Source organism: Lygodium microphyllum, chromosome 26 (assembly GCF_053477565.2).
Source record: "Lygodium microphyllum isolate KBCC chromosome 26, Lygodium_microphyllum_v1.1.10, whole genome shotgun sequence".
Lineage (NCBI taxonomy): Eukaryota > Viridiplantae > Streptophyta > Polypodiopsida > Schizaeales > Lygodiaceae > Lygodium > Lygodium microphyllum.
In genome coordinates this window covers 46,144,325-46,216,413 of record NC_141160.1, presented here as the reverse complement: position 1 = coordinate 46,216,413, position 72,089 = coordinate 46,144,325, and the positions used below count along the sequence as shown (strand labels likewise).

Sequence of the window (72,089 nt, the reverse complement as noted above, 5' to 3'; positions counted from 1 at the left end):
ACAATAAACTAAAGCGACATGGTCGCTGGAATCTACCACAACAAGACCTAAAGTATTGGTAGGGTATGACCCTAACCCAAGAATGATAGGAATCTTGCCAAGTTGCAATTGATTCCGGATCGAATGTGGGTTGCATTCGGAGAAAAGGAGTCACTCCTTAACAGTTGCAGCTAAACGACCATTGAAATTGATTGTGTTTGTAACAGTTTAGAAAGGACTGTTTGCATTGTTTGCTCAATGAACTAAAAGATGAGAATATATCTAAATACTTCAGGTTGAAGGCCTGACCTGAAGGGAGTGGCAGCTTCAGTTACCCCCGACTGCCTGCCTGACCCTAACCAAGGGGGTTGTGAACCGCGCCGGGAACGTGGACCGAACCCGCCGTGAGAGGTCTCTCCGTTGAGTTCTGCTTGGAGCAGGAGGACGCTTGGGTGCCAGGGGGGGCTCTGGCTGTAAATCCCTCGCCTTCCGGGTCCTGCACAAGAGACTAACGTGACTCGGGATTGGATCTCGAGGCCCGCATACTAGTCTACGGGCGGAAACTTGGGATAGTAATCACTGAAGGATTACTGGATAGCCTTCGGGCGGATTATGAATACGCCTACGGGCGGGAACTCCTTGTATTCCAAAGATAAAAGGATAAAATGATAATAAAGGAGTTGTTTGACATTGTTTTCTTTATGTCCTGTGATAAGATTACGTGAAGGAATCGGTGCATAACAGGGTTAATCAAAGAAGCTGTTTGTATATGTCAAACTAATGTGGTAGGTAATTACATAACTAAAACAAACCGAGGAAAGTGCGGAGGATGGACCATGGGTCTGTCCTACGGATGGGTGGTCCCGGTTAGCCGGGAACTTTTCTCAAAGTCTTCGACGAACAGAGGAGGATCGTCATCACCGAAACAAGTAACGAGAACGATGACTTAGAATTAACTATTACCCGACTCACGCTGTTTTAGGGGAATGGAATGGGACTATGCCTTGTGGCAGAGAGGTCGAGCCTTGCATTCCTCTCGTTTTCCATTCTCCTTGAACCAAGTGCAGTGTGAATTCGCTTCGGACCGGGCGCTTCTGCGTAAAGTAGTTCGCTCGGGTCTGACGCTAGTGTTGCTAGCTAATGACCAACAGGAAAACCCAAATTCAGGTCGATCCTAAGTGGGAACGGCCAGGATACTTCCGCTACGTGGCAGACGCGGGAAGACCTAGATCGCAAGTCCCGTAACATTCCATGGGAGTGCCGGGCGGAGCTTTCTAGACATCCTTCCCGATGGACTGCTAAGACGTGTCCGGAATGATTCTAGCGGACACGTTACAGTTGGTATCAGAGCGAACCAACAAAGGATTTGTTTTTAGGAAATTTTAATAAGAAGAAGTAAAGCAAATGTTGTGTCCCAAACATTTCCTTACTTTGAATACTGTCTTGCGGAATTATGAAGCATGGAACAGGTTCTTAATGTTCCGAGTCATGTTTATGACCGCGATGCATTCCACAAATTATCGACAAAGGGTTGAGATGATGAACATCCTAGACCCATTTACAATCCATCACCTGTGTACGTGGAATGGAGATGGATGGGTGTTACAGGGATCTATTACATAACTGCCTATCAACCTGCGTACCTTCAAATTAACTTGAAGAGAATCAGGTGGATGGAGGATTTGAAGATCGTAAAGCTGTTCGTTTTTATTGAGGCTCATGCAAACGCGACCCTACAGGTTGGAGGTCGAAGGGTTAACCAGAATAAGTATGTGTACGGGGAAGTGATTCAAAGAATCCCTGCCGACCGAATCAAGGTTTTGGGGCGTCGTGAGAAGAATGGGTATCGAAGGAAGAGATACCCTAATCTTCCAATGAACTATCGATTCCTGAAAATCAATGACCCCAATCCGTACTACTACTCAGTTCCTGTAGCTGAATGCAATAATATCTTATTCTCCTCGAATTAATGTATTAACTTGTTCCATCGGCCCAAGAAATAATTGTAAGGGCTATGCTGAGATGAATGGAATAAAACTTTTTCCCGATTGTCTTGACTATGAATATTGATAAAAGTAGTAAAGTGAATTGGTCACTTGGCTGAAGGAATACGTGGACGTAGTCCTGAAGAGTTAACAGAACTCCCGCTTTAAAGAGAAGTAGATCATGAGATCAAACCAGTAACAGGAGCTGTGCCAATTGTAAAGAGACCCTATAGAATGTCTATATCGGAAGCTATTGAGTTGAAGGAACAACTCAAACAATTATTAAACCAAGGCTACATCCGGCCTAGCAATTCACCATGGGAAGCTCCAGCCCTATTCCAGAAAAAGAAAGGTGGAACACTTCGACTATGTATTAATTACCGTGGGTTGAACCAATCAATAGTCAAGAACAAATATCATATTCCTAGAATAGATGAGCTTTTTGATCGCCTTCAAGATGCAAAGATCTTTTCCAAAATTGATCTCAGGTCAGGTTACTATCAAATCAGGATCAAGGATGAGGATATTCCAAAAACGGCCTTCAATACAAGATATGGGCACTTTGAATTCTTGGCTATGTCATTCGGCCTTACAAATACACCTGCCACCTTCAATAGATTAATGCAGGATAATTTTAGACCATATTTTGATGATTTCGTGCTTGTCTTCTTCGACGACATTTTAGTCTATTCTAAACAGGAAAAAGATCATGAACCCCAACTACGAATTGTGTTGGAGACAATGAGGTCTCATAAGCTATATGCAAAAATGAAGAAGTGTGCATTCTTCAAACGTCAGATTGAATATCTAGGATTCATAGTATCATCAGAAGGAATATCAGTAGATCCAGCCAAAGTCAGAGATGTGCTTGAATGGCCAATACCAGTATCTGTCAAAGAGATACGTAGTTTTCTTGGCTTGACAGGATGGTATAGGATCTTTATCAAAAACTATGCTTTGATTGCAGCACCTTTGACAGAATTATTGAAGAAGCAAAGTTTGGTATCAGCACCGATCCTAAAATTTCTAGACCACAGTAAGGAGTAGAGGTAGTAACTGATACTAGCATGCTTGCCTTAAGATATGTGCTCATGTAGGAAAATCATCAGCATATTCTTCAAGGAAATTGAAGAGTCACGAAAAGAATTATGCCACGCATGATCTGGAGTTATTAGCTGTCATACATGCTCGAAAGCTTTGGAGACACTATCTGTTAGAAAACAAGTTCACTCTAGTAACCGATCATAAGAGCCTCAAATGGATTTTTACCCAGAACGAGCTCAACATGAGGCAACGTCGATGGATTGAAGTATTGGAGGAATATGATTTTAAGATCAAGTACCGACCTGGAAGGAAGAATGTAGTTGTTGATGCACTCAATCGCAAGGCATTCCTTAATTCATTAATCTTGCAAAAATTTATCAATAGCTAGATCTCTAGCTACAGGGGTGTCCATGCCAAACGACCTAATATTTGAGCTAGCTAGAGAGGAAGGATGCCATGATCTAGCCTATCAAAGGATGCTAAGGGAAGTCTCTATCAAGGACCAAGAACAAAAGCTAGAGGCTAAGTAGCGTGAATTCTCTGTCAATAATGGACATGTCTACTATAGAATGAGAGCATGTATACGAGCAAGCCAGTTATTTAAATAGAAGATATTGTGCGAAGCTTATGATTTCACTCTATCGGGACATCAAAGCTGCGAAGGATAGACAGAAGGCATACACGGATTTGAAGTGTCAAGATAGAATATTTGAGGAAGGAGACATGGTCTTCATTCACGTATGCCCAAAGAAGAGTTCTCTATCCTTAGGAGATTGCAGGAAGCTAAGTCCAAGGTATTGTGGACCATACAAGATCCTCAAGCGTTTAAGACCTAATGTTTATAGACTGCAACTCCCTGAAAACCTAAAGGTTCATAAATATATTCCATAACAGTCTATTGAAGAATGAAGTATGTACCCAACCCAAATCATGTACTTGATGACCAACAAATTGTAATGCCTAGCCAAGGAATCCTTGAACTAAGACCGGAAAAGATTTTAGATGTCAGGGAGAGACAGTTGAGATCTAGAACCTTGAGAGAATGCCTCGTCCAGTGGAAAGATTATCCCGAAGAGGATGCTACCTGGATGGATGAAAGCTCTCTCAATCTTCAATATTCCCAGTTTATCTCGAGATGAGGACATCTCGATTCTTCTAAGGGGGAGAGAATGTAATATTTCCGCGTATCCGTACCGTAAATATTAACCTTCCGCACACCGTGTAAACCCTGTGCAAAGGGTATCTCTTGCATTGAAATTATTGACAGTGTAATGAGTGACCAGCGCGCGTGAAATGGGATCCTCCGCTTTGGTAAATCAAGACCGGGAGATCAAAACCGCAAGAACCGCAAAAACACCCTCTTGGGAGGGACAATTTAATTAAATTAAGGCAAATTTTTTTATTATTACCCCTTCCCCCAGCCGATGCATGGCTGGAGGAGAGGGAGTGTGGAGGGGGGATGGCCAAGTGAGGGATTGCATGAGGAAGTTCTCCACGTAGGTGGAGACCCTCTTCCCCACCCCCCATTCCTATATAAACACCCCCCATCAAGGGGGTGTGAAAAAGAGAGGGGAGGCCTGTGAGAGAGGGAGACTGAGAGGAGGAATTTAGGGAGAGAGAGAGGACCGTGCTGCAGAGGGAGGGCCGTGCTGGCCGCCGTGGAGAGGATCATCGACGCCGCGCTGCCGCCAGCTGCCACATCTGCCGCCCAGCCCTGTCCGCCAGCCGCCTTCGCTGCCGCCACAGCCGCCAGACAGCCAGCACCCGCCCGCCACGCTGTTCACGACCCCTCCACGTAGCTGCTGAAGTCAGAAGCTTCTTAGAAGCTTCTTTGGAAGCTTCTAAGAGGGGCCTCCTTAAAGGGCCTTCCCACCATTTTCCCGAAGGCCCTTCCCAAAGGCCCTTTCCCACGACATCTCCCCAAAGATCCATTAATACCCCCTTCCCGGAACTTTGAAGGGGAAAGGTGAAGCTGTAAGAACCCCACTAGACCGTCGGGAAAGGCTTCCCGCAATAAGTCTTTAAAGCCCTTCACCGCAAGCGACATTCCGTAAAAGAATCTTCCGCCTACGAGGGAAGGCAAAGGCTGGAAGGTTGCATGTCAAGGCAAAACAATCCGTAGACGACGAAAGCGAATCCAGAAACCGAACCTACGTGTACGATGGCCCCGAAAAGATCGCAAGGTGCGACCGCGGAAGGCTCATCTCCGAATGTGCAAGTGGACATCTCTCCGACTCCACAAGTCCAGGTTCTTTCAAGTTATTTCCACATAAGGAAAAGATTAGGCGCGCTTAGTCCATAAAAAGGAATTGCATTTTTACGCTTAATATGCATACGGAAATTGGAAAGAAATACATCTCTTGAACATTAGGTAAGATTAAAATTGTCATGAATTTGAACGAGTAAAAGACTAATTGCATGTAGATTTGGTACCTTATCAAGGTAATGAGTCTAAACTTAGGCAAAGAAATGGAATTTATAAGTGCATTACCTTCCGTCTTAGATTTGGTAGAAATAAGCGTACACTGCACATTAGGCAACATACTTCTCGTAATGATTTCATAGGAAAAGGTTAGCACCATAAGGTATCATCCGGAAAGAAATAATAGAGTACCAAAGTGAACGGATGGACTTGCAAATAGCTTGTAAGATGGAATAAATTAACACTAGTTTGTATAAACTTCATTATCTACTTCGTAGCTAGGAGAACGTTGTGTATTGCGTAGTCGTCATGCCATCATTAAGAGTTGCATTTAGGGTCAAAGCATAGTATTCGAAAGTATGGACTACAAGTAGTAGGCATGATTAATTGGTAAATCCTAGTAGGACCTAGGAAAGTTAGCGTACAGATTGGCAAGCATTTTACCTTACTAAGGAAAGATAATGTTATCATGACCCATGTGATACGTAGAGGCAATCAATCGCATGTTTACGCGTTTTGGTGGTATTGTATCTAGTGCTCTCCGTTAGATTTAGTTATTACCTTTAGAAGGATCATCCTCGTCGCAAGATAGTGACTAAGTAACCTAATCATGGGTATGGCTCCGTCGGAATGAAAGGTATTCCAAGTGCTAACTAGAACTTAGTGCAATAATAATTCGACCTAGCTTTAGACAAAAACCGTGATTCTAAAGATCCTACACACGTTCACAAAATGTCGAAGCAATGGGATGTTCATGCATGGAATGATCTAAGGTTTTATCCTAAGGATCATGACGAAACTCCGACGGAGTTGCATATTTCTAGAACCATGGACCAACCTAATTAGGAATGATTTAGAGGATACCCTAAAACCCTGTTACTCGGCTGGGGTAAATTCCGTGAACGGAAAACACTAAGCAATGGAATGATCCCGTGGAATTAGATGCAATACATGTGCAAAAAGCTGCAACTTTGTATAGACTTAAGATTTGCCCACCAGAGAGTTTTATCATCTCTCGAAATGAGGTTGGCAAGTTATTGAAAGAATTTAACTTACAAGAGGATGGGTAATCACCCTGTTACTCACTTTTCTTGGGGGATAACTGCCAAGGAAAAGGAAAGGTTAGGTGTTTGTCTTGAAGCAAATGACCAGACAATAAACTAAAGCGACATGGTCGCTGGAATCTACCACAACAAGACCTAAAGTATTGGTAGGGTATGACCCTAACCCAAGAATGATAGGAATCTTGCCAAGTTGCAATTGATTCCGGATCGAATGTGGGTTGCATTCGGAGAAAAGGAGTCACTCCTTAACAGTTGCAGCTAAACGACCATTGAAATTGATTGTGTTTGTAACAGTTTAGAAAGGACTGTTTGCATTGTTTGCTCAATGAACTAAAAGATGAGAATATATCTAAATACTTCAGGTTGAAGGCCTGACCTGAAGGGAGTGGCAGCTTCAGTTACCCCCGACTGCCTGCCTGACCCTAACCAAGGGGGTTGTGAACCACGCCGGGAACGTGGACCGAACCCGCCGTGAGAGGTCTCTCCGTTGAGTTCTGCTTGGAGCAGGAGGACGCTTGGGTGCCAGGGGGGGCTCTGGCTGTAAATCCCTCGCCTTCCGGGTCCTGCACAAGAGACTAACGTGACTCGGGATTGGATCTCGAGGCCCGCATACTAGTCTACGGGCGGAAACTTGGGATAGTAATCACTGAAGGATTACTGGATAGCCTTCGGGCGGATTATGAATACGCCTACGGGCGGGAACTCCTTGTATTCCAAAGATAAAAGGATAAAATGATAATAAAGGAGTTGTTTGACATTGTTTTCTTTATGTCCTGTGATAAGATTACGTGAAGGAATCGGTGCATAACAGGGTTAATCAAAGAAGCTGTTTGTATATGTCAAACTAATGTGGTAGGTAATTACATAACTAAAACAAACCGAGGAAAGTGCGGAGGATGGACCATGGGTCTGTCCTACGGATGGGTGGTCCCGGTTAGCCGGGAACTTTTCTCAAAGTCTTCGACGAACAGAGGAGGATCGTCATCACCGAAACAAGTAACGAGAACGATGACTTAGAATTAACTATTACCCGACTCACGCTGTTTTAGGGGAATGGAATGGGACTATGCCTTGTGGCAGAGAGGTCGAGCCTTGCATTCCTCTCGTTTCCCATTCTCCTTGAACCAAGTGCAGTGTGAATTCGCTTCGGACCGGGCGCTTCTGCGTAAAGTAGTTCGCTCGGGTCTGACGCTAGTGTTGCTAGCTAATGACCAACAGGAAAACCCAAATTCAGGTCGATCCTAAGTGGGAACGGCCAGGATACTTCCGCTACGTGGCAGACGCGGGAAGACCTAGATCGCAAGTCCCGTAACATTCCATGGGAGTGCCGGGCGGAGCTTTCTAGACATCCTTCCCGATGGACTGCTAAGACGTGTCCGGAATGATTCTAGCGGACACGTTACAGTTGGTATCAGAGCGAACCAACAAAGGATTTGTTTTTAGGAAATTTTAATAAGAAGAAGTAAAGCAAATGTTGTGTCCCAAACATTTCCTTACTTTGAATACTGTCTTGCGGAATTATGAAGCATGGAACAGGTTCTTAATGTTCCGAGTCATGTTTATGACCGCGATGCATTCCACAAATTATCGACAAAGGGTTGAGATGATGAACATCCTTGACCCATTTACAATCCATCACCTGTGTACGTGGAATGGAGATGGATGGGTGTTACAGGGATCTATTACATAACTGCCTATCAACCTGCGTACCTTCAAATTAACTTGAAGAGAATCAAGTGGATGGAGGATTTGAAGATCGTAAAGCTGTTCGTTTTTATTGAGGCTCATGCAAACGCGACCCTACAGGTTGGAGGTCGAAGGGTTAACCAGAATAAGTATGTGTACGGGGAAGTGATTCAAAGAATCCCTGCCGACCGAATCAAGGTTTTGGGGCGTCGTGAGAAGAATGGGTATCGAAGGAAGAGATACCCTAATCTTCCAATGAACTATCGATTCCTGAAAATCAATGACCCCAATCCGTACTACTACTCAGTTCCTGTAGCTGAATGCAATAATATCTTATTCTCCTCGAATTAATGTATTAACTTGTTCCATCGGCCCAAGAAATAATTGTAAGGGCTATGCTGAGATGAATGGAATAAAACTTTTTCCCGATTGTCTTGACTATGAATATTGATAAAAGTAGTAAAGTGAATTGGTCACTTGGCTGAAGGAATACGTGGACGTAGTCCTGAAGAGTTAACAGAACTCCCGCTTTAAAGAGAAGTAGATCATGAGATCAAACCAGTAACAGGAGCTGTGCCAATTGTAAAGAGACCCTATAGAATGTCTATATCGGAAGCTATTGAGTTGAAGGAACAACTCAAACAATTATTAAACCAAGGCTACATCCGGCCTAGCAATTCACCATGGGAAGCTCCAGCCCTATTCCAGAAAAAGAAAGGTGGAACACTTCGACTATGTATTAATTACCGTGGGTTGAACCAATCAATAGTCAAGAACAAATATCATATTCCTAGAATAGATGAGCTTTTTGATCGCCTTCAAGATGCAAAGATCTTTTCCAAAATTGATCTCAGGTCAGGTTACTATCAAATCAGGATCAAGGATGAGGATATTCCAAAAACGGCCTTCAATACAAGATATGGGCACTTTGAATTCTTGGCTATGTCATTCGGCCTTACAAATACACCTGCCACCTTCAATAGATTAATGCAGGATAATTTTAGACCATATTTTGATGATTTCGTGCTTGTCTTCTTCGACGACATTTTAGTCTATTCTAAACAGGAAAAAGATCATGAACCCCAACTACGAATTGTGTTGGAGACAATGAGGTCTCATAAGCTATATGCAAAAATGAAGAAGTGTGCATTCTTCAAACGTCAGATTGAATATCTAGGATTCATAGTATCATCAGAAGGAATATCAGTAGATCCAGCCAAAGTCAGAGATGTGCTTGAATGGCCAATACCAGTATCTGTCAAAGAGATACGTAGTTTTCTTGGCTTGACAGGATGGTATAGGATCTTTATCAAAAACTATGCTTTGATTGCAGCACCTTTGACAGAATTATTGAAGAAGCAAAGTTTGGTATCAGCACCGATCCTAAAATTTCTAGACCACAGTAAGGAGTAGAGGTAGTAACTGATACTAGCATGCTTGCCTTAAGATATGTGCTCATGTAGGAAAATCATCAGCATATTCTTCAAGGAAATTGAAGAGTCACGAAAAGAATTATGCCACGCATGATCTGGAGTTATTAGCTGTCATACATGCTCGAAAGCTTTGGAGACACTATCTGTTAGAAAACAAGTTCACTCTAGTAACCGATCATAAGAGCCTCAAATGGATTTTTACCCAGAACGAGCTCAACATGAGGCAACGTCGATGGATTGAAGTATTGGAGGAATATGATTTTAAGATCAAGTACCGACCTGGAAGGAAGAATGTAGTTGTTGATGCACTCAATCGCAAGGCATTCCTTAATTCATTAATCTTGCAAAAATTTATCAATAGCTAGATCTCTAGCTACAGGGGTGTCCATGCCAAACGACCTAATATTTGAGCTAGCTAGAGAGGAAGGATGCCATGATCTAGCCTATCAAAGGATGCTAAGGGAAGTCTCTATCAAGGACCAAGAACAAAAGCTAGAGGCTAAGTAGCGTGAATTCTCTGTCAATAATGGACATGTCTACTATAGAATGAGAGCATGTATACGAGCAAGCCAGTTATTTAAATAGAAGATATTGTGCGAAGCTTATGATTTCACTCTATCGGGACATCAAAGCTGCGAAGGATAGACAGAAGGCATACACGGATTTGAAGTGTCAAGATAGAATATTTGAGGAAGGAGACATGGTCTTCATTCACGTATGCCCAAAGAAGAGTTCTCTATCCTTAGGAGATTGCAGGAAGCTAAGTCCAAGGTATTGTGGACCATACAAGATCCTCAAGCGTTTAAGACCTAATGTTTATAGACTGCAACTCCCTGAAAACCTAAAGGTTCATAAATATATTCCATAACAGTCTATTGAAGAATGAAGTATGTACCCAACCCAAATCATGTACTTGATGACCAACAAATTGTAATGCCTAGCCAAGGAATCCTTGAACTAAGACCGGAAAAGATTTTAGATGTCAGGGAGAGACAGTTGAGATCTAGAACCTTGAGAGAATGCCTCGTCCAGTGGAAAGATTATCCCGAAGAGGATGCTACCTGGATGGATGAAAGCTCTCTCAATCTTCAATATTCCCAGTTTATCTCGAGATGAGGACATCTCGATTCTTCTAAGGGGGAGAGAATGTAATATTTCCGCGTATCCGTACCGTAAATATTAACCTTCCGCACACCGTGTAAACCCTGTGCAAAGGGTATCTCTTGCATTGAAATTATTGACAGTGTAATGAGTGACCAGCGCGCGTGAAATGGGATCCTCCGCTTTGGTAAATCAAGACCGGGAGATCAAAACCGCAAGAACCGCAAAAACACCCTCTTGGGAGGGACAATTTAATTAAATTAAGGCAAATTTTTTTATTATTACCCCTTCCCCCAGCCGATGCATGGCTGGAGGAGAGGGAGTGTGGAGGGGGGATGGCCAAGTGAGGGATTGCATGAGGAAGTTCTCCACGTAGGTGGAGACCCTCTTCCCCACCCCCCATTCCTATATAAACACCCCCCATCAAGGGGGTGTGAAAAAGAGAGGGGAGGCCTGTGAGAGAGGGAGACTGAGAGGAGGAATTTAGGGAGAGAGAGAGGACCGTGCTGCAGAGGGAGGGCCGTGCTGGCCGCCGTGGAGAGGATCATCGACGCCGCGCTGCCGCCAGCTGCCACATCTGCCGCCCAGCCCTGTCCGCCAGCCGCCTTCGCTGCCGCCACAGCCGCCAGACAGCCAGCACCCGCCCGCCACGCTGTTCACGACCCCTCCACGTAGCTGCTGAAGTCAGAAGCTTCTTAGAAGCTTCTTTGGAAGCTTCTAAGAGGGGCCTCCTTAAAGGGCCTTCCCACCATTTTCCCGAAGGCCCTTCCCAAAGGCCCTTTCCCACGACATCTCCCCAAAGATCCATTAATACCCCCTTCCCGGAACTTTGAAGGGGAAAGGTGAAGCTGTAAGAACCCCACTAGACCGTCGGGAAAGGCTTCCCGCAATAAGTCTTTAAAGCCCTTCACCGCAAGCGACATTCCGTAAAAGAATCTTCCGCCTACGAGGGAAGGCAAAGGCTGGAAGGTTGCATGTCAAGGCAAAACAATCCGTAGACGACGAAAGCGAATCCAGAAACCGAACCTACGTGTACGATGGCCCCGAAAAGATCGCAAGGTGCGACCGCGGAAGGCTCATCTCCGAATGTGCAAGTGGACATCTCTCCGACTCCACAAGTCCAGGTTCTTTCAAGTTATTTCCACATAAGGAAAAGATTAGGCGCGCTTAGTCCATAAAAAGGAATTGCATTTTTACGCTTAATATGCATACGGAAATTGGAAAGAAATACATCTCTTGAACATTAGGTAAGATTAAAATTGTCATGAATTTGAACGAGTAAAAGACTAATTGCATGTAGATTTGGTACCTTATCAAGGTAATGAGTCTAAACTTAGGCAAAGAAATGGAATTTATAAGTGCATTACCTTCCGTCTTAGATTTGGTAGAAATAAGCGTACACTGCACATTAGGCAACATACTTCTCGTAATGATTTCATAGGAAAAGGTTAGCACCATAAGGTATCATCCGGAAAGAAATAATAGAGTACCAAAGTGAACGGATGGACTTGCAAATAGCTTGTAAGATGGAATAAATTAACACTAGTTTGTATAAACTTCATTATCTACTTCGTAGCTAGGAGAACGTTGTGTATTGCGTAGTCGTCATGCCATCATTAAGAGTTGCATTTAGGGTCAAAGCATAGTATTCGAAAGTATGGACTACAAGTAGTAGGCATGATTAATTGGTAAATCCTAGTAGGACCTAGGAAAGTTAGCGTACAGATTGGCAAGCATTTTACCTTACTAAGGAAAGATAATGTTATCATGACCCATGTGATACGTAGAGGCAATCAATCGCATGTTTACGCGTTTTGGTGGTATTGTATCTAGTGCTCTCCGTTAGATTTAGTTATTACCTTTAGAAGGATCATCCTCGTCGCAAGATAGTGACTAAGTAACCTAATCATGGGTATGGCTCCGTCGGAATGAAAGGTATTCCAAGTGCTAACTAGAACTTAGTGCAATAATAATTCGACCTAGCTTTAGACAAAAACCGTGATTCTAAAGATCCTACACACGTTCACAAAATGTCGAAGCAATGGGATGTTCATGCATGGAATGATCTAAGGTTTTATCCTAAGGATCATGACGAAACTCCGACGGAGTTGCATATTTCTAGAACCATGGACCAACCTAATTAGGAATGATTTAGAGGATACCCTAAAACCCTGTTACTCGGCTGGGGTAAATTCCGTGAACGGAAAACACTAAGCAATGGAATGATCCCGTGGAATTAGATGCAATACATGTGCAAAAAGCTGCAACTTTGTATAGACTTAAGATTTGCCCACCAGAGAGTTTTATCATCTCTCGAAATGAGGTTGGCAAGTTATTGAAAGAATTTAACTTACAAGAGGATGGGTAATCACCCTGTTACTCACTTTTCTTGGGGGATAACTGCCAAGGAAAAGGAAAGGTTAGGTGTTTGTCTTGAAGCAAATGACCAGACAATAAACTAAAGCGACATGGTCGCTGGAATCTACCACAACAAGACCTAAAGTATTGGTAGGGTATGACCCTAACCCAAGAATGATAGGAATCTTGCCAAGTTGCAATTGATTCCGGATCGAATGTGGGTTGCATTCGGAGAAAAGGAGTCACTCCTTAACAGTTGCAGCTAAACGACCATTGAAATTGATTGTGTTTGTAACAGTTTAGAAAGGACTGTTTGCATTGTTTGCTCAATGAACTAAAAGATGAGAATATATCTAAATACTTCAGGTTGAAGGCCTGACCTGAAGGGAGTGGCAGCTTCAGTTACCCCCGACTGCCTGCCTGACCCTAACCAAGGGGGTTGTGAACCACGCCGGGAACGTGGACCGAACCCGCCGTGAGAGGTCTCTCCGTTGAGTTCTGCTTGGAGCAGGAGGACGCTTGGGTGCCAGGGGGGGCTCTGGCTGTAAATCCCTCGCCTTCCGGGTCCTGCACAAGAGACTAACGTGACTCGGGATTGGATCTCGAGGCCCGCATACTAGTCTACGGGCGGAAACTTGGGATAGTAATCACTGAAGGATTACTGGATAGCCTTCGGGCGGATTATGAATACGCCTACGGGCGGGAACTCCTTGTATTCCAAAGATAAAAGGATAAAATGATAATAAAGGAGTTGTTTGACATTGTTTTCTTTATGTCCTGTGATAAGATTACGTGAAGGAATCGGTGCATAACAGGGTTAATCAAAGAAGCTGTTTGTATATGTCAAACTAATGTGGTAGGTAATTACATAACTAAAACAAACCGAGGAAAGTGCGGAGGATGGACCATGGGTCTGTCCTACGGATGGGTGGTCCCGGTTAGCCGGGAACTTTTCTCAAAGTCTTCGACGAACAGAGGAGGATCGTCATCACCGAAACAAGTAACGAGAACGATGACTTAGAATTAACTATTACCCGACTCACGCTGTTTTAGGGGAATGGAATGGGACTATGCCTTGTGGCAGAGAGGTCGAGCCTTGCATTCCTCTCGTTTCCCATTCTCCTTGAACCAAGTGCAGTGTGAATTCGCTTCGGACCGGGCGCTTCTGCGTAAAGTAGTTCGCTCGGGTCTGACGCTAGTGTTGCTAGCTAATGACCAACAGGAAAACCCAAATTCAGGTCGATCCTAAGTGGGAACGGCCAGGATACTTCCGCTACGTGGCAGACGCGGGAAGACCTAGATCGCAAGTCCCGTAACATTCCATGGGAGTGCCGGGCGGAGCTTTCTAGACATCCTTCCCGATGGACTGCTAAGACGTGTCCGGAATGATTCTAGCGGACACGTTACAGTTGGTATCAGAGCGAACCAACAAAGGATTTGTTTTTAGGAAATTTTAATAAGAAGAAGTAAAGCAAATGTTGTGTCCCAAACATTTCCTTACTTTGAATACTGTCTTGCGGAATTATGAAGCATGGAACAGGTTCTTAATGTTCCGAGTCATGTTTATGACCGCGATGCATTCCACAAATTATCGACAAAGGGTTGAGATGATGAACATCCTTGACCCATTTACAATCCATCACCTGTGTACGTGGAATGGAGATGGATGGGTGTTACAGGGATCTATTACATAACTGCCTATCAACCTGCGTACCTTCAAATTAACTTGAAGAGAATCAAGTGGATGGAGGATTTGAAGATCGTAAAGCTGTTCGTTTTTATTGAGGCTCATGCAAACGCGACCCTACAGGTTGGAGGTCGAAGGGTTAACCAGAATAAGTATGTGTACGGGGAAGTGATTCAAAGAATCCCTGCCGACCGAATCAAGGTTTTGGGGCGTCGTGAGAAGAATGGGTATCGAAGGAAGAGATACCCTAATCTTCCAATGAACTATCGATTCCTGAAAATCAATGACCCCAATCCGTACTACTACTCAGTTCCTGTAGCTGAATGCAATAATATCTTATTCTCCTCGAATTAATGTATTAACTTGTTCCATCGGCCCAAGAAATAATTGTAAGGGCTATGCTGAGATGAATGGAATAAAACTTTTTCCCGATTGTCTTGACTATGAATATTGATAAAAGTAGTAAAGTGAATTGGTCACTTGGCTGAAGGAATACGTGGACGTAGTCCTGAAGAGTTAACAGAACTCCCGCTTTAAAGAGAAGTAGATCATGAGATCAAACCAGTAACAGGAGCTGTGCCAATTGTAAAGAGACCCTATAGAATGTCTATATCGGAAGCTATTGAGTTGAAGGAACAACTCAAACAATTATTAAACCAAGGCTACATCCGGCCTAGCAATTCACCATGGGAAGCTCCAGCCCTATTCCAGAAAAAGAAAGGTGGAACACTTCGACTATGTATTAATTACCGTGGGTTGAACCAATCAATAGTCAAGAACAAATATCATATTCCTAGAATAGATGAGCTTTTTGATCGCCTTCAAGATGCAAAGATCTTTTCCAAAATTGATCTCAGGTCAGGTTACTATCAAATCAGGATCAAGGATGAGGATATTCCAAAAACGGCCTTCAATACAAGATATGGGCACTTTGAATTCTTGGCTATGTCATTCGGCCTTACAAATACACCTGCCACCTTCAATAGATTAATGCAGGATAATTTTAGACCATATTTTGATGATTTCGTGCTTGTCTTCTTCGACGACATTTTAGTCTATTCTAAACAGGAAAAAGATCATGAACCCCAACTACGAATTGTGTTGGAGACAATGAGGTCTCATAAGCTATATGCAAAAATGAAGAAGTGTGCATTCTTCAAACGTCAGATTGAATATCTAGGATTCATAGTATCATCAGAAGGAATATCAGTAGATCCAGCCAAAGTCAGAGATGTGCTTGAATGGCCAATACCAGTATCTGTCAAAGAGATACGTAGTTTTCTTGGCTTGACAGGATGGTATAGGATCTTTATCAAAAACTATGCTTTGATTGCAGCACCTTTGACAGAATTATTGAAGAAGCAAAGTTTGGTATCAGCACCGATCCTAAAATTTCTAGACCACAGTAAGGAGTAGAGGTAGTAACTGATACTAGCATGCTTGCCTTAAGATATGTGCTCATGTAGGAAAATCATCAGCATATTCTTCAAGGAAATTGAAGAGTCACGAAAAGAATTATGCCACGCATGATCTGGAGTTATTAGCTGTCATACATGCTCGAAAGCTTTGGAGACACTATCTGTTAGAAAACAAGTTCACTCTAGTAACCGATCATAAGAGCCTCAAATGGATTTTTACCCAGAACGAGCTCAACATGAGGCAACGTCGATGGATTGAAGTATTGGAGGAATATGATTTTAAGATCAAGTACCGACCTGGAAGGAAGAATGTAGTTGTTGATGCACTCAATCGCAAGGCATTCCTTAATTCATTAATCTTGCAAAAATTTATCAATAGCTAGATCTCTAGCTACAGGGGTGTCCATGCCAAACGACCTAATATTTGAGCTAGCTAGAGAGGAAGGATGCCATGATCTAGCCTATCAAAGGATGCTAAGGGAAGTCTCTATCAAGGACCAAGAACAAAAGCTAGAGGCTAAGTAGCGTGAATTCTCTGTCAATAATGGACATGTCTACTATAGAATGAGAGCATGTATACGAGCAAGCCAGTTATTTAAATAGAAGATATTGTGCGAAGCTTATGATTTCACTCTATCGGGACATCAAAGCTGCGAAGGATAGACAGAAGGCATACACGGATTTGAAGTGTCAAGATAGAATATTTGAGGAAGGAGACATGGTCTTCATTCACGTATGCCCAAAGAAGAGTTCTCTATCCTTAGGAGATTGCAGGAAGCTAAGTCCAAGGTATTGTGGACCATACAAGATCCTCAAGCGTTTAAGACCTAATGTTTATAGACTGCAACTCCCTGAAAACCTAAAGGTTCATAAATATATTCCATAACAGTCTATTGAAGAATGAAGTATGTACCCAACCCAAATCATGTACTTGATGACCAACAAATTGTAATGCCTAGCCAAGGAATCCTTGAACTAAGACCGGAAAAGATTTTAGATGTCAGGGAGAGACAGTTGAGATCTAGAACCTTGAGAGAATGCCTCGTCCAGTGGAAAGATTATCCCGAAGAGGATGCTACCTGGATGGATGAAAGCTCTCTCAATCTTCAATATTCCCAGTTTATCTCGAGATGAGGACATCTCGATTCTTCTAAGGGGGAGAGAATGTAATATTTCCGCGTATCCGTACCGTAAATATTAACCTTCCGCACACCGTGTAAACCCTGTGCAAAGGGTATCTCTTGCATTGAAATTATTGACAGTGTAATGAGTGACCAGCGCGCGTGAAATGGGATCCTCCGCTTTGGTAAATCAAGACCGGGAGATCAAAACCGCAAGAACCGCAAAAACACCCTCTTGGGAGGGACAATTTAATTAAATTAAGGCAAATTTTTTTATTATTACCCCTTCCCCCAGCCGATGCATGGCTGGAGGAGAGGGAGTGTGGAGGGGGGATGGCCAAGTGAGGGATTGCATGAGGAAGTTCTCCACGTAGGTGGAGACCCTCTTCCCCACCCCCCATTCCTATATAAACACCCCCCATCAAGGGGGTGTGAAAAAGAGAGGGGAGGCCTGTGAGAGAGGGAGACTGAGAGGAGGAATTTAGGGAGAGAGAGAGGACCGTGCTGCAGAGGGAGGGCCGTGCTGGCCGCCGTGGAGAGGATCATCGACGCCGCGCTGCCGCCAGCTGCCACATCTGCCGCCCAGCCCTGTCCGCCAGCCGCCTTCGCTGCCGCCACAGCCGCCAGACAGCCAGCACCCGCCCGCCACGCTGTTCACGACCCCTCCATGTAGCTGCTGAAGTCAGAAGCTTCTTAGAAGCTTCTTTGGAAGCTTCTAAGAGGGGCCTCCTTAAAGGGCCTTCCCACCATTTTCCCAAAGGCCCTTCCCAAAGGCCCTTTCCCACGACATCTCCCCAAAGATCCATTAATACCCCCTTCCCGGAACTTTGAAGGGGAAAGGTGAAGCTGTAAGAACCCCACTAGACCGTCGGGAAAGGCTTCCCGCAATAAGTCTTTAAAGCCCTTCACCGCAAGTGACATTCCGTAAAAGAATCTTCCGCCTACGAGGGAAGGCAAAGGCTGGAAGGTTGCATGTCAAGGCAAAACAATCCGTAGACGACGAAAGCGAATCCAGAAACCGAACCTACGTGTACGATGGCCCCGAAAAGATCGCAAGGTGCGACCGCGGAAGGCTCATCTCCGAATGTGCAAGTGGACATCTCTCCGACTCCACAAGTCCAGGTTCTTTCAAGTTATTTCCACATAAGGAAAAGATTAGGCGCGCTTAGTCCATAAAAAGGAATTGCATTTTTACGCTTAATATGCATACGGAAATTGGAAAGAAATACATCTCTTGAACATTAGGTAAGATTAAAATTGTCATGAATTTGAACGAGTAAAAGACTAATTGCATGTAGATTTGGTACCTTATCAAGGTAATGAGTCTAAACTTAGGCAAAGAAATGGAATTTATAAGTGCATTACCTTCCGTCTTAGATTTGGTAGAAATAAGCGTACACTGCACATTAGGCAACATACTTCTCGTAATGATTTCATAGGAAAAGGTTAGCACCATAAGGTATCATCCGGAAAGAAATAATAGAGTACCAAAGTGAACGGATGGACTTGCAAATAGCTTGTAAGATGGAATAAATTAACACTAGTTTGTATAAACTTCATTATCTACTTCGTAGCTAGGAGAACGTTGTGTATTGCGTAGTCGTCATGCCATCATTAAGAGTTGCATTTAGGGTCAAAGCATAGTATTCGAAAGTATGGACTACAAGTAGTAGGCATGATTAATTGGTAAATCCTAGTAGGACCTAGGAAAGTTAGCGTACAGATTGGCAAGCATTTTACCTTACTAAGGAAAGATAATGTTATCATGACCCATGTGATACGTAGAGGCAATCAATCGCATGTTTACGCGTTTTGGTGGTATTGTATCTAGTGCTCTCCGTTAGATTTAGTTATTACCTTTAGAAGGATCATCCTCGTCGCAAGATAGTGACTAAGTAACCTAATCATGGGTATGGCTCCGTCGGAATGAAAGGTATTCCAAGTACTAACTAGAACTTAGTGCAATAATAATTCGACCTAGCTTTAGACAAAAACCGTGATTCTAAAGATCCTACACACGTTCACAAAATGTCGAAGCAATGGGATGTTCATGCATGGAATGATCTAAGGTTTTATCCTAAGGATCATGACGAAACTCCGACGGAGTTGCATATTTCTAGAACCATGGACCAACCTAATTAGGAATGATTTAGAGGATACCCTAAAACCCTGTTACTCGGCTGGGGTAAATTCCGTGAACGGAAAACACTAAGCAATGGAATGATCCCGTGGAATTAGATGCTATACATGTGCAAAAAGCTGCAACTTTGTATAGACTTAAGATTTGCCCACCAGAGAGTTTTATCATCTCTCGAAATGAGGTTGGCAAGTTATTGAAAGAATTTAACTTACAAGAGGATGGGTAATCACCCTGTTACTCACTTTTCTTGGGGGATAACTGCCAAGGAAAAGGAAAGGTTAGGTGTTTGTCTTGAAGCAAATGACCAGACAATAAACTAAAGCGACATGGTCGCTGGAATCTACCACAACAAGACCTAAAGTATTGGTAGGGTATGACCCTAACCCAAGAATGATAGGAATCTTGCCAAGTTGCAATTGATTCCGGATCGAATGTGGGTTGCATTCGGAGAAAAGGAGTCACTCCTTAACAGTTGCAGCTAAACGACCATTGAAATTGATTGTGTTTGTAACAGTTTAGAAAGGACTGTTTGCATTGTTTGCTCAATGAACTAAAAGATGAGAATATATCTAAATACTTCAGGTTGAAGGCCTGACCTGAAGGGAGTGGCAGCTTCAGTTACCCCCGACTGCCTGCCTGACCCTAACCAAGGGGGTTGTGAACCGCGCCGGGAACGTGGACCGAACCCGCCGTGAGAGGTCTCTCCGTTGAGTTCTGCTTGGAGCAGGAGGACGCTTGGGTGCCAGGGGGGGCTCTGGCTGTAAATCCCTCGCCTTCCGGGTCCTGCACAAGAGACTAACGTGACTCGGGATTGGATCTCGAGGCCCGCATACTAGTCTACGGGCGGAAACTTGGGATAGTAATCACTGAAGGATTACTGGATAGCCTTCGGGCGGATTATGAATACGCCTACGGGCGGGAACTCCTTGTATTCCAAAGATAAAAGGATAAAATGATAATAAAGGAGTTGTTTGACATTGTTTTCTTTATGTCCTGTGATAAGATTACGTGAAGGAATCGGTGCATAACAGGGTTAATCAAAGAAGCTGTTTGTATATGTCAAACTAATGTGGTAGGTAATTACATAACTAAAACAAACCGAGGAAAGTGCGGAGGATGGACCATGGGTCTGTCCTACGGATGGGTGGTCCCGGTTAGCCGGGAACTTTTCTCAAAGTCTTCGACGAACAGAGGAGGATCGTCATCACCGAAACAAGTAACGAGAACGATGACTTAGAATTAACTATTACCCGACTCACGCTGTTTTAGGGGAATGGAATGGGACTATGCCTTGTGGCAGAGAGGTCGAGCCTTGCATTCCTCTCGTTTCCCATTCTCCTTGAACCAAGTGCAGTGTGAATTCGCTTCGGACCGGGCGCTTCTGCGTAAAGTAGTTCGCTCGGGTCTGACGCTAGTGTTGCTAGCTAATGACCAACAGGAAAACCCAAATTCAGGTCGATCCTAAGTGGGAACGGCCAGGATACTTCCGCTACGTGGCAGACGCGGGAAGACCTAGATCGCAAGTCCCGTAACATTCCATGGGAGTGCCGGGCGGAGCTTTCTAGACATCCTTCCCGATGGACTGCTAAGACGTGTCCGGAATGATTCTAGCGGACACGTTACAAGTAGCAATGCAAGTAATTCATCCCAATCATGGGGATCTGCTCTCTCAAAAATCGAAGAATCAAATGCTTTGTACTCCTTGCCTAATCCATTCAATGTATTGCAATCGTGTCATCCTCTGAGACTTTGGAACCAATAGTAGCAAGTTGATCTGCTATGGTTTTTATCTCTATCATATAAGATTGAATGCTCCTACCATTTCTAGACATATTATTAAACTGCTACTTCAGTTGTATCTTCCTTGCATGAGTAACATTACCATAATTCTTCATGAGAATATCCCAAGCATCTTTTGGAGACTGACAACTTGTAATTTGCATAGCCATCACATCAAAAATGCATAAAGTGAACCATTGTAACACTTTGCTTGCTCTTTTCAACCACTCTTGATGAGCTCTCCGCTGATCATGAGTGGAATTCCATTCAAGCAGTTTAGGTTCTGGTTGAGCCCCCATACACAAGTCCTAGTAGCCTTGGCTAATCAAGAAATTTTGCATTTTGAACTTCCACAAAGTAAAAAATTATTATTATCAAGCTCCCACAATTTGAGTGATATTCTCAATGCCTTGAGCATTTGCCATAACTGCACCTATAGTATTCGGTGTCATATACAACCTGTAAGTGTCTGACTCTCTGCAAACCACTTAGTTGTGTATGACAATTTTAGTCCAAGAACCTGTAACAGTAAATCTCTGCAAACAGTAACTAGTGTGTTTTCAGCTTACATGCATGCCAAATACATCCCCAATCATATAGTAGAATATCTAGATGTAATAGCATACCAAGTAGATAGCATTTGCATCATACAGTTGATGTAGGTATCTTCCCAAAACTTATAACAAACAACAGCCTGTGAGTAATCAACAATAAATTCTCCACATAAATTGAAGTATTTTCAACAACTCAGCCTCAAAACATCCTAGACATACACCATAACCTCTAGGGTTCACTGCGGGTATATATGAGCATAAACAATGATTCATATGAGCAATAGTAATATCATACAAACTCTTCACAGGCTGTAAACAACCAGCTCATTGCAAAACCAATAGTAGAAAACTCTCTAGATTTGAGCATTCACAATTCATAACCTTCACAAAATATCCCACAATCATGTGGCGTCATCCAAGCATTACTAGCTAGCAACTCAAGCTTCAGTGAGTTCAACTTATCAAGTACAAGCTGTCATAGAGTTTATGACAGCACCATGCCTATCATATACATTCAACAAATGCACCTCCTTTCACTCTAAAGATGCTCACTTATATCCTATTGCTACTGTGATGTTGTCAAACATTCATTGATGTTTAAGTATGTCAATGCCAATCATTTGATGGCTGGAAACTCCTAATAGTTGTAGGTAAAAAAACTGGCACAAATCTAAGAGTGTCATGCTTTTCAATTGATGTCCATGCTAGTCACTATAGACTCATTTAGAGGCTCTAATACATGTCAATAGGTCCACCTAGAATGCCTCAATAGGCCTTAAGCAAGACATACTACAAATGCATACCTTTTCAACTATAATCTATGGCTTCCTTTTCTTGCAAATCCACTTCAATCTTCTCCTCTTCAAGCTCCAACTTCTATGACTCCAATTCCGAGCTCACAAGCTCAAGGTTTCATTGCTTCATGGCTCTGATACCATGTCAAAGTTTTAGAGGGAGAGAGAGAAAGACACAGACATTGAGAGAAACCCACACATGGAAAGTAGAGTATGAAAGGTGAGAAGGATTGAAGATTGCTAGGAAGAGCTATGGCGAGAGAGCAAGAGCAAGAGCAAGAGAGAGAGAGAGAGAGAGAGAGAGAGAGAGAGAGAGAGAGAGAGAGAGAGAGAATGGGAACTCCAACAGTCACAATGTGTGATTGGGACTTCCTTTATTCAAATTGTCACTAAAAGAATAAAGAATAAAGTGATGGTGACAGGTGCCCACCACCTGTAGTGTGCAATGGCAGGTACTGTCAGTGTAGTAATACACTGGCGGCTAGACAGAGAAACCTTTACCCCCAACAACCTCCCACTTAAAGGTGAATCTACCCCAGTGAGGAGGGAAAAGAAAAAGAAAAGATAGTACAATGTACAAATATACAAAAGGATGAGGAAAAATGTCATCTCATCCAACACCCATCAATCTCCTGACGAAGGCAAATCACCCAATAGTGAGGCTTTTCGAGAGTAGATTTGTAGGATTTTTATCAGTGGAGATCTTGACAAGGTCAACAAACCTGTCCTCCACCACCCCACGTATGAAGTGATACCTCACCTCTATGTGTTTCGTCTTTGCATGGAAGATCGGATTCTTGGCTAGCTAAATAGCACTCATAGAATCCAAATGCAACATAGGTATAGAATCAATCCCAAGGTCATGAACCAAATGGCCCAACCATATGGCCTCCTTCCAATCCTCAGTGGCTGCAACATACTCGACCTCACTAGTAGAGAGAGTCATACACTTTTGAACTCAAGACATCCAAGAGACAGCACCTCCAGCATAGGTGAATATATAGCTAAAAGTGGACTTCCCACTATCTGCATGTCCTAATAATCCGATTCTCTGTACCCCACAACTCTAATATCCTGGTTGCCATAGAAAATACACATATCTACTGCGCCTTTCATGTATCTCATGATACCCTTCACGGCATCCCAATGTTTCTTGCTAGGTGTAGCCATATAGCATGCCACAACACCAACTGCAAAGGCAATATCTGGATGAGTGGCTATCATGGCATGCATCAAACTGCCCACAACTAATGCATAAAGGATCTTGGCCATCTCAGCATCTGTTTGCTGACAATCGGCATGTGAAACCTTCACATAAGAAGGTAACGGACAGCTAATAGGCTTCACGTCCTGCATGCGGAAACGCTCAAGGACTTTATGAATGTACTCCCTCTATGAGAGGTAGAGTAGTCCTTGATGTTTGTCGCGCGTAATGCACATACTAAGAATGTGAGAGGCATGTCCCAAATTTTTCATCTCAAAGCTCTTCTTCAACTGAGATTTAAGAGCATCCAACTCATTATAAGCTTTCCCTACTATCAACATATCATCCACATAAAGTATCAAAATAAGCAATGAGCCATCACAGGTTTTCTTTATGTAAAGACACGGATCCATAGTACTCTTGTTATAGCCCTGTGACTACATAAAGACATCAAACTTATGATACCACTCCCTAGGTGCCTATTTCAAGTCATAAAGACTTTTCTTTAATTTGCACACTAGGTGCTCCCTGCCAAGTTTTGCAAAGCCCTTAGGGTGCTCCATGTACATCTCATCATGCAAATCCGCATGCAAGAATGCAGTCTTGTCATCCATCTGATACATGTCCAAGTCAAGCTATGCAACTAAGGCCAAAACCAAGCATAGGGTGGTCATCTTGACCACAGGAGAAAAGCCTTCATCAAAGTCAACTCCATGCTTCAATTTAAAACCCTTAACACCAAGTCTTGCCTTATAAGCCAGCTTGGGGTTTCCAGGGGTACTTTTCAACTTGTACACCCATTTGCATGGCAAAGTCTTATTGCCGTGAGGCAGTGCAACCAAGTCCCAAGTCATATTCTTATGCAGGGAGTCCATCTCAGTCTACATAGCCCTCTCCTAGGAGTGATTGTCACCCCTGCACATAGCCTCATCATAGGTGAGAAGCTCTCTTGTATCTGTAACCAAGACATAATACTTCGAGGGCTTAAATCAATCAGGTGGACGTCTATCTCTAGTAGACCATCTCACTGTAGGCTCTACTGCATGTCTAGCATCCTGTCCAACACCTTGGCCATGTGTACCAACTACTCTTGTAGGCTATCCAACTGGCTGTGTAGGAGCATGTGACACCTCCTGGAATATAACCCTGCGTATCTCTACCACCTTCTCAGGCTGCCATGCATCTTGTCTACATGGAAGCCTACATAATGGCTGCAGATGACTTTCCACACCTGCGGATCCCATAGGTAGTAACCCATCTCACCTGCATCTCCATAGCTAAGAAAAATGCATTTGACACTCTTAGGATTCAACTTAGTTTGCTTGTCCTTGGGCACATGGTAGAATATATCACATCCAAAGACACGTAGATGCGCATAAGACAGAGGTTTCCCAGTCCATACCTCCTCTACAACTTGAAAATCCAAACCACTCGGAGGTCGTCTATTTATGACATGCACAACTGTACTGACCACCTCATCCCAAAAGCTCTATGGTAGGCCTGCATGGCTAAGCATACTATGTACATGCTCCTGGATGGTTCTATTCATCCGCTCAGCCAAACCATTCTAAGGTGGGGTGTAGGGGGTAGTCAACTAATGCTTAATACCCCCTTCGTCACATAGCTGCTCAAAGGCACGTGACACATATTCTTCCCCATTGTCAATCCTAAGATATTTCAGCCTATGCCCAATCTGGTTTTCAACCCAATGCAAGCCATCTCTGAAACACAACCAAGACATCCGACCTAAGCTTAGTGGGGGTAAGCCCAAACTTTACGTGAAAAATCGTCAATGAACATCACAAAATACTTTGCACCACCCATAGACTGGGCCTATAGACATCCGAATGTACTAATACCAAGGGCTCACCCATGTGTGTCCAACTAGACTTCTTATGCGTATTCCTAGTTTGTCTGCCATAAAGACAATGCTTACATGAAGCAAAACATGCATAGTCAAGGGATGGTAAGTACTACAAACCAGAAAGCATTTTCATTCTCTTCAAGGAAATATGGCCTAAACAAGCATTCCAAAGAGATACATGTGGGATGGAATTGACTGACAAAACATGGTCAACAAAGGACCCATCAACTACAAGAGGATAGAGGCTACCAATCTTGGCACCTCTAGCAAGCACAAGCCTACCCCACGGGTGATCTTCCAAGTAGAATCCCCAAATGAAACATGAAATCCAGCATCATCAAGTTGGCATGCAGACATAAGACTACGTGTAAGTGTAGGTACATGACATACATCCTATAACAAAAAAGTACTGCCAGTAGAAAACTACAGTCGTACATCCCCAATGCCAACAATAGCAAGTGACCTGTCATCACCCAAGCGAACTGAACCAGAGACAGTGTGGTAGGAGTGAAACCATTCACAGCATAGTGTAACACGAAATGAAGCACCAAAATCCAAAAGCTAGAACTGCACATACATAGAGTAAACCTCGATCAACATCATAGCATCACAAGAACTGGCTCCAAGTATGTACTTCCCATCGGAGTCATCAATGTACATGGCATTTATCTCCTCGATTTTCACATTGGATTTCGCAAGTAGCATGCTACGATCATGGGACTTTTCCTATATTTTGTCTTTCCCCTTCTCTTTGTGCTTTTCATTGCGTAACTCATGACACTATGGGAATGTATGACCCTTCTTGGCCGCAATGATGACATGTCACATTAGCATTTCTCCCACAATACTTACTACGTGACTTACCATGCAAGCTAGACCTAGACTTCTGCGAGTCTCTACCACGGCCATTTCCACGATCATCTTTTCCATTACTATCTCTGCCTCTAACAATCAAAGCATGAGACACACGAGAGATATCCAACTTCTTATAGTTGATCTCTTCCTGCAAAAGAGTACTCTCTATATCATGCAAGTTCAAAATAATAGTAGGAGCACATAAGGCAGTGCGGAATACATCCCATGACTCACTTAGAGTCCCAAGCAAAAACAACAAAGTAACCTCATCATTGAAGGTAATGCCTTGTGAATTCAAGTTCTTGAGAATACCATGGAACCGGTTCAAATGAGCAGACATTGTCATATTCTCCTTCATGTGTAGGTTCATAAGTTGCTTCAGCCAATGCATCTGACTTGCTGGACTTTTCTTGTCATAGAGATTCTTGATCTTATCCCAAAGCTGCCAAGCACTCTGTGCTTCCTCAACCACATTGTAATGCACTTGATTAGCGAGAGACAAGATGAGGGTGGACTTGCATAACTCATCAAGCTCATCCCATTCCTCATCAGTCATAGTTTCAGGCTACTCACTATGCATCCTTAGTGGCTTTATTTGTGATTTTTGCACCAATACTTGCAAACTTGGCTCTTCTAGTAGGCATAATTCGTACCATCAAGCTTAGTGATGTTGAAGATAGCATTGTCAGTGGAAGAAGATGCCATATTGCAATCCAAAATGGTGCAGATAGTTCATAATTGCTTGTTGTTTTCTACTATAAACAACCAAAATACCACCAAAACCAAGGCAAAATGACCACAAACTGATAGTTAATGATGATGCCCACCAAGTACAATCAAAAGTACATAAAATTTGGATGATTTAGCATGAAAATTCCATGTCAATCCATGATAACTACATGTTGTAATAAATTACAACCAGGTACAATGAGAGCAAACTGTAGGAAAAATGAATGCACCAAGTCAACCACTAACTGTCAAAGCATAACAAGCATCAAGCGTACATAAATCAACATGTGACAATCATACAGACATCGAGCAAACACCCAAGCATGTCAAATGAATCCCTCAGTAAGCAGGCACACCCCTTGTGTAATAGGGCAAAGTGTACACAACACTGACAAGACTTGACACAAAGAGGTGTATGCTCAAGGACTGCAAAGCCCAAATGAGCCTAAGTACATTTGTGAGGACCACAGCACATCAACCATGCAACATCCAAGTGAAGATCCCAGTCTCAAGTATCTAAATACTCAAGTAGCATAAACCGCCTGTCAAGCGTATCAAGACGCTCCCACTGGCAGAAAAGCCACAAATATCAAGCAAAGAAGCTCAAAAAGGGTATATGATAGCACCAATGCCAAAAGATCCAAGATCAATCATCAATAAGACCTCATGAGAATATAGGCCATGTAGCATCCGTACATAGCATCCATAGACATCAAGTACATCCAAACTGTAGATCTAGCAAGTCGAGAAATAGCCAAAGTAAGCTATGGGCAATCAAATGTCAGGCCAAGGCAAGGCTCAGTAGCATCCAACTCCAAACAATGTAACGGAAATGTAGTAGTGGCATAGGCCAAGCATGTCAAGACCGGTAAGTCATAAGCAAAGTATAGGCCATAAGTACATTAGAGATGAAGATCCCAATGCTATGTGAAGTGAGCTCAAGCTCAACCAATGATTCGAGAGCAAATCCAAGCTCTATGTCGATCCTCGAGAGTCACTACATCAATGTATACATCCAAGACATAGCCCGAATCCAACAAGCATATCCAAACATAAGCAAATAAGCTTCAGCCCTAGATATTCCAGTAGCAAATAAACGTCCAAAACTAAGCAAACAGTGGCTCAATCCAAGCTCAAAATCATAGACAAACCATAGGCATACTTTCCTATATGTATAGGCACCAAACAATCAGGCATAATTGGGCATCAAATGACTATGTAGCATGAGCATAAAGGGTAATAACAAAGAGCTGCCCTATTTTGGGCTGCCTATGGACTGTGTAAAATAGTCAATGACTGAGTAAATTCAGCCCCAAAAGCATCTCACATCATAGGCATACATTCCCCTAGCATTCGGGGCATAACCGAGCAACCAATGTCAATGCCAACCAAGCATAAACATAAAATGCTGATGTAACACTATTTGTGGCTACATGTGGACTGTGGAAAATATTCCTAGACTGAGGTAAATCAGTCCATGAATCAATGCCAATGATAACCACCAATGTTGAGCATCAAGGGGGTGTTCCCAAGTGCCAAGTGAAGTGTTTTCAAGCTGCCAATGAGTGCCAAGGGAGGGCTGAAGTTTAAAAAAAATGATTTTTTTGTAGGTCTTCAAGCTCGAATTTTTTTGCAGGTCAAGGAAAGGTTGGGGAGTAGTCAAGGTCCCCCAGGAGCTCCCTCTTCAAGGGCAAAGTCACCGGTAGAGAGTAGGCATCACAAGAAGCAAGAGGACATGGTTGCCCTGCTTCACAAAACCAGTGGACTGAAGTAAAATAACAAAAGAGAGCTCCAATAGCTCTGAAAGAATGCCCTGAGGGTGCCCAAATGGGCTAGATAGATGCTCGGGAAGCTAGGGAGTGACGGGAGCTCGGGAGTTGACTATGACTGCTAGGAAGGAGACCCAACGAGTGTAGGTAATCAATAGGAAGCTGAAGGAGTCACAAACCAAGTCAGAATGCTCGAGCAACCATGCTATAATACCATTTGAAAGGAGAGAAGGATCGAAGCTTTATTGGAAGAACTATGGCGGGAGAGTAAGAGCAAGTAAGAGAGAGAGACTAAATGGAACTCCAACAATCACAATGTGTGACTATGTAACGTGCCCGCTCCTCAAATCGCGGGACACGTCTTAGTAGTCCATCGAGAGATATATCTAGAAGACACCGCCCGGCACTCCCAAGGAATGACACGGGGTTTGCCAACTCTCAAGTCTGTCCCGCAACGGAACTTATCCAGCTGTTCCCACTAGGATGGACCTGAAGTCCGGGTTCCTAATCAACATTGTCTAAGGTCATAGACCGACTTTTTCTTAACATTTTCTGTTAACATCTCCTTTGAGAAAAGCTCTCGGCTAACCGAGACCACCCTTCCATAGAATAGACCCATTGGTCACATCCACCACGCTTCTCTCGAGGGTTGTTTTAGTTATCTAATTACCTACCACGTTATGCTTGACACATAAAAGTAGCTTCCTTAATTAACCCGTTAGTCACACGTTCCTTTACGTAATTTAGGCCACAGACATGAAGACAAGATAAAACAAGATCAAACACTTCCTTAACTTATCTTTGGATTAATGTGTGTCTCCTACCCATACAGAAGAATTAAGTGCTCCTTTCTGCCTCTGCAGAAAAATCATTCCGTCTTCTGGCAATAAAACCCCAAGGTTTATCCTTCCAAGATTCTGCCTTGTAACTAGTATCAAGACCTCGAGATCCCATCTCGAGTCACGTAGAACACTTGTGTAGGGCCCAGAGGCATTGGGATTTACTGCCAGAGCCCCCATTGGCACCCAAGTGTCCTCCTATGCCAAGTGATTTCCACGGAGAGACCTCTCGCAGCAGTGGGTTCGGTCCACATTCCCGGCGCGGATTCATAACTCCCTTGGTTAGGATTTGGTGGCTCGCGGGGGGTAGCTAGCGCCATCCTTCCTTAATCATCCCTTTAGGAAATCAACCATAGCTGAAGCAACCAGCATAGTAACAATTGCTAGGGAAAACATTCCTTTCATTTCCATGGCAATCAGTCATCTCAGACCCGGCCATGAAATCATCAAACACTCCCCACTTGGGTTAACATCCAAAACCTCATTAACAGACACCTGAATGCACAACCTCTTGCTTCAAGGCATCGCAATCCCATTGCATGCACAATCAGAATTTTAATTGGATGTATCAAAACACTTGCTTAAGAGATTTACAACCTTTTCAAACCGCCAAGCATAACTTGGGTCAACAATCCATTTAGGGTTAGGTCGCCAGCTTCAACTAAGCTAGGATTGTATCCATTTGTGATAGTCCATAGCAAGATTGATAAAATAATTCACATGCAATTATACTTATTCCTAATGCCCCGGATCACATGTGACTTACGTCTATGAAAGTCTAGGGTTTTGTCTAACGATGCAAGTGTATCTCATGAATAGAAATTAACATTTCATGTGTTTCTTTTAACCATGATTGCGAAACGTGAATTCTAAATGACTATTCATGCACTGAACTGGTTAAAAACCTTATCATTTTATGTCTGTAAAAGCTATCATTTCGTGCCTAAAATCTTGTGCGAATTCCAAACTCTACCGTTTCGTGTATGCAACTTAGTTCCTAGAGTAAACAAAACCCTATGCACGGCATCAATTCTTTCATCCCTTCCACGAGAAATAATTCCTAAATTAATTTTTAATGCTTAGAACCTGGGCTTGATTATGTGTGCTGCATTGGTCATTTCGCTCGCCCCTCGAGCATTACCAGTGGCTTGGATGCCTACGCTTCCCACGACTTTCTTCTTGGGAGCTGTTCGCCTTGCGAAGATTGGGCAGTCCGGACCTTGACGGGTTTCGAGTTGACAGGTTCGGAAGAAAAGACGGTTGGATGGGGCCCTTCACCGAGAGGGTGGTTTGGGTGTGGCTCCTTGCAACTACCCACCAACTCCCACTCCCTCTCCTTCTTTCTCTCTCCCTCTCTCTTCCTCTTCTTTTCTACTATCTCCCTACTCTTTCTCTCTCCTCCACTTCTTCTTCTTTTTTCTTATTCTCCTACTCTCTCTCTCCTTCTCTTCTTCTCCTCTTGCTACCTCTTCTTCTCATTCTTCTTCCACTACTTCTCTCTCTTCCCTCTTCTCCTTCCCTTCCTCCCTTCCCTCTCTCCTTCTCTTCTTCCTTCCCTCTTCTCTCTCTTCCCTCTTCTCCTCCTTCTCTCTCCCACTTCTCTCTCTTCTTTTTCTCCCTTACTCTTCTTCTTCTCCCTTCCTCTTCTTCTTCTCCTCTCTCTCCCTCTTCCTTCTTCTCCTTCTCCTCCCTTCTCTCCCTCTTCTCTTCTTCCTTCCCTCCTCTCTCTTTCCTCTTCTCCTCCTCTCTCCCACTTCTCTCTCCCTTCCTCTTCCTCTTCTCCTCTCTCTCCCTCTTCCTTTTTCTCCTTCTCCCTTCTCTCCCTCTTCTCTTCTTCCTTCCCTCTTCTCTCTCTTCCCTCTTCTCCTCTTCTCTCCCACTTCTCTCTCTTCTTTTTCTCCCTTCCTCTTCTTCTTCTCCTCGCTCTCCTTCTTCTCTTCTTCATTCCCCCTTCTCTCTCTTCCCTCTTCTCCTCCTCTCTCCCACTTCTCTCTCTTCTTTTTCTCCCTTACTCTTCTTCTTCTCACTTCCTCTTCTTCTTCTCCTCTCTCTCCCTCTTCCTTCTTCTCCTTCTTCTCCCTTCTCTCCCTCTTCTCTTCTTCCTTCTCTCCCACTCCTTCCTTCTCTCTCCTTCTCTCTCCCACTTCTTCTCTTCTCTCTCCCTCCTCTCATGATGGCAGCCTTATACCAAACGGCCCAACAAGCCTGCCTATGAAGATGCTGGCATGAAGAAGACCAGCTGGGAGCAATGGGGGGGGAGGGGGGGAGAGCCCTCCCGATGAGGAGGAGGGTGGCCTTTTAAAGGGGAGCGCAGCTATACGCCGCCACCTGGGCGGCATGCACCCCCCTTTCCCTACTTCACTCCCTCTCTCTCTCTCCCCGATGCACTGTCGGGGGGGAGGGAGAGGGAAAAAATTTTGAAAAAAAGAAAAGAAAAGGGGGGGGGGTTCCCGTGGGCACGGGGATATTACATCCTCTCCCCCTTAGAGGAATCGAGATGTCCTCATCTCGAATGTGCTTAGGGTTCATTGATAACCAGTTATCATTGGGTTCTAAAACCTGTGGGTTAGGACCCATCATGCTTTCGCTGCGCAACTCTGATTACTCAAATTCTCATCTTAAAATAACAACTTGCCATAATTCATAGGATTCAATAGGATTTATTCCAAGTACTAGACTTATTACCTCAAGAGGATCTTCCTAGGATATCTAGTCATCCTCAAAGGTTACAACAGGCTCCAAGCCTTCATCATTATATGGTTCATAATATGAGCCAAAGGTAGAGTTTAGACGGCTTCGTTTGACTGCATGTTCCTGATTCTCAGGGTCCAACTCAAGACAATCTGTTCGGATGTGTCCTAGTTCATTGCAGTGGAAACATCAGCGGTTGGGATATCTTTTTTGGACGTGTCCTACCTCTCCACACTTGTGGCATCTCTTGTCTTGATCTCGTGAGTCATCTTCATCATAGTTGCCTGATTTAAGTTATTGGACGATTGGATTTGCTCAAAGTAATGCGTCTTGCAAGTCCGTTGGGCGCATCAATTCCAATCGAGTGTTTATGGGTGGATTCAACCCAGCACAGAACTTCGACACCTGTTGTGTCATATCCATTGGGGGTGCATACTTTAGGAGTGAAGCAAACTTCGAATAGTATACTTCAAGGGATAGTCCTAGCTGCTTCAAGTCATAGAATTCATTCATCTTTTGTGTGCGGAAGGCAGGTGGCAGATACCTCCCTCGTACAGCTTCCTTAAGCTTATCCCAAGTGATTGTCCCCTCCGAGATCGCTTGGTCTTTGCACCACTGTTTCCACCAAAGTCTCACTTCGCCTGTAAGCTTAAGTTTGGCAAGCATGGCTTGGTTAGCAGGTGCAGTTCCTGCTGCCTCAAAATAGTCCTCCATGGACTCAATCCAGATCTCGGCGTCAGCTTGAACAGTCCTTCCCTTGCCATCAAACTCAGGTGGCTTAATTTGCTTGAGAAGGAACTTCTTCTCTTGCATATCATCATTCGTAGGTGCAGAAGGTGCCTGACAATCAAGCCATATCACTTAGGTTATTTAGGATATGTCTATGATCTGAACATTAATCAATCATGCATAATTAAGAAGTTTTGCTCTGATACCAACTATAACATGCCCGCTCCTCAAATCGCGAGACACGTCTTAGCAGTCCATCGAGAGATATATCTAGAAGGCGTCGCTCGACACTCCCAAGAAATGACACGGGGTTTGCCAGCTAGGGTCTCTCGAGTCTGCCCGCAACGGAACTTATCTGGCTGTTCCCACTAGGATCGACCTGAAGTTCGGGTTCCTAGTCAACATTGTCTAAGGTCATAGACCGACTTTTTCCTAACATTTCTCGTTAACATTTCCTTTGAGGAAAGCTCTCGGCTAACCGAGACCACCCTTCCATAGGATAGACCCATTGGTCACATCCACCACGCTTCCCTCGAGGGTTATTTTAGTTATCTAATTACCTACCATGTTATGCTTGACACATAAAAGCAGCTTTCTTAATTAACCCGTTAGTTACAGGTTCCTTTACGTAATTTAGGCCACAGACACGAAGACAACATAAAACAAGATCAAACACTTCCTTAACTTATCTTCAAATTAATGTGTGTCTCCTACCCATACAAGAGAATTAAGTGCTCCTTTCTGCCTCTGCAGAAAAATCATTCAATCTTCCGGCAATAAAACCCGAAGGTTTATCCTTCCAAGATTCTACCTTGTAATTAGTATCAAGACCTCGAGATCCCATCTCGAGTCACGTAGAACACTTGTGTAGGGCCTAGAGGCATTGGGATTTACGGCCAGACCTCCCACTGGCACCCAAGTGTCCTCCTATGCCAAATGATTTCCACGGAGCGACCTCTCGCAGCAGGGGGTTCGGTCCACATTCCCGGCGTGGATTCATAACCCCCTTGGTTAGGGTTTGACGGCTCACGAGGGGTAGCTAGCGCCATTCTTCCTTAATTATCCCTTTAGGAAATCAACCATAGCTGAAGCAACCAGCATAGTAACAATTGCTAGGGAAAACATCCCTTTCGTTTCCATGGTAATCAGTCGTCTCAGACTCGGCCATGAAATCATCAAACACTCCCCACTTGGGTTAACATCCAAAACCACATTAACAGACAGCTGAATGCACAACCTCTTGCTTTAAGGCATCGCAATACCATTGCATGCACAATCAGAATTTTAACTGGATGTATCAAAACACTTGCTTAAGGGATTTACAACCTTTTCAAACCGCCAAGCATAACTTGGGTCAACAATCCATTTAGGGTTAGGTCACCAGCTTTAACTAAGCTAGGAGCCTATCCATTTGCGATAGTCCACAGCAAGATCGATAAAACAATTCATAGGCAATTATACTTATTCCTAATGCCCTGGATCACATGTGACTTGCATCTATGAAAGTCTAGGGTTTTGTCTAACGATGCAAGTGTATCTCATGAGCAGAAATTAACATTTCATGTGTTTTTTTAACCATGATTGCGAAATGTGAATTCTAAATGACTATTCATGCACTGAACTGGTGAAAAAGCTATCATTTTATGTGAAGTAAGGTGATAACGTTATCATTTTATGTCTGTAAAAGCTATCATTTCATGCCTAAAATCTTGTGTGAATTCCAAACTCTACCTTTTCGCGCATGCAACTTAGTTCCTAGAGTAAACAAAACCCTATGCACAACATCAATCCTTTCATCCCTTCCACGAGAAATAATTTCTAAATTAATTTTTAACGCTTAGAACCTGGGCTTGATTCATGTGTGCTACATTGGTCGTTCCGCTCGCCCCTCCAGCATTACCGGTGGCTTGGATGCCTACGCTTCCCACGACTTTCTTCTTGGGAGCCATTCGCCTATGGCGGAGATTGGGCAGTCCGGACCTTGACGGGTTTCGAGTTGACAGGTTCGGAAGAAAAGACGGTTGGATGGGGCCCTTCACCGAGAGGGTGGTTTGGGTGTGGCTCCTTGCAACTACCCACCAACTCCCACTCCCTCTCCTTCTTTCTCTCTCCCTCTCTCTTCCTCTTCTTTTCTACTATCTCCCTACTCTTTCTCTCTCCTCCACTTCTTTTTTCTTATTCTCCTACTCTCTCTCTCCTTCTCTTCTTCTCCTCTTGCTACCTCTTCTTCTCATTCTTCTTCCACTACTTCTCTCTCTTCCCTCTTCTCCTTGTTGAGATATCGAGCTCCACTCGTGATACGCCAGGGTGACCATTGTGTATTTATGTCACCGACTTGTCAGTTGCAGACGCGGTTGGTACACCGCCCATGAATAATAGCTACATGATAGCTATCCTTATCTACTCTAGTTCGTGGCTCAGTTAGTATGCCACCTTAGTTAGTTGAGTTTGGTTGAGACCCATATATAGGGTTCTTCTATTTCTTTGTACTTGAGTTCTTTTGGCTTACACAACTAAGAAGAGGAAAACTGTTTTCAGCCTCCACCCTTGTGTGTACTCCCCCATTGTGCAAGCAAGAAAGCTACAAGTGAGACTCCTTCCTTCTCTCCCACAATCTTGACATGGTATCAGAGCCTTGTTCGTGGTAAGGAGCTCAAGAAAGCAAGCCAAGCTCGCGGTGTTTTGGTAAGAGGAGCAGTGTTGCTTTCATTTTCTGTTTGGGAGCAGATCTCTGTAGGTAGCACAACCGAAAATTGCAAGAGTGCATTGTCTCAGGTTGAGACGCCCTTCGCGGTGAAGCAAGAGGGCAGTATATACTGCGGGAAAGAGCATTAGCTCTTGGCGACCCTGTTTTTTTGATTTGAGGCCATTTCGGGGCCTGTTTTGAAGGCGGAAGTTTTCTGCACGCACTCAGGAAAAGGCCCTGTTTTATGCTGTGTGACCACTGTTCAACAGGTCGGTGAAAAGCTACCACAGAGATTGCATCGTATGCTTGTGTGCAGAGACATTGGGAGTTACAGAATCATCCCTGTTGCCTGTTGATGCAAAATCGTCACTAGGAAGTGACTGTGTGGTCAAATACCACTTTCGCCAGTTTTGCAGATTTTCCCTTGTGAGGGTGAAGCTGTGGTTTTTGCAGTGACAGAATTTTTTGCAGTCTTCTGTAATGGCATCTGATTCTCTTTCACAGATTGTCACTGAAAAGCTTGACAAGAACAACTTCCAAGCATGGAAGTTTAGAATGACGAATTTCCTTATGGGAAAAGGATATTGGGAATTTGTTGCAGGAAATGAAGAAGAACCAGTTCTTCCTGATGTTCCCAATCAACAGCAAATGCAGGCATTTAAAGCATGGCATGAGAGAGCCAGGAAAGTTATGTATTGGCTGTCTATCAGCATTTCAGACTCTATGATTGTGCATATCCAGGATGCAAGTACGCCAAAGGAGGCATGGGATACTTTGTCAAAAATGTATAGCACAAATACGCAAGCCAGGAAAATGCAGCTCAAGCAAGAGTTGCACAATGTGCAAAGAGAAAATATGAGCATCAATGACTACCACATGAAGGTGAAGAAGATTGCAGATGCACTTACTTCCATTGGGTCGCCAGTGGAAGATGATGATTTAGTTTCTGTGACCTTGAATGGTCTAGGAAAGGATTATGCACAGTTCCGAACATCCATTTCCGTCCGTGAAAGATTTCCTGATTTTGAGGAGTTGATTGCTCTTCTAATTTCTGAGGAGCAGAGAAATGGTGGTGCATCTTCTTCAGGAGGAACTTCAAAAGAAGCTGTCTTCTACTCAAATGCTGGAAGAGGTAGAGGCAGAGGTAGAGGAGGCCGATTTGGAGGCCGTGGCAGAAATCAGAATATGCAGCAAACTCAAGAAAACCAGTCTTATGGAGGAGGACGTGGTAACTCTAGAGGCAGGGGGAGCCAAAGAGGTCGTGGTGGATGGCAAAGAGGCCAAAATGCAAACAGTAATGTTGAATGCTACTACTGTGGTAAAATGGGTCATATGGCTAAAGACTGCTATAAAAAGCAGAATGACATCATGAATGGAAAACTGCAACAAGGGAATTATGCATCTTCTAGTAGACAGGGTGATGACAGAAATGAGCACTTGTTTATGGTGCAGCACATGAACAATTCTGTGACAAGTGCAGAAGAAAGCAATGATGTATGGTATGTTGACTCAGGTGCATCAAACCACATGACAGGTCATGCAGAATGGATGGAGGATGCAAGAAAAATGGAAAAACTAGGATTTGTGGAGACTGGTGATGATACTGCACATCCTATTGTGCAGATTGGAAAAATTCCCTTGTCTATGCAGGATGGGAAAAAGAAATACCTGTCCGATGTATTTCATGTCCCGAATATCACCAAGAATCTGGGCAGAATGTTTACGTTGGATGCAGACATGCCTGAATTGAGTGCAGCAATGTTTGCACATGGGACTGGTGTAGTTGCAGATATTGATATCTGGCATAAACGCATTGGTCATGTTAATGTACAGCGACTTAAATCAATGCAGGCCCAAAACATTGTTGCAGGTTTGCCGAAATTCAAGGTTGCAGAAATGCATAAGGTATGTGAAGCCTGTCAGTTTGGAAAACATGCAAGGAAACCATTTCCTAGACATGTTCAAGAGAGTAAGAAGCCATTGGAATTAATCCACTCTGATGTGTGGACAACTAAAGCTGCATCTCTTGGAGGCTGTCATTATTTTGTCAGTTTTATTGATGACTATAGCAGAAAAGTTTGGGTGTATTTTATGAAAAAGAAAAGTGAAGTTTTTGGGCATTTCAAAACTCTTAAAGCTATGGTTGAAAAAGAAAAAGGCCTGCAGATAAAATGCCTAAGGTCAGATGGAGGGGGAGAGTACCTCTCAAATGAGTTTGCAAGGTTCCTGCAGGAGCATGGCATTAAGCAGCAATATTCATGTAGTCATACCCCACAACAAAATGGAATTGCAGAAAGGAAAAACGGGCATATTGGAGAGGTATCTCGTGCCATGCTCAATGAAAAAGACTTGCCAGATTTTTATTGGGCTGAAGCAGTTGCTACAGCAGTCTACATAATGAACAGGACTCCCACTGCAGCAATACATGGAATGACTCCAGAGGAGAGGTATACTGGTAGGAAACCAGACATTTCTCATTTGAAAATTTTTGGTTGCATTGCCTATGTACATGTGCCAGATGAGTTGAGATCCAAGTTGGATCCAAAAGCTGAGAAGTGCATCTTTATTGGTTACTCTCTGCAGCAAAAAGGGTATAGATGCTATAACGGATTAAGCTTTTCAATGTTGAAAATATGACTATTTGTTGATGAACCTACCATAATGAATGCAAATGTTTGTAAATGACAAGAGGATGAATTGCAAAAGGGCAGAAACAAATGAGGGTATAGCTATCTACAAATTTCAATCAATAGAGCGCCAAAAAAAAATTGTGTGCTCTGCAAGAGAATGTTGAAAATTATAATTACAACAATGCTAAAATAAAGATACTATAAGGTAGCACTAGTATATGTGGTTAGCTATCCTTACATTTTTTGGGGGATTATTTTATTCAATTGAGAACATCTGCTTCTTAATCTCCCAGTATGTTATCAAAATTATAAAATTAAAATTAAAATAATAAAATTATTAAAATGTATTTATATGGATTTTTAATATTATTTAATTATTGCATGATTGTAGCTTGTCATGCATAGACCTACATGTGACATTGGTTTACTGATGCTTGGTAGTTAAATGGCAAGGGGACTCATGTGATTTATACTTGGTGTAGCAGATCATTGAGTGCATATATTATTTTTCAAAGAGCGTTTATGATGCATAAGGAATTTTTCTTTATTGGGCACTCAAGTAGCATGAATTTATTATATTTTGGATGCATGCTCCTTAGAGTGATGGTTGTATGCATGCAAGCACTAGTGATTTTTTTAGGGCTAACTTATAAAAGCATGGAATTATTATTTTATTGATGTATAACTTGAATAGATTGTGATTATTTTAGATCATGTTCTTAGGGAAGATAGTTCACTTTGGAGACAAGATTTGGGAAAGATGGAATGTGCAAGGAAGAGAAATGTGTGGGCCTATTTTTGGGATATCTTTTGTATTTTAAACACCAAGAAAATAAAATTAAATAAATACATACATGGGGGATGTACTCACCTATGTATGGGGGAAAGATTGTATGCAATTAGTCTCTTATGCACTCTTCTCTTTTACTCTTTTGCAAGAATTAGTTGTTTCATGATTTTTCATCAATTATGTGCAAAGCTACGGTGAATTCTTGCAACATAACTACATCAATATGTGAAGCCATATGGCTAATAAGATATTTGTGTAGGAGTTGAGAATGTATGGAGTTGACAAACCAATATCTATCTACTGTGATCACACCTTAGCTAAAGCATTTTCAAAGAATCTAATTCAACATCAAAGGACCAAACACATTGATGTAAGAGAGCATTCCATTAAAGAGAAAGTTCAAGTTGGTGAAATTAATTTACAACATTGTAATACGAAGGATAATAAACACATTGATGTAGTATCAAACTTAGTATTTGGAGAGTTGATTCACTAGCTCTCGATATTTGGTTTGGATTTCGAAATTATCCCACACCTCCAACTAGATCTACCTTACGAGTAGTTTCTCATTATTCCATAACGTTGTCTTGAAGTATCTTGTAGGCATTTTCTTAGTATATTATAGGGAGTTCTATAGTATCCACTTGTGTAGTCAAAGTACTTTAAGAAATAATATATAACTTCATTAATTCAAGTTCCTTGTGTCTCACTAGGGTGTGGAGGATGATGGTAGCATGTGGGGGATGGAGGGGAGATGTCGAGTAGGATGATGGCGGGAGAGTGTGTGGTGGGAATGTGGCATGTGCAAGGGGGGGAGTCGGTGGGTTGATCCTCCAAGCCTTTTAAAAAAATCTTTTTTTTTTCTATTCCTTTGGGAGAAGGGGGGTTACTTGTGGGAGGAGCCGTGACACTACTGAGGGGGATGTTAAACACCCTAGCTACCTTAATTTAGGCCATACATTTCCTCATGTCGGCTAGTTAAGTAGGGATAAGGTCATCTCCTAAAAACACACGTGTTCTCTTTAATATCATGCATCATGCTAAGGTGTTTCTCTTAGCCTCTATTGTGGGGAGACACAAGATGAGGGCATGTTCCTTTGAGGTCTCACCCATTCCATTATGCTTATTTAGTTTTTGGCCTACTCTCCAAGCTAATGTGTATAGGGCTTCTTTGATACCCATCTTCCATGTAAATCCATGGTGTTCTCCGTAATGGACTTTCAATCCAACCATTTCCACATACATTGTGCATATGTTCCATCATTATTATTCTTCTAAAGTATCATTAACGATGGCGACGGTAGAAGTGGAATTTGTGAGTTGGCTTTTGCCCTTCTTCACTACATATATATCCATTGTTTTACTTCCTATGCCTACTTTTGTGTCTTTTTTTAATACCTCCACCCAAAAAGTGGCATCTTTTTTGGTTTTTTCCTCCTTCTATTGTAAATGGTGTATCTCTTCTTTGATTCTCGTAAGCTCATTAATGATATTTGGTTGTATTTCTCCTTCTTCTAATTTGAGAATCTATTCCAACTTGTATTTTAAAATGTTTATTTCTCCATCTTGAGCTGTGACTCTTGCATGGAGTGAAATGCACTTAATTTCCAACTTCTTAATTGTCTATGCAAGCAATCAATTCACTATGTTTAGGGCATTGTTGGCTTCTTTCTTTGTTTTGTTTATATAGTTGGTAATAAATAGTTTAATCTCCACTTACTTCATGCAAGTTGATGGGAGCTCCTTATTTTGAGTGTAGGGGCTTGATCTTGGTTTAATTTATGTGTTGGTTTTCAATTTGTTGGCTAGGCTTTATGCCATCTGTTTCTAAAGGATGGGGAGTTATAATGCATGCAATATGAAAAAATGGTAGTGCATATATGCATGTAGTGGGACTACATTAAACACAAGCAATAGTGGTTGCTTAGGAAAGGAAGTATACTACATTGATTACCCAAGATAGGAGGTGTAGAGAAAGAGAAGGTCGATTGTGAGCATACAAGGAGGGAGAGTAGTAGGATGGACAATAAATGGTGTGGCTAGAGTAGGACAATTGGCATGAGCAAGGTAGAAGGAGATAAGGTTGAAGTAGCACATGTAGGACAAGAAGTGGCTGAGTAGGGCATGATCAAGAGAATATATATATATATATATATATATATATATATATACGAATAAGAGGAAGGATTTTATTTCATGTATAGAGAAGTGCCTTGAAATCTTTGAAAGTGTGGTGTGGAAAACTTGTAGGTTTGCACTCGGATGCAAAGAGCAAAGATTATAGAACAAACTTACCATATAGTTTGTTGGCTAGTGTGTTGCATGCTGGTGACATGGTGTGCTTGTGCACTAATATATACAATTTGAGAGCCCCAATCTCTCTAATATTTGATGGGACTCTATAGCAAATTGTAAACTTTTATATGGGGTAAAAAGTAATATACAAATTGAAGAAATACATCAGTAACAAATTACAAGTCTCTATGCATAGATTGAAGCACAATAATTGTAATACCTTTGGAATTCATATTTAAGAGCCTAACATTACAAATCAAGTCTAGTTGCCAATTGGGACCCATGATAAAGCCTTTCCAAATATAGTAGTAGTTGGAATTCTAGAGTAGACAAGAGTGGCTACAATACTAACAGAAGCATTCAACTCGAGTCACGAGAGTAGGAACTATGATTCCAATACTTTGGCAATTGAATCAAAGTCTCTTTCGTGGAAAACCTTGGGGACACTTCTAAGATTAGCACTTGAACACTCACATGCACACGCTGCCATGCCACATAGCACACATATGTACCATGGGTTGGAAACTCATTCCACACACCCTTGACAATTGAAAGTCTTTGTGACTCTTCTAAGTCGTACAATGTTTAAGGCCCTCACACATGAGTGACTGTGAGTAGAAAAAGATCATGTTAATCACTTTATTGATGTGGCACCTACTTTATAGTTGAACTGAGGTCTCTCTTGTAACCATGGGGAACAACTCTGTTCATAGTAGGCTCCATGGTTAAACCACAAAGAGACCTTTAATTTAGTGTTTTTACAAACAATCATTCGAGAATAGATGTGTTTTGAGATGGTCAAATGAACCTTTCATGCATGTCTGTTTTGAGAGTTAGCCTATTAGAGTTGAAGACATAGGTGGGTTCAAACGAGTGGCGGCAAAGATATATCAAAGGGGCGTGCTTTTGATGTGGCATCTCCTAAATAGTTGAGACTTCCCTTCTTTTTCTACCAGACCTACCCTCTTTCTACTAACCTCTCCCCCTCATAAGAGCCTTGGTACTAAGAAAAAAACCTATCTTTACCTTCTTGTAACACATTGTGCCTACGGTTTTATTGTTTACACAGAGGAGGTGGAAGGTTGGTCATGGTTTGCAGTGTGCCGCCTCCATCTGAACCCAGCCTTAGTTAAGCTGGATCCAGAGACCATAGTTGGTCATTTGAGCGGGCTATCAATGGCAAAATGGCTGTAGTCTTGAGACGAGGATACTCCAGAGCAAGGGGGACATTGGCGGAGGGCGGGCTTCTCTCTTGGTACGTGCTGTCACATGCTCCTGCAGCGGCAGGAAGAGGAGGAGGAGCAGAGGCGGGATTAGGTTTAGGGTTAGGGTCAGGGCCAGGGCTAGGGCTAGGGCTGCCACAAGCGCGATGGTACTCCCGGCCGCGAGGATCCTTGTGGAGGAGCCGCAAGGGCATCAGCAAGGAGGCCCTCTACGCCCTCATCGATGTCAAGAGAGCCAAAGGCGACAGCGTCAACCTTGGCAACTCCCTGCAGACTACCGTCGCTCGCTTGCTCAAGGTCGACCTTCTCGCTGTTCTCCAAGAGTTGCAACGGCAGAATGAGGTCGACCTGGCGCTCAAGGTAAGGCTAGTCCTTCTCTTCTTTCTTGAGCACTGCTTTACTGGCCCAAGCTACATAGTGTCTAGTGTAAGCAATTCACCGAGAGAGAGAGAGAGAGAGAGAGAGAGAGAGAGAGAGAGAGAGAGAGAATATGGTTTCAACTGCCTCTGAGACTGTTGGCCTAGAGCTAGAGATGAAATTCTAACTGTTTTGAAGGGTCACAAAGTCAATGGCAAAACCTTTAGGGTGGTCCATAGGAAGCTCAGAAGGACGTGGAGGTGCTATGGTGACTGCCATGAATGACACCTTTATTGCGATGTAAATATTTATTTCTTTAATATTTATTTACCTGCAAATTTTTAAAAAACTGCCCTTGAGACCAAAACGTGAGAAATGTTACAATCAAGTAGGGGATCTAAGTTTGACCAATCAGTTCTTGTTGTACCAGGTTGGTGTCAAGATGTGGGCATTTTTTATGTTATAACAATTAAAATGAGGTCTGAATTGTTATGCAAAACCTAAAGGGTAAGCCTTGGTGCTTCACAACACGTGCTTTGATTAGAAACTATTAGCAATCTAGTCATCTCTCACTCGTAAGCCCTTTTCCATTTGGCCCTTGTCCCATTAGGTTGAGTTTCTACCCATCAGCACTCTTATTCACGTACTTTGCACCCTTCATTCCCATCATAGGCATACTCACATACCATGCTGAAGGTGTGTCTAGTATGTCTCAACATTTTCCATTTATGCAATTTGTTCTCTACTCATTGCCTTCATGCCTAATATTTGGAGATCTATTTCCACCACTTGTGCTCTCATTTTTGACTAGGTATAAGAACACGAAGTGCCTCCAAGCATGATGGAATAGCTTCATTGTGTAGACATCAAGGATAGTTCTTGTGTTTTGATTATTGACGCTTGCATTGTCTATATCTAGTTTAGGGTTTCTTGGTGGCCATGTAGATGAGTGTGAAGTTGCATTAGTAGTAGCTGTCTATATAGAGATTAGAAGGAATCATCAAAAGATGAGGAGTTGCATTTTTTACAAATGGACTAGTAGGACACCCTTGACTCTAATCAAAATTGCATTTGTTGCTAGTCCCCTTGCTTTGAAGTCTTGTTAGTGATGTACATTTCATGGGTGTTAGGTTATTTATAAGGCTTGTTCTTGGGTGCCTCTATGGGTAGTTGGAAGAATCATTTAGGATGGTTTCAATACATTTTAATTTTCCCCTAATGTTTGCTCTTAATGTTCAATGATTTGGTGACCCAAAACAAGGGGAAGATTGGGGGTTTTGGTTGGAATGTCTTCAATGAGCAATTCTACACCGAAAATATATTAGCTTGCATGTGTTAGTCATGTCAGTTTGTCATCTCTTGGTTGTGAGCTATTGTTAGAGTCTGATGGAGACCTAGGAGCTCTGGCAATGTAGGCGCATTTTCTTTATTTGTCGGCTTCTTGTGTGCACTCCTAGGCCAGTTATTATTTTCCACAGTTTGTCTACACTTGTCAGACATTGTTATTGCCATTTGGGATTTTTTTAGGGTGTCCCTTATTTTTTCTATCATTGTTTTTTAGTGACCAGCATTTGTTGCTAGTTGGCCAGCATTTATGGCCTCCTTTGGATTAGGTCGTCCAGCCTTTTGGTGTCTTGGCTATTTATAGCTAGTCTTCCCACTTGGCAGACACACATACACTCTTTAGTCTTCAGTCTTCCCTTTGCAGGTGCATACTCCGATACTTGGACTCTCTGTGCTTGGTGTTGCTATTGTCATCAGTATGCACCCTTGTACCCTCACTAACGCTTTGGGTTGTGTGCAAGGAGGGATCAATACATTATTATTGTATCGGGGTTCTTCTTCAGTCAATGCAGTATTCTTCCCTCATCTTTAGGTTCCTCTCTCTCTCTCTCTCGCTCTCTCTCTTTGCTTCTTTGTGTTCGTGTTTCTCTTCCATTGTGCACTCACATGGTATCATCGCGTGAGTACATAGTTTGGAGATTCCTTGTAGAAGAGCAAGTTTTCATCGTGGAGTAGCAGCCCGGATTTCCAAAATGCAGATTTTGCAGCTTGCATTTATTATCCAAATAGGTTGTCCATTGTGCATTTGCATCCCCAGGTAGCCAGGGTGATAGTCTATAGAGTCTAGGTGATAGCTTTTTGGTATCAAATAGCCCTAACTTTTGCGTTTTGCTCAAAATACAAATTTGCGTTTTTGTAGGTGCTTCCTGTTAGAAGTGGAGCAGCGGTGGAAGCATAAACATGTGCTGAAATAAACTGCTGAAACACAAGACAAAAAGAGAAAAGAAAAAACACGATACAGATGAGAACTCAGATGTATGCACGGGAAATGGAATCCATATATCTGAACACGAGACAGTCGCATACAACAGTGAGTCACTGACTGCGTGGGCACTGGCACTGGCTCCTCTCTCCACAGAGTCTGCAGATGGTGAAGGTGATGATGATGATAATGACTGAGGAGGAGCCACTGAGTATAAATAGGCTGAAAAAGTGGGGAGCAATAATGCTGGTCGGACAGCATTAATGCTGGACCAACATAGCTTACATAATTACTGGCTAATTACTGGCTAGATATTACAGAGAGTACTCCTGGGGTTTTACACAATTAGGTTTTAGAACTGCTGTATGGGTCAAGCATCTTCCCACGGCCTTGCCTCCTGTGCTCTCTCCGACCTCATTCATCATCACTTCCTCTCATCATTGCCCTCTTGTCCTTTCATGCTCTCCAACTGCTGCTCGATTCATTCCTTCCCTGCTTCCTATGCTTTATTTTAACTCATTCGTCATTTTTGTAGGCTCCTCTTGTCATCGTTTCAGACTCACACATGAGTTGACAAATATTCTGCTAACACCCTCTCTCAGATCATGAGTGATCTGACACAATACAATAGTACAATGAAAAGGGATCAGAAACTATACAACAGAGAACCACCAAGTAGAACCATGGATACCCAAGCAGTGGGTGATCAAGCCACCACCAAGGTGCCTCGGAGAGAACCTGATGTCGATGTCGATCCTACCAAACACCTGAAAATAGAGAAGATCATAGCATGTCTCTGTGTCCGTTACCAATGCCTCGCAGTAGCATACAAGACCATCCTGTCAAAAATGCCCCTGAACATAGGTGACCATGGATTCCCCGCCTTTGGTCAGACCGCCAAAGTGTCCCCTCATGTGAGCTCCAGACGAAAGCCTCCCGCTCTCTGTCAGATAACCAGCTCAGCAGGAACCTGGATGTCAATCCCAGCTCCAGGATTTGATTCCGCCAGACTGAAGTTGATGCGTCAGGGACGTCCCTCTCTGGAACCTGTGCACCTGTGTAAAAGTATAGATGAGGCGCGCGACTGCCCCATATGAACACCCGCTTACACTCCCTCTCTGGCACAAGAGAGTCGTGAGGGATGACCTCATCACCACCACTAGAAAGCAGCCGAGGAAGGGGCCACCAAGCCCTTCCCGCGATGCGAAGAAGAGGATCCCTTCCGCGCCTTGGACTTCACCTTGGTCGGAGGATCGGAGTCGGAGTCTGATGAAGGAGAGAACTCATCGGTCGAGTCAACATCCCGCTTCTTCTGCTCCTTCTTCCTGGAAGCCGCTAACTTCTTGCAGTCCTTCCGCAAATGTCCCTTCTTGCCACAGTGGTAACACTGGGCCTTCGACTTCTTCCCGTCACCCCTCTCTAAAGCTACATAAGTCTCGCCTCCATAATGTACCGGAAGCTGCCCCTGTAATCTCAAGGATGTCTCATGCTCAAGAAGCATGGAGGTCATATGTGTAAAATTGACAGGAGTCGATGATGTCTGCGCCCGCAAAGCATTGGCCACTCCATCAAACTCCGGGGGGAGCTTGTAGAGGACCGTCCCGACGAGATGTGCCTCGGGAAGAGCAGATTGCATGTGCCGAAGCTGGTCCTGTACTTGCGTAACACGAAGAAGAAAAGACTGAATAGTATCTTACGGCTCAAACTTCATCTGCTGGAGTTGTCCATAAAGTGTGACTGCCTGCATGGTGGAAGGTGCCTCGTACATCTGCTGCAACTTCTGCCATACTTCAGGAGAGGTCCTACAGGAGGTAACCGCCGGTAAGACTGCTTTAGAAATACACCAAAGCAACGCCGAGTAAGCACGGGCATCGTCCAAGTCCCATGTGAGCTTCAGGAAGAGGAAAAGGACGGAGAGGTCGAGCAATAGCTCCACAGACGATGTACCATAACCGCTTCTGCACAAACCAAGCTTGCATGACAGCACTCCATGTTAGATAATCAGGTCCATGTAACTTATCATCAGTGGAAGTGCATGGAGGGGCCATATGGAGAGGATAAGAAGAGAAGTAGAGAAGAGATGGAACTTAGAGAGGAAACACAGCCAAAACACAAGCACAGACTGCAGAAAATGAGAGTTCACATGCAAGATAACCCATAATCTGATCAATAGAAGACAAAATCTGCTGCAGAAAGTCAAAAAATCAGTCAAAAACTGCCAAAAACAGCAAAAACGGCTTGAATTAACAGTCACCCAGCCACGAGAGATGTGGAATCAGCAAAACACAGGCTGTAAACTGGAGAAAAACAGGTAGAAAACTGTCGCCAGCAACTGCAGATGAAAAACGCAGGCAGTAGAACGGTGCGTAGGCAGCAGGCGATGGCAAAACTGCAAAAAACGCAGGCTGAAAACAGCCCCAAAACAGGTCGCCTGGCTGCGACAGCAGTCGTCTGAGCAGCAAGGGTACAAAACAGTCCTGAAATCAGCAATAAAACACAGCAGAAACACAGATCCTGAAAAATGATACCATGTCAGAAGTGGAGCAGCAGTGGAAGCATAAACATGTGCTGAAATAAACTGCTGAAACACAAGGCAAAAAGAGAAAAGAAAAGAACACGATACAGATGAGAACTCAGATGTATGCACGGGAAATAGAATCCATATATCTGAACACGAGACAGTCGCATACAACAGTGAGTCACTGGCTGCGTGGGCACTGGCACTGGCACTGGCTCCTCTCTCCACAGAGTCTGCAGATGGTGAAGGTGATGATGATGATAATGACTGAGGAGGAGCCACTGAGTATAAATAGGCTGAAAAAGTGGGGAGCAATAATGCTGGTCGGACAGCATTAATGCTGGCCGACTGGTGCATAAAAATGCTCCATTGGCATAAAATGCTACACCAGAAAAAACCTAAAATACCTAATAAAAATGCCCAGCCCAGATCAAGCTCAGACTCACACATGAGCTGACAAATATTCTGCTAACACTTCCTTCTTGGTATAGGCAACATCATTTTGTTGCAGGTGACTGCTTCTTGTGCCTTGGCTACAATTTCTTGTTGTAGCTGATAGCTTTGTGTGCAGGTGATAGTTGTTTCTCTATTAAACACAAACTTCTGGGTGATTGCAGGTTTGAAGATGTCTTTCTAGTTCACGAGCTTTGATGACTTAGAAGAGGAACTTCTTTCCAGACACTCTTTTGAGCGGAGACACGACTATAGTTGGCATGAGGAGTCCCTTGTTTGCACCCGTCTCCTCTATCATATGATCAAGAGAATCAAGCTTACCTCTCATGTCCACCTTCGTGATGTGCTCCTTCATAGAGGAGGAATCATCAAGATTAAGCATTTGCAACTTCCTTCTAGGGAATCTTGTGGGCTAACACCTTATGCTGATACAAAGATGTAAGCTTCTTCCGTACTTCCACCGCGGTCTTCATCCTATGAACATGCACAAGGATAAAATCCTACAAACTCATAAAGAGAAAGGATCGGCTTAAGAGTTGAGCCGATCCCACAAAGCTACATGGTCCATAGAAGTTTCATTTGTGGGATCCTCCTTAGAACAAGGGATGGAATCTGAAAGAAGAGCCTAAAGATCGAAGGTGTCGAGTATGCACTCCACCTTCCACAACCACAACGAATAGTTTGAACCATCAAGTTCGTCTTCTTTGGGTAATGAAGGTAAGACAAGCTCTGTACCGAAAGTATCAAGGATGACATTTTCATTGAGGATGGAGCCTTCTATGAAAGATGAATGGAAAGATATGGCTATGATCCTTTTGACTTAGCTACCATCTCCTCGATTCGATGTCTTCTATACCAACCTTATTGCATCGAGGATCCGCGAGACACTCTTATGGGAGGAGCTTTCACCACTTGTCTTAGCATGATGAGTGACTCAGTGAGGTTGGAGCCCGTGGCTCTAGCTTCACTAAGGCATTTATTGTAGGTATTGGTAGACAGAAGGAGGCACGTGCCAAGGACAAGAAGCAGGAGGACAATCGCCGTCCCCGGAATGTATCCATCATGGACTGCGTTTCCAAATGATGGAACGTTCCCTGTCTGAAACGGGACAGGGAACGCCACGTGGCAAAACTTACCTGCGCCCGGTCACCCTCATTCTGCTTTCGCCTGCGCCCAGTTCGCCTGCTCCCGCCTACGCGCAGTTCGCGTTCTACTCCCGCCCAGACTCCTGTCCTGGCCTGCGTCCTACTCCCACCTGTATTCTGCCCCCAGCCACCTTCATTCTCTTCCTTCTTCTCTCTTGCTTATGAGGAAGACCTCTTCTTTAATTGTGGTCCTAGTTTGGATATTGTAATCAATGATGAAACAGGACCTGGTCGCTTGTGGGGGATGTTATCAGAACATGCAATATATGATGAGAGGGAGAAGTCCAAGTGCCCACACTTGTTAGAAGTGGTGCAGCAATGAAAGCATAGACAAGTGCTGAAATAAATTGTTGAACACAAGAAAAAAGAACAAAAGAACACTGTAAAGGAAGAGAACTCAGAGATGTGCTCAGGAAATGGAATCCATATGCCAAACATGAGAATGACGTGTACAACAATGAGAGATTGGTTGTGTGGGCACCGGCATTGGCTTCTCTCTGCAACAAGAAGACCACTTGAATAATGATGATGACTGAATGAGAGGAGGAGAAGCCATTGAATAAATAGGTCCAAAATATGCCAGTTGGTCGGCCAACAATAATTACTTGAATAATCACCATAAAATGCCTAAATTACCCAGTAATATCAAGCATAGCCCAGACTTACACATGAGCTGTCTAGATTGCTAACACTCTCTAAGATAATGAGTGATTTGATATAATACAATGATACAAGGATAATCAGATACAACAAAGAACCACCAAAGTAGAACCATGGATACCCAAGTAGTGGGTGATCAAGCCACCACAAGGTGCCTCGGAGAGAATTTGAGGTCAATGTCGATCGTACCGGCTCATGAAAATAGAGAAGAGTCATAACAAATCTCCATGTCTGTCAACAATATCTTGTAGAAGCATACAAGACTATCCTGTTAAAAATACCTGTGAATATATGTGACCATGGATTTTTTGCCTTTGCCCAAGACCGCCAAAGTATCACCTCATGTGAGCTTAAGACTAGGAGTTAAGCCTGCTCTCTGTCAAAGAAAATAGCTCAGCATGATTGGATGTCAATCCCAGCTCTAGGATTTGAACTTGCCAGACTTCGTGTGATGCGTCAGGAGCGTCCCTCTCTGAAACCTATGCACCTGTATACCTGTATAGATGAGGCTCGGACTGCCCCATCTCACCACCCTTTCACACTCCCTCTCTAGCACCGGAGAGTTGTGAGGGATGATCGCATCGCCTGGACTAGAAAGCAACTGAGAAAGGGGCAATCAAGTCCTTCCCGTGATTTAAAGAAGCGGATTCCTTTTGCATTGCGGATTGCTTCTTGGCCGGAGGATTGGAGTCGGAGTTTGAGGAAGAGGATGATGCGTTGGAGGAGGCCGCATCTTGCTGCTTCTTCTTCTTCTTCCGCGAGGTTGTTAACTCCTTGTAGTCCTTTCGCAAGCGACCCTTCTTACTAGAGTGATAACCTTGGGCCTTCGGCTTCTTCTTCCTGTCACCCTTCTCTGAAGCTGTAAAGGCCTCACTAGAATCACCATAATGAGATGAGAGTCTCCCCTATAAATGCAAAGCTATCTCACGCCCAAGCAGCATTGAGGACTTGTGTAAAGCACACATGTGTAGAGGATGTTTGTGCTCTCAAAGCATTCACCACTCCATCAAACGTTGGCTGGGGGGGAGGGGGTCTTGTAGAGTACTATACCTAGTAGATGTGCCTCTGGAAGGGTAGATTGCATGTGTTGAAGCTGGTCTTGTACCTGTGTAACACGGAGCAAAAATGACTGAATGGTGTCCTTGGACTCAAACTTCATCTGTTGAAGCTGTCCATAAAGGGTCACAACACACATAGGGGAAGGTACCTCGTACAACATCTGAAGCTTTGACCATATCTCTGGGGATGTCCTATAGGATGTAACTGTCAGTAGAACTTCTTTAGAAATACACTGAAGCAGTGCAGAATATACACTGGCATTGTCCAAATCCCATGTAAGCACAGCTTCCTTATGGTTATCCTCACCAAAATCTTCAAGAAGAGGAAAAGGATGTTGAGACTTAGGAATAGCTCCACATACAATGTACCAAAGCCACTTTTGCTCAAAGCAAGCTTTCACCACAACACTCCATGCAAGATAGTTAGATCCATGTAACTTATCATTTGTAGAAGTGCACGGAGGAGCTATTTGGAGAGGAGAAGAAGAGAAGATAGAGGATAGAGGGTATACGGAGAGGGAATACAGCCAAATCAACAGCAAAGACTTTACAGAATGAGAGTTTACATGCAGTGTAATCAAATATTTGATAAAAAACAAAGGTGAACTGCTGCAAAATGAAGAAAAACCAGTCAAAAACTGCAAAAAACAGCAAAAACGGCTTGTAGAAATAGTTGCCCAGCCATAGTTAGTGGCAGAAAACCAAAAACGCAGGCTGGTGGAGCATTGAATGCAGCAAACTGACGATTGCAGGCTAAATGAAAACACAGGTTGCTGGTCTGAAAAATGCAGGTCTAATGAGTAGGGGAAAGAAAAACTTGTAATCGGTAGAAAAATCGCAGTAGGAACCAAGATCTTGCAATTTGATACCATGTCAGAAGAGGTGTAGCAATGGAATCATAGACAAGTGGTGAAAGATAGACTGCTGAACACAAGACAAAAGAACGAAAGAACATTGCAAAGGAAGAGAAGTCAGAGATGTGCTTGGGAAACGGAATCCATATACCAAACACGAGAATGACGCGTACAACAGTGAATCACTGGCTATGTGGGCATCGACACTAACTCCTCTCTCCAATAGGAAGACCACTTGAATAATGATGATGATTGAATGAGAGGAGGAGCCACTGAATAAATAGGCCCAAAATATGCCAAATATGACAGCTCGTTGGCTAGCACTCATTGCAGGAAGTGTTGACAAAAGTACCTCCATTTGAAGCCCAATACGAAGGATTCAAAGGATTTGAAGGCTGCCTTGTTAGAGAGTGACATTCCTTGGATGGACAGATGTAGTTTTCAGTAGGCATTCCACGTGGTAGGAGCGCATGCAGTAGGGTAGATGACATGTGGCAGGTCGGACAACAACGCAGGTGATATGTGGCAGGCAGTCGGATAACAACACTTGGACAACAGTCAATTGCATTAATGCAGCCGACCTGCATCCGACTTGCTTGGTTTTGTGTGTTTTTTCCAGCCTATTTATAGGTCCTGATTCCAACAGCCTTGGTCAATTGGTTTTTACAGATTTCAAGCTGCAGACCATGGAGACTGCTCGAGGTTGACGGAGACTGAGACCTTCGAGGTGGAGACATACGCAGATATTCTCTTTGCACCCTTGTATACTTCTGCATCCTTTTATAGCATTCTTCATTGCAGATTTTTTGCGTTTCATTGTCTCTTTCTCTCGCTGTTCACTCTTTGTCTTAGTCATTCGCTTCCGCATTGCTTCACTCTGACATGGCATCAAGTAGGTGGGCTTTGCATCAAAACAAGGCTGAGGTGAGCGTGGGCATGCGAGAAAGGAGAAGATTTGTTGAAGTTACTGCTAGTTTTTGTTGTTAGAGGCTGCCTTTTGGGTCTTCAAGTGCAGATTTTACCCTTTCATCGCCTCTGATGGGTGAAGGAGCGGGATGAGTGACCAAGAGCCCTAACAAGTTGCATTTTCACAGTCAGAGGGGGGTTGCTCTCTATGTTTTGTGCAGACATTGTAGGTGAAGATGTCTTTTGAGGCCGAGGCTGAGTTTTAGGCGATCATGGGCCGGAAGATACCCATCTTACTAGCTCTTTCATCAGATTAAAAGCTCAGTGGCAAGAATTACCGCATTTGGCAGGTCTCAATACTTGTGATTCTGGAGTCCTATGATTTAGCGGAGCTTATTATGAAGGCTATTCATCGTCCTTCTTCGTGAGATGAGTCTAGACTCTCTTCCAATGATAAGGTGGAGTTAGCAAAGGCTCAGGCACATTGGGATAAACTCAATGCTCATATTCGCTCGTTTTTATTTCTCTCATGTACTACAACCGTTCTCTCTCATATTGAGCATTTGACGGTGGCCCATGAGATATGGCTAGAGCTTGATCATTTGTATAATCAGATGATTGTCATGAAGCGAGTTTCTTTGGAAGTGCAGATGCGGACCATGAGTATCAACAAGTCATCCTCTATGCGGGAGCATATCAACAAGTTGTGGTAGCTTAGGGAAGGTGATTACTTTTGAAGACATGGCGATAACTCTGCTTTCATAGTTACTGCTCTGCTTCGGTGGTTTTTATTCCGCGCTGAATGCTTAAGGACAGTATGAGACTCTTCGGTGGAAATAGTTGGTTCCTATGGTCTTGGACCAAGAGGAGCAACTGAAAGGTTCTCTCAGAAGAAGGGGAAGGAGGAGGAAAAATCTAAGAAGGACAAAGAAAAGGAGCAACTGAAAGGTTCTCTCAAAAGAAGAAGAAGGAGGAGGACAAATCTAAGGACAAAGAAAAGGAGTCTACTTATCACATTTGTGGCAAAATAGGTCATTGGAAGAAGGATTGCCCCATCAAGGAGAAGAAGGAGAAACCTTCCAAGGATTTCGGAGGGTTGGCTGCTCCCTCATCAGCTACTTTCCTCCACTTGTAGATGGTTGAAGATTCGACCCTAACGGCTTTTGATGTTGCGTTGACGGCTCCATACACTCGGGAGTGGATTGTTGACAGTGGTGCCTTCTGGTACATGACTCCTTCTGCCGTAGGTGTTGCTTATTTGCGACCTTCGGATGGCCAGATTCTCATTGGTGATTGTGCCGGCTTTGGGTACCATCTTTCGGTGCACAAGATTTCTGCCCTTGGTCTTTTGATTGAATTTGATGATGATTCTTTTCGGATTCTTAATCGTGGATCGAGGTAGGTGTTTTTTTTAAAAGTTATGAGGAGAATTGAGTGTTTGGCCACCTCAATTATGATTACCTTTGGAAGGTGTCGAAGGGATGGCTTGTTTGAGGTTTGTCGGATATTGTGGTGAGCCAGCAGCCTTGTGTATCTTGCATCCATGGGAAGCAGACTCGTGATGTTGTTCCCAACAAGGCTTTGGGCGGTCTTTTGCACCCTTCGAGCTTGTTTCTACCGATCTTTGTGGACCGATGAGGGCGGAGTCCCTTAGAGGGAGCTTGTATTTCATGCTAATTGTGGATGATTACAACAAGATGTCATGGACTTATTTCTTGAAGCTGAAGTCAAAGGCTTTCTCCAACCTTAAGGATTGGTTGCTCTTTGAGGAGAATCGATCAAACCAGAAGTGGAAGATCTTACAATTCCATAAGGGCAGAGAATTTGTTTCAAATGAGTTTACTTGTTTTTGTGTAGATCGTGGTATTCACCAGTACAAACACCCTTAAGGAGAATGGCATCCTGGAGTGGAAGAATTGCAGTGTGATCGAGATGGCCCATACCGTGATGGAGCATCATCAACCCATAGACACCTCAGTGTCTATGGACACCTTAGCATCTATGGGCTGAGGTTGTGGCTACTGCAGTTCACATTCTTAATTGTTTCCCTACTTCTGCTGTTGTTGGTATGACTCCATATGAGGTGTACTTTGGGTCTACGCCAAATGTTTTTTATTTCAAGGTTTTTGGGTGTGATGCCTATGTTCACATCCTGAAGACAGCGTGACAAATTTGAAGCAACTTCCAAAAGATAGGTGTTTGTGGGCTATAGCTCCTAGTTTCAAGGTTACCGATTGTATGATCCTATTAAGCGGGATGTCTACACGAACTATGGTATTTGGTTCGTGGAAGTTCCAGCCTTAGAGGGGGGTGAGGAACACCCTGCTCCTGGAGATTATCGCCAGGCGCTTGTGGTTATTTCTCTGGAGCATGTCTCTTGAGGACTTCTTCGGACGAGGAGCTTAGTTCTCAACCCCCTTATTCACTGCTTGCCCCCCTGCCATCGGTGGACCTTCTAAATACTTCTGCAAATGGAGAACAATGAGGTGAGATTCGGCCTTCTTCTTGTTGGGCTCGTGACACTCTTCGTGATGCAGGTATTGAGGGGGTCCTTGAAGAGTGGTAGCTGCAGGATGATCTGCGACGTTCTCGGAGGAACCAAGCACACCCCACTGAGCTTGTTATTTGCTAGCATTTATTGTGTTTTGGTATTATTTGCAGCCAGTCGGCCAGCATTTAATTCTGGCCGACCAGTCATATTTTTGGCATTTATTTGGCCTATATATTTTCAGGCTCCCTCCTTCACATTCATTCATCACCTGACAGTCCTTGGAGAGAGGGAGCATGTGCCAGTGTCTCCATAGCCAGTGACTCACATTGCTTCTGAACTGTCTCATGTCTTGGTATATGGATTTCATTTTCCGAGCATACATTTGAGTTCTCATCTGTATTGTGTTCTTTTTTTCCCTTTCTCTTTTGTCTTGTATTGTAGCAGTTTATTACAGCTTATGTTTATGCTTCCATTGCTGCACCACTTCTGACATGGTATTAGTTTTCAAGTTTTGTGTTCTTGTTATGTTTTCTTGCTTATTTGAGGACTGTTTTCACCCTTGCTGATCAAGCAATTACTGCTCTATACAAGCGACCTGTTTTATTTGCGTTTTCTACAGATTTGTCATTGCCTGCTGTTTACAACCCCGTCTACTGCTTGTGTTTTCAGTTTCCAGGCTGTTGTGATGGTTTTTCAGCCTATTCGTGGCAGTATTCAGCTTGTGTTGTGGTGTTCTTAACTTCTTCCTAGCTGGGCGACTGAACTTTCAGAGGCCTTTTTTGCTGTTTTTGGCAGTTTTTGATCGATTTTTTGATTTTTTGTAGCAGCGTTTGTATTGTTTTGGTCAGATTTTGGATTATACTCCATGTGAACTCTTGTTTTTCGCAGTCTGTGCTCGTGTTTTGGTTGTGTTCCCTCTCCAAATATCTTCTATTCTCTACTTCTCTTCTAAATCCTCTACAGATGGCTCCTCCATGCACATCCACTGATGACAAGCTCCATGGACTTGATTATTACACGTGGAGTGCAATGATGAAGGCTTGATTTATCCAGAAGCGGTTATGGTACGTGGTTGGTGGAGCTCTTGCATGGTCTTAATAGTCTTTTTTTGTTCAAGTTGATTCTAATGAAGACAACCATGAGAAAGCAGTGCTTACATGGAATTCGGATGATGCCCATGCTTATTCAGTCTTACTTCGGTGAATTTCTGTCATGAGGATATGTATTTTTGAAACCTCACTTAACATGTGGATTGATTTTTAATCACATGGTTAAGTAAATGATGCACATGTGAGGTGCAACTGGGATTAAAGTAAATTTACGAGCTTGGGATCTGAAGAAATCATGGGATGTCAAAGGCAAAAGTTGCTATAAGTTATGCCGCACAGGTACTTAGTGGTATCTGGTGCTAGTTGTTGGCCTAGGTCATCCATTTGGCCATAAGTGTCAATTGGTGACACTAGAGAAGTGGTGTTTAATGGTACCTAACGCCTATCTCATGGTCAAAGATGGCGTAGAGACATTGGGGAATAGAAATTGCCTAGCCAATTTAATTATTGGCCAGTCAGATTATTTTTCAGGGCATCGATACAATTATTGGATTAATTTTCAGTATTTTAAGATTGAAAAATTAATATTTAATTATGAAAAATGTTGAAAAAACCATTTGGGAAGGTTGCCACTTCTGAAAAATGCCCATGCAAGATCGAAAAACGTCTTTAGAGGCTGGAGAGAGGCATTTCTATAAATTTAGCCTGCAAGAAGAGGGAGAAAGGGCTGCTGGTCTGATTTGCAGCCATTGGAGGACCTTTTGAGGTAGCCAAGGGCAAAAGAAGACCAATCAACAGTAGGAGACATCATCTACAGGCTGTTGAGGCAAGGCAACAATAGTAAATGACTGATTTTCTTCAGTTCTTTGCATCTACATGCTGTTGTGGCAAGGCAACAGATGCACTTGATTGATTTTCATTAATTCTTCGCAACAAAACTCTTATTTTTTCTCTCTCTACAGCTTTTCCTCTCATCTCCCAGCCATTTCACAGTCTTGCTTTGAAGATCTTAGCATTTGGATCCTTGGAGGCTAAGAAATTGCAAATTTCTTTGCTGTAAGTCCTAATTTACAACAAAAATTAGGGTTTAGCAGCAGCCTTGGGAAGCGTGCCAGAAATTGTAGTCTCCAAGACTTGGATTCTGTAAGACTGAAGGTGAATTTCAGTTGAATTCAAATGGAGGACTAGCCAGCTACTGAATTTGGGGCATTTCCATCGTCTCTAAAGTGAATGAAGGCCAATTGAGTGACCGAATCAAGGGGACAAAATAGATTGAAGACTTCCCGGTCAACTTTCTCTTCAATAAAGCTAAAGAAATACCGAAAGGGGCATCAATTTTGGGGCCAATCTGGTGTGCATTGTCCAAGATCAGTAGGTAAATTTGTATTTTCAGATATTCTTTTATTGTTTGCTACTGTAATTAAGTTGTAATCAGGGATTACCACCCTATCCGAGGAGGAAGTGTGGTTTCAATTTTCAAAGAAGTCCTACCGGCGGTCACCTCCTGCAGGACAGCTTCAGACATATGGTCGAAGTTGTAGTTGATGTACGAGGCTCCCTTTACCATGAGGGCTGTTACTCATTATGGCCAGCTCGAGTAACGATCAAAGTTTGAAACCAAAGATACGATCCAAGCATTCCTACTTTGAGTTACCTAAATCCAAGACCAATTTCGCACTATGCAGTCTGGCCTATTAGAGGCACACTTGTTGGGGGTACTCTACAAGCTTCCTCGGGAGTTTGATGGAGTGACGAATGCTTCACGAGCGCAGACATCTATGACTCCTGTCAGTTTTCTTTATATGTCCTCGATGCTATTTGAGCATGAGGCGACTTTGTGACTACAGGGGCGGCTTCCATCACATTATGGAGGTTCAGGTGAGGCTCTTGCAGTTTCAGAGAGGGGTTCGAAGATGACGAAGTCGAAGGCCCAATGTTACCACTGTGGCAAAAACGGTCATTTACGGAAGGATTGCAAAGAGTTTGTGGCTTCGAGGAAGAAAAAGATGCAGAAGACGAAGTGGGATGCAGATTCTTTTGATGAGTCATCATTTGCCTCAGATTCTGACTCAGCTCCTTCGGCCAAGGTGAAGTCCAAGGCACGGAAGGGATCCTCTTCTTCGGATTGTGAAAAGGGCTTGGTGGCTCCTTTCTCAGTTGCTTTCTAGTGGTGGTGATAAGGTCATCCCTTAGGACTCTGCAGTGCCAGAGAGAGAGTGTGAGAGGGTGGTGAGATGGGGCAGCCGTGCCTCATCTATATTTCTATATAGATGCACAAGATTTAGAGAGAAACATCCTTGACGCATCGGTCGCAGTTTGGCAAATACAAATCTTGGAGCTAGGATTGACATCCAGGTTTATAATGGGTTGATTATTTGACAAAGAGCAAGTGTCTTTCGTCTAGAGCTCACATGAGGGGACACTTTGGTGGTCTGGCTAAAGAAGGGGAATCCATTGTCATTTATGTGGTACGGTATTGGTGACAGGATGGTCAAGTGTGCTACATCAGAGGCATTGTTGACAGACATTGAGAGTTGCTACGATCTTCTTTATCTTCAGGAGTTGGTAAAATTGACATGGATGTCAGGTTCTCTCCGAGGCACCTTGGTGGTGGCATGTGTATCCACTACTTGGGTATCCATGGTTCTACTCTGATGGACATTATTGTATGTACTATGATGCGACATTATCATTGTATATTATATTGTTTCAGATTACCCATGATCTGAGAGGGTGTTAGCAGATTAGTTAGTTCATGGTCGAGTCTGTACATGTGGTATAGCAGGCTGGGCATAGAGATATTTTGGGCATTTTATTTATCAGCATTTATTGTGTTTTGACATTATTTGCAGCTAGTCGGTCAGTTAGTATTTAATGTTGGCCGATCAGTCATTTTTGGCATTTATTTGGCCTATATATTCTCAGGCTCCCTCTCCCACATTCATTCATCACTTGACAGTTCTTGGAGAGAGGGAGCATGTGCCAGTGTCTCCACAGCTGGTGACTCACATTGCTTTTGCACTGTCTTGTGTCTTGGTATATGGATTCCATTTCCCAAGCATACATTTGAGTTCTCATCTGTATTGTGTTCTCTCTTTTCCTTTTTTTTTTTTGTCTTGTGTTGCAACAATTTATTAGAGCTTATGTTTACGCTTCCATTGTTGTACCACTTTTGACAGGTGCAATGTAAAACTTTCATTAAAGTGAAATTTTGCACCTTAGAATTGAGTTACATTGAAAGTTTTACCCAATAAGCAACTCACTTTGAGCACTTAAGTTATTAAGCAAGCCTTAAGCTAAAGTTTTGCCTAGTAGACATCTTACTTATGATCAATGACTAAGTCATTAATTAGCCCTTAGTAAAAAGCGTGATATAATTAAGGAGCAGTTGGTTACTCTTTTGGAAAGCTTATCTTGACTATTTGGGGCTTTTTCTCTCTCATTTTGGAGGAACCCAAGCTGGGAGGTAGCCACTCTTTTCTTTCCTGCTACACAAAATTGCAAATTTCAGCCAAGGAATGAGCTTACAGCATAGATGGAGTGTGGACAACAGTCAATTTTTCTCTTGGCATGGGGATTTGTTGGGTAGCCTTGTAACTCCATATATAGAAAGGTATGCTATTGCTTTTGATCTAAATATTAGAAAAACATGTATGACAGTACTATGGGTTGAGACGTGTTCTTCTTCGAGTTCTCAAGCCTAGTGCACTCTCTGGGTAATTTTATTTCGAAGAAAGTGAGATTCTTATAGTTCCATTGCGAGAAAACCCCTCTCTGTTTGTGAGAGGAATAACGTGGGATTGCATGGGGACTATGTAGGAGAGTTATCCCAGCAAATGCTCCACGAAATTGGGTTCAAATGCTTGTTGTCATTTCTAGGGTTTGGCAGATTGAAGAGTTCATTTGTAGTTTTGAACACTCTACAACTGGTCGGAGACCAACAATGAAGGTATCAAGGCCATTGTGCACCCGTGGACCGGCTATGTCACGAGAAATTGATGAAATGCAACCATTCATAACCAAATTTGAGTGTATTTTAATCTAAAGAAATACCAATATGGGCGCAAAGCTTTGGGGCTAACAAGCATCAATGTGTGGTGTAGGAGCACTCTAGCTACAGCTGTGTGTGGAGTTTTCTTGATGAATTTATTGTTAAGTTGAATAAAGTGTTTGCTAAAATGTGGTTTATTGCCCTCTTGGCTTCCAAAGGTCGGTTTTAGATGCCCTTCAAGAAGTACGTGTGGGAAAACAAAAGAAGATGATGCAATTGGGATGTTGTCCACTTGTTCGGGTTTGTTGGTTTGCTGATTAGAAAAGATTGAGGCGGGAGAAGTACTCGATGTCGGGCAAGAAGAGAATTTGCTGGAGTAAATGTAGCCTATCACACCATAAACATTTTGATGCCTTCTAAAAAATCTTGCTGTCTGTGTCACAAATGCCACATGTACAAATGTAGCAAGAACCATAGATCTGTAAAACAAACTACCCAGTATGAAAAAGACACTGCCCAACTAAGAAGATCCTTGTCTTGAGGAAAAAAAACACAGTGTTGTCCTTAAGAATCCTGCATAAAATGCAAGTCTATAGTGAAGCAGACAGCTGCTAGGATGAGGTTCACACTGCCCCAGATTGGAACACAGCAATGTGAGGTTAGGTCTCCACAAATCATAGCTTGACAATGGTTTGTCCTTGCAAAACGCAGCCGGAAACGGGTTGTAAACAGGCCGCCCTGCACAAAACACAATGTGTTGGTTTGAATGAAGGTCATCAGCACTGTTGAATGTTGCCTAGTTGGTTGCAATGTGGGCAACACGCTTCTCTTCGAAGATCTCTAGCTCTCACATGTGGTTTTGATACCATGTTGGAGTGTGCAACGGAAAGGAAAGTGAGTATGGAGAGGAGGAGAATGGAAGAGAATGTAGGTGGAGAAGGAACAATTTGATTGCAATGGTTGAAGGATACAAGGCTACAATAGTTAGCCCTAACACGTAGCTCTATGCGTTAGTGTGGGCGCTAGATGGTAGTAGGGGAATGAGAATGAGAGGAGGAGGGCTGGTTGATCACAAAGGATCTATGATGGATAATAAGAGAGAGAGAGAGAGGGCAAGCCTCTTATACATAGAAACAGGGAACGCCCGTTCCAGGCCTTAGGAACGGATTAACGCATTCCGGCATGTGTCTACCAACGAAACGCCCATGGAACGTTCCTGCCCGTTCCCAGTCGCGTTCTTGCCCGTTCCGCACTGTTCCGGGCCGTTCCATTATTGGAGTTGCATTGTGACAATGTCTTAAAGCGTGCAAGTCATTATGAGCTTTGACCAGTGTATTTCAAAAACAGAGTAAAGAAAGCAGACTCTTAGCAAAGAGCTGCATCTACAATGTCCTCGTAAACATCCTTCTTTCAGGTTCAACTTTTAACGTTAATAATTGCATCTGAAATGCTGGTCACATAATGTGCTGATAGGTGGACTTTAGGGCAAATGTCATAAAAAATAAAATGGTGTGATTTCAATGGTGTTTCTTGTCTTCAGGTTTCAATGGTGTGATTTCAGTGGTGTGATTTCAATGGTGTTTCTTGTCTTCAGGTTTTCTACATGGTCAGGAAGGAGTATTGGTACAAGCCAGATGTTTATTTCTATAAGGACATGCTTTCTTGCCTTGCCAGGAATAAGCGAGTATCAGAGTGTGAAGCACTACTGAAGGATTCTAGGACTGATGGGTTGCCACCAGATGGTATGGTGCTTACAGAAGTCATGATTGCGTACTTTGAATGTGGTATGCTTCCTCAAGCTGTGGAAACCTTTGAAAGAATGAGAAAAGGAAGCTGCCCACCTGACAGGCCTGCATTCAAGGTGATTCTGAGATACTTAAAAAAGATGAACAAAAAGGAGCTGAGAGCCAAATTAAGAAAGGAGTACTTGGAGTTCTATGAAGGTGTTGAGCCCCAAGGCAAAAGCAGATTGATGCCCGAAGATGATGATAGTGAGGAAGAGGGATTACTGTAAGGTATTGAAAATGGGCAGTGCTTATGTTCACAAGCTAGTTGCTGACTAGGTGAATTAGGTGGTAGGTAGCTGCACAACACAGCAGAGTGATGATCATAGATAAAATTGAAGACAGCTTCAGCTGTATTTGTATAAATCGAGATATAATATGGAAAATGGGAAAAACGCATCTTGATGGTTTGGTACAGTGATGCTTTCCTACACAGGACCTGTACCTTTTGTCTTACCATTGAATCACATTGAAATGTGGTGGCATATGGAACAAGACTGATGGCACCAAAGAATGAAGTCTTCAGAAATGTGTTACAGCCCAAAGTTTGACATGGCAATCATTACTTAAAACTTTCATCATGTATGGAAAAGTCTCAAGAAAGCTGTATTGGGCTGTTAAGGATGATGTAATCTTTGGGACTTTCAAGCAAGACTGTGTCTTGTTTCCATACATGGTTAGGAATTTGGGAATGCTGTCATCTGTCAACCCCTCCCTTCTTTCTCACACCTATTGTAGCTTTATTTTTCCTCAAACAGGTGATGAAGTAAAGACTAACAAATAAACCCATACAACTCTGTCAAGTGATTCCAACATCTCTACAGGAGTGTGTCATGAATCGTGATGAACAAACAGTGGGGAGGTGTTACCATGGTTGTGGAGTGCTGCTTGTATGCATTTGCTTTCAATGGGTTTTCTGCTATGAGGCTAAGCCAATGTGAATGCCAACCAGAGGTTCATTCAGGTAAGCATATGCTTCTAATAAGGAATCGATAGAAATCCTCTGAATTGGGAGTTTGCACGATGGCTGTGTGGTAAAACCACAACTTAGTATTGGTTTCTCTTTTGAGATAAGATACCCGAATGTGTCTTAAGAGTGGGCAGGAGTCACGTTGGTATTTTTGATGTGTGCAGATATGATAGAGTGCAATTGCAATGAACAAAGGACCTTGAACTCTTTCGGACCCTCCTTGGTGACCCTACCAAGGAGGATGGCCAACTAAGTATCCTAGCAGCACAGACTTGCATGAACCCGCCATGTGAACGTGTGAACATTCTCGTCCAACCAATTGATGCACCCAACAACCCTCGATCCCACGGCCCCACACACTACTACAGGCCAAAGTTATAAAAGTCTAGAAGATTTGGTATGCTTCCAAATTTGTCATGTGTTTGCAAGCATACTTGTTATTGCATAAAGTTGATGTAAGCATATAATCTATAAAAATACGATCACCTCGTAGATTGTGTGGGCATGAACCTTTCTAGTGTTGACATATTATCAAGGAGGATGATGACCTAAGTATTCTAGTAGGCAATGGCATGGACTTGCACAAACCCATCATGTGAACATGTGAACTTTGCTGTCCGAAGAAGTGATGCACCCAATAAGTCTTGGGTCCACAACCCCATTACTATGAGCCAAAGTGTTAAAATAAAAAAGATTTGGTATGCTTCCAAATTTGTCATTTGTGTTTGCAAGCATAAGCGTGATTGCATAAAGTTGGTGTGTGCATATGATCTATGAAAATACGATCACTTCCTAGATCATGTGGACAATGAACTTTTCAATCTAGACATACATAGCTATTTGTCATCCTTTGGTTTAAAAGATTTGTTAAGCAATCTCTAAGAGCTATTTGTATCATAGAGTAGTGATATCATATTAAAGGTCACCTTAGGCCTATCCTCGTCTCTTTGAGGTGCTATTGTGCTAGGTTCCAAAGATGTTAGTGTGGCATTGAGTTTTGAGGAAGAAGTTAAGAGAGGAAAGGAATTGCAAAGATGTGAATCTTGTTTGCAGTGGATCTTTATGAGAAGTGGAGTTTCTCATTCCAAATAATTAGATGGGTAAATTTATAAAAATCTTGTTAGTATTCTTGGTGTTGGATTCAAAGAATTAGGGAAAAGGGGTTCATTTTTGAGTTCTTTATGTAAGGCATTCTAAGACTTAACAATTGGTGTATCAAGCCCTAGATTATTAATGTGCATTGTACGAACCATTAGAAGATGTACATAAGAAGATATCCTTGTGGGTTGTGTCACCTAAGTAGAAAAATTGGCAAAGCAAGAATCTTGTTGGACTCACTCCATCATTATAGTCTCAATGAAGTGTAGAGTTGAGTGGAAGCACTTGATGTTCAATTGACTTAGGTTAGGTTATTCATTTCTCTTGGTATTTTGTCATCATGGCAATGTTATTATTAGCAATAATATGACATATATAGTCATCTCCTACTAGTCTTAGTTTGAGTTAGATGCTAACTTTTGGAGCTCTAATATTGAGATTGTTTATCATTTTGCCCTAAACATTTTTAGTGGAGGTGGGATCAATGCATTTCTAGTTTGGAATAGTGGCTACATTAGTTCTAGGGCATGTTGATCATATTGGCTATATTTTGGGCATCTACGTTAGGTTGGCTAGATTTTGACTATTTTGATCATAAATCTTAGCCCATAGTCCATTTTTTCAATCATTCCATCAGTTCATCTTCTTAGCTAGCCGTTGTCATTATCAACTTTCGTCTTCATATAGTGCCCAAATTAATGCCTAGAGTTGCATATTGGAGCTGATAGAGATCAGCCATTATATTGTTAGTCTTAGTCAAATAGTTCATTCTCTACCTTCCTATCTCTCTCACCTCACTTCGTGTTCACTTTCCTTTTAGTTTTGCAATTAGATGGTGTCATTTGCCTTGGTGGTAGCCAAAGTTTATGAAGAGGTCAACTACCCACCTTCCTACTAGTTAAGCATCATCAACCATTGGATTGCTCTTTCGTTTTTAGCCTTTTTTGCATTACTTTAAGCTCTCCTTGCATTTTTGCTAGCCTTTTTGCTACCTTTTGTAATTTCCTTACCTCCTCATCTCCTAACTCTTTCTCTACCTTTTTGCTAGCCTTATCTAATTTCCTTACCTCCTCATCTCCTAAGCCTTCAACATGTTCTTTTCATGATGTCTTTTCCAATGTTGATGATCTTATACTGATATACTAGGAGGATTTTTTGATGTTGGTGCTTTTCTTGCCTAGGGGCCCTTAATAGCTTCCTCTATAATCCCTCATGATGCCCTCAAATCCCACCAATGTAGCTTTTGTTGTGGCATTTTTTCTTTCTACACTTATTTACTACTAATGTGGTTTCAAAATCTTCAAGTTCTTGTTTTCCTGTACACAGCTTTGACCATTGCATGGCATTAGGGCCAAAATGTTTCAAAAAAAGCACTTGTAAGGAAATGATTAAGTTAGAAATTATTTGAGATTTTAGAAGAATAAACTCTTCAAATTTGGCCATTCAGATGTGATTAATGAAAGAATATATTGTCCATTTAAGAGGTTAGTCACTAAATGCTTAAGGTCCTTAACTCATGTTAGGGGTCACTTTTTGGTAATTGGCTATCACATTTTTCCACCAAAATCATGTTTGTTTTTTGTCCCTAATCATTTGAATTGTCATTCTCTCCTCTTCTATTGTATTTCTTGTTTCTCATACTAGGCTATACCCTATCATAATTTTTCTCATAAAATCTTATATGTTTCTTTCTTCATGGTCATCTTAAATATCATTCTTTCCTCTTCTCTTTTGTTCCTTCTCTCCTATGTTTTGTTATAGAAGAGATCAAACTTAGAGAAGAACCAACTACATCTGCTGCAATAGATGAGTTGGAGATATCATGTCTTTGTCAAAAGCTCATGTAGAATGTATACAATGTGTTTTCTATAGAAAAAAAAAAACTAATTTAGCAAAAGGGTGGTCTTCTTTGTTTCAAACCTTTGTGTCCTCGCTTAGGTAACGATGCACACTTTTGAGACTCTTATTATTTTTTAATTGATAACACCAATATCTAATTATTTTATACATAAGCCAAAGAGAAATAAGATTGAGATGCTATCATTGCACATACAAGCCATGTAGAAAGAAGAAAACATATTATTATTAAAAATATGTTTAGATAATATTTATCATTATTATTACATATATTTTTACATAAAGTGGCTTTATAGCAAGTGTAGACACTAATGTAACTTGTAATGGTAGTATGAAACTAATCAATTGTTTTCAAAAGGTAATGTTTTAATGGCTTCACCTACTTGTTTGCAATGTGTCTTTGCTATAGATAATCACTCTTGCACCATGCTAGCCACCATTTGTTGAGATGTCGAGATTTATATGAGCTAGCATCCACTACATGCCTTGGTGATGTGGCATGATATTATTCACTGGTGTGTTAGGTGAATGACATGAGGATATGCCAATGATTCTATAGTTGGATTACACCCATGTAGTCCATCCTTGGTTATGACACATTTATTGTGCCACCTCTTCTTTCTAAATATGAGTGCATGTATATATGTTGTCGTACTTTCATATCAGTCTCTTATCATGCTATAGACTTAGTTCTTTTAATTGGAAGAAGAAGAAAAAAAAAGAAAGAAGAAAAAGAAGATTCAAGCCCTATCTCGTGCTCAAGTTTGCATTGCTTTTGTATGTGTGTACGCTCTTAGTAGGTGCTTCACCTCTCTTTCCTCTTGTCTATTTTTATGGTATCAAAGCCATCCCATGGCTACACAGAGCTCATTTGAAGGCTGAGGTGAAGGCATTGGAGTAGGAAAGTAAGCAAGGAAGCAAAGGGCAAGAAGCTTTTCCACCTTGCTCGATTTGCCTTAGATTATAGCCGTGCAAGAGGCTCTTGAAGCTGGTTGGGTTGCAATCTCTGATTGTGGTGAAACTTGATGAGCAAGAAGAATGGTGTATATATTGTAGATTCATTCCTTTAGGATGTTCTTGCTATGAATTTTGGCATTTGAGGTCATTTTGGCCTCCTTTTTGGACTTGCAATGGCCTTGACAGTAGTTTTTGGGTATACTATAGTTTTGACTGTGTTTGCCATTCATAGGTACATTGGTTATAGAGTTTGAATTTGTAGGGTTTAAGGTGTTTACTGACATGAAATAAATTTGCATACAGATTGTAGATTGCAGTTACTATTATGTAGTTAAGTGAAAAAGACTGCATGTTTAGTTGCGGTGCACTTGGCATAAGCTTGCTTGTGGATTGTAGGTTTTTGCAAGGGTTTTTGTTTTGTCAAAATGTTTGAAAACTTCAACTAGATTGTTAATGAGAAAATTGATAATAATAATTATCATGCATGGAAGTTTAGGATGATAAATTTCTTGAAGGGCAAAGGTGTTTGGAATTACATTGAAGGAGACATGGTAGTAGCACTTGAAGTTCATGCACGAAAGGCTATTGTAGAATAGTTAAAGGCTAAGAAAGATTAGGAGAAGACATAGAGTAAAGTAATATATTGGCTATCTATTAGTGTCACATAAAACATAATGGTCGATTTGTAGGAATCTTACATCCCCACTATTGCATGTAAGAATTTGACAAGGCTGCTTGAAGTAAATACAAAGATTAGAAATCTATAGCTCAAGTCAAAGCTAAACCAAGGAAAAAGAGAAAACTTGTCCATTAATGATTATGCCTTGAAGATCAAGAGTATTTTGGAAGCTCTTGGATTTATCAGTGTGGTAATTGATGATGATGGTATTATGTGTGCATACTTAGATAGACTTGGAGATGAACATAAGAGCTTTAGGTCATCTATAAATATAAGGGATGATATCCTTGATTTTGCACACTTGGTTTCTATATTGATACGAGGAGAAAATCCATCAAAGTAAGAACAAGTATAAATAGGTGTTTTACTCTACTCTAATAGAGATAGAGGTCATAAGCAGAGACCAAGGTGGTGGTCATGGTGGTCAAGGTTATGATGCATAGCAAAATAGAGGAGGACAGTCTTGAGGAAGGGGGAGCCAAAGAGAGCAAGGTACAAACTCTAGAGTACTGCATTGTGGTTAAAAAGGCCACATTTCTAAAAATTGATTAAAAAAAAGCTAAAATTAGAAATGAAAAAAAGTAGCAAGATAACTATGCATCCAGTATAGTAGAAACAATGATGATAGAAGTGAATAGTTGTTTGTTATGCAACACTTTATGAACACTATGATTGTTGATGGTTTATCAAAGAATGATATATAGTAAGTAGATTCAGGTTCCTCTAACCGTATGACTTCTTATGGAGAGTGGTTTAGAGAGACGCACAAGCTAGAGGCTCTGGGTTATATGGAGATAGGGGATGATACATCTCATCCTATTACACATGTTGGAAATGTTCCTTTGAGTATGCTGGATGGAGTTGCATGTACCAAATATTACAAAAAATTTTGGTTTCAGTTGGTCAGATGGTAGAATAGGGATTGCAAGTTCGATTCACATATGATAGTTGTTAACGTCTTTAAAAAAAAATACAGGTTGATTGCAAAAGGGAAACATGTTGGCAGATTGTTTACTCTTGATGTTAGTCTATTTGAAATGGATGCTGCCATGTTTGGATAGGATTTAGGTGTTGTGGCTGATATTGAAATTTGGTATAAGAGAATTGATCATGTGAATGTGTAGTGGTTAAAAGACATGTGGTCAAAACAAATTGTGGATGGCTTGCCTAAGCTTAGAGTTGATGGGATGCACAAAGTAGATGAAGCATGTCAACTTGGAAAGCAAGCAAGGCATGCATTTTCACATGAAAGGTATGTATGTATGCAAGAAGCTACTTGAATTGATACATTCTGATGTGTAGGGCCCTATAAAGATTGCAACTTTGAGCAGTCGCAGGTATTATGCTTCCTGTATTGATGATCATACTCACAAAGTATGGGTTTACTTCATGCATGAGAGAAGTGAGGTATTTACTCACTTTAAAAGCTTGAAGGCTTTGGTTGAGAAAGAGACATGCCTGCATATTAAATGCCTAAGATTAGATGGAGAGGAGAATATCTCTCTAATGAGCTTTTTGATTTTTTTTACAAAAGAATAGTATATAGAGGAAATATACATGTAGATCTACTCCATAGCAAAATGGAGTTGCTATTGAGTGGAAAAACAAATATATTGTAGAGGTGGCTTGTGCATAGGGGGTCACAAAGCTTTATTTTATGATAAAAAATATGAGTCGCTAGGTTACAATCTTTTGTCTTAACGCAAGTTGACCATACAACCAATGGAAAAGGTCAAGTAGAGTGATACTTGTCTCATTACTATTGGGCTGAAGCAGTTGTTACTATTATATATAATGTGAACATGACGCCCACTACTGTTGTACATGGTAGACATCCAAAGAGAAGTTTATAAGTAGAAAGCCAAATTTGTCCCATCTAAAAGTATTCGAATGTATTGCTTATGTACATATTCTTGATGATTTGCATAGTAAATTGGATCCCAAAGCAGAAAAATTAGTATTTGTTGGATATTCTCGAGAAAAAGTGATATAGAAGTTATAACCCTGTTACATGTGAGCTGAGAGTTAGAAAGGATGCTGTTTTTTATGAAATGAGTAGCTAGTATAGTTATGTGCACAATGTAGTCGGGGTTGATGAGCATGAGAGTGTGGATGTGCAAAAAACACGTAAGCAATCATAGACATTAATTGGACCACAAAAGTCTCCTAGTCATGCTTCTATTGATAGATCTTGGAGTGGTAGATTGAGGTCACACGTTATTTCACCAAGTACATCATAGATGCCAAGAAAAGGTAAAGAGAAAGTTGGGGACTCACCTTGTGATAGATGTATCATCACGTTTCTCTCATGTTGATGCTAGTTCAGATGGCTCTGAGTAGAGCTTAGATGAGGAGTTTGGGATCCCATCTATTAAAGCACCTAGTGTGCGGAAGGCACAAGAGGATGTTAAAGCACTTAGTAGTAATCTAGGTCCATACAGGTCAAGTAGAGCGAGAAAGACAATGGAGTGATTGACATATGATAGCTATGTAGCTCATCACTATGCATACATGGCTAAGGTTGCACAAGATGTGGAATCCACTTGTTTTAAGGATGCAGTAGGTAATGAGTATTGGGATCATGCTATGATGAAAAATGGCTATACTTATGGATAATGACGTATGGGGGTTAGTGCCCTTACCTAAAGGCAATAAAGCTATTTGCTAGAAATGGGATTACAAGGTCAAAGCATAAGTTAGATGGATCTATTGAGTGTTATAAGGCATGGTTAGTTGCCAAAGTGTATGCATAGATGCTATTACGAAAGTGGTGATCGAGAGCGCAAGTCTCACTCACAACCCGATAACGAGACATTAAGGAGTGCCAGTTGGGAAAATTGACTTTATCGGATGCACAACACAACTTTGAAAAATTTAAATGTTCGACAAACACCTCAAGCCACACATGAAAACAAGACAACACTCAATGCCTCTTGTAGCTCAAACAACTAAAACCCAAATTCGGATAGAGCATCACTCAAACACCCACGAAGTTCAAAAAACACTAACACTTTGCAAAAAGTTCAAAACAAACTTTGAAGACAAATCCAACATCGTGGAAATTTCATACCTTGATAACCTTGGGCCGTCACTCGGTGCTTTGACATCCAAATTCTCTAACTTCACAAGTTAGCACAACAAGAGTTTGCTCTTGCACGCGGCCCTCCTCTCACCTCTCACACACATAGGCACACATACAATTGGAATTGAGGTGGAAGGCCCTTAACTCTTTCTTCTCCTCTTCTTTTATAGTTTTTTGAGATACTTATACGTTGGTCTTGCTTTTTGCTTTTCAAAAAAGCCTTAGAACATTAAGACTAAGCTTAAGAGCTTATGCTTTTACTTTAGACTTACAGCTTCATCATTTCAAAAGCTAACTTAAGCTTTAAAGCTTTTTTTGGTCGCCATCCTGCGCTCAAAAACTTCTGGACTGCCTGCGATTCATAGAATATGCCGCCTCGTCTTTCAATGATTAATGCGATGTCACATGCCATGGCCTGTGATCAAGCCGCCATTCGAAAACTTAGAGTCATGATAATACGTTTACAGCAAAGTAGGGCTGAATCCTCATACGCTATCTGATAACGTGGTTGAGAGCAACGTCGAGCTCCTGACTTATCAACTCATTCCTCAGCCTCATTGCAATCGGCTCTGCATCCCGCATTAAGCCCCAGAAAAACATGGCTTGTACCTCTCCAAAACAACGACACCGCCCACATTATCAACTTTTGCAGTCATGTCTCATCCAAATGCATAATATTTCATGCAGTCATGTCTCATCCAAATGCATAATATTTCATGTCGGCCATCCTTGCAGCCCTCAAATCCGCTGAACACCTCCTGTCGCAAAACATAGAGACCTCTTGTAGATGCGAGCATGATATTCCAGCTCCCGATCCTCCCATTAATGCTTCAGCAGAATCCCCTCCTTCATCCCTCCAAGAATCCTCGACCATGGCCAATCATGCGCCCTCGGAATATGCCATTATTGCATGTGTTAATGCCACCATTTTCCTTTACTTTTGCCATCATTCTGCATCCTGCACAGTCGCATCAACGGACTGCGTTGAAATGCCCACTTCTGCTTTGAAGAAACCGTCGTTATGTTGCGTGCCATTCAAATCATG

At 42.4% G+C, this 72,089-nt stretch overlaps 1 protein-coding gene across 1 annotated transcript; it reads left to right on the top strand.

The window, feature by feature from the left end:
• The first annotated feature begins 42,638 nt into the window (after positions 1-42,638).
• On the top strand, positions 42,639-63,365 carry LOC148013225 (pentatricopeptide repeat-containing protein At1g62350-like). The gene is made up of 2 exons (XM_087668161.1): positions 42,639-43,229; positions 62,212-63,365. The coding sequence occupies exons 1-2, from the start codon at positions 42,831-42,833 to the stop codon at positions 62,629-62,631; spliced, it is 819 nt and encodes a 272-aa protein (XP_087524287.1). The 5' UTR covers positions 42,639-42,830; the 3' UTR covers positions 62,632-63,365.
• The last annotated feature ends 8,724 nt before the right edge of the window (positions 63,366-72,089 follow it).

Bases quoted from the DNA above. Each gene is read 5' to 3' on its own strand.
- LOC148013225 (XM_087668161.1), top strand. From the start codon at position 42,831: ATGGCTGTAGTCTTGAGACGAGGATACTCCAGAGCAAGGGGGACATTG. The intron at 43,230-62,211 runs GTAAGGCTAGTC...TCTTGTCTTCAG, and splicing joins AGGTCGACCTGGCGCTCAAG to GTTTTCTACATGGTCAGGAA.